Genomic DNA, 72,089 nt, shown 5'->3' with positions numbered 1-72,089 from the left:
GCCGCAAAGAAACTATTCAACGAAATGAGTTAATTACCGCCCGAAAATTATTCGTCGTCGCCGCTTTGCGCGGGTACACCACTAGTGTGTGTATATATATATATATATATATATATATATATATATATATATATATATATATATATATATATATATATATATATATATATATAAAGGATTTTAGACATGTCTTGAAATTTAAGAGGTATCATACCTAATACATCATGTACAATCAATTTATGATTACCCTTTAATACACATATTACATTTCTGTTTTAGAAATTAATCACATTAAACATTAATGATTCATAAATTAAATCAAATCATCATCTTCCATTAATTAAATGACTTTCCTTCTTTATTCCCCCAATCACGCATTGTTATCTCCAACTTTCCCCCATTAAACGAGAAATTAAATCAAACCATACTCTTCCATCAATTTAATGATCTCCATTTTATTATAAACAATTTTTTTTTTTAAAAAAAACGAAGCATTTTCAAATCAATAATTAGTATCAAACTTATAACTAGGGATGAGCATTTGGACCGGGAACTAGTCTGAACCGGTACTGGAACCACTCTAACTTAGTTTGTTTATTTCATACGGGTAATGGCCCTATTTATAGGCTCAAGAGAACCGATTATATAATTGAGTTGCAATCGTTTGATTGCAATACGACGAATTATCTTATAATTTAGCCCCCTAGACTATGGATGGACTAACACTTTATGTTACACCACATTATAATACTACTTACCGACACTTTTAAATAATTACATTCATAAAATTTACAATCCCTTCCACATTGAAAGAACACATTTCTTCAATAATGTATTCAATAATAATGGCTTTATACGTCATTGCTTGCGTCATTCCTCCCGCCACAGAAAGGACATATATTTTTGAAGATGAACTCGACGAGTTGTTCATACAACTCAGCGAGTCAAGGTCAGGACTTGTTCATCAGATGAAGGTGAACTCGACGAGTTTTTCATATAACTCGGCGAGTCGGATGAAGGTTCATTGATGTTCGTATAGAAGGGGAACTCGTCGAGTCGTTGCCAAACTCGATGAGTCGAGTCATGGATAAGGATGAGTAAAGGGTAGGGACTCGACGAGTTGACGGCCCAACTCAGCGATTCGGGTCAACTGGAGATTGACTTTGACTTGGATATGGTTGGGGGTAAAATAGTCATTTTATCCTAAGAGTAGATATCAGATTCTGATTGAGTGTTTTGTGGGGATTATAGTCGGAGGATTTCGGGAGCAACAACAGATAGAGGTTTCCCGTGCAGACTATCAGCAGCTACTTGTACGAGGTGAGTTACCTTCCAGTAGGGGTGGGTCTAAGGCCACAATGTCAGCCCACTAAAGAGGAATATTTAGGAGATGATTGTCTTTGTTATAATTATCTTGGTCTAGTTATGTGTCTTGGTTATGAGATTTATCTGTATGATATGTTATGTGTATAGTAGGGATCAGTTTCCCTGACAGTGGTCCTTAGGACCGGAGGGTAGGTCAGTACCCGGATATGCCTGATTGTATGTTTAGATCTTGATGTTGTATGCTAGTGGTAGGGGTGGAATAGTCCCCAGTTACCGGTTGAAAGATATCGATGATGGTTACCGGTTGAAAGATACCGATGATGATTATCAGTTGAAAGATACCGATGGAAGTTACCGGTTGAAAGATACCGACGATGATTACCGGTTGAAAGATACCGATGATGATTACCGGTTGAAGGATACCAATGATATTGTATGGTATGTAGTATGATGGGGGAACTCACTAAGCTTTGTGCTTACTATTTCTGTTTTGGTTTCAGGTATCTCTTCGTCTAAGGGGAAGGAGTCGGCGGCGTAGCATCGCATCACACACACATGATTCCGCATCGGATTTTCTAGTATTGCACTCTGATTTTCATTATTTTGATGTCATGGTTTGGGAGACCATATTATGATTTTGTAATGTGTTGCTTTATTGACAATGTTATGGCAAAATGTTTTAAATTTATTAATTTAAAAATAAAATTTTTGGGCTTGAGTTTTGGGATGTTACTAGTTAGTATCAGAGCCCTGGTTTAAGGGATTCGGACACACCCTCGGGGGTGTCTGGAATCAGACCGAGGGACTAAAAGATATTTTACAAGGAAAATGGTTTTCTAAAATCTAAATGGAAGGATTTTAAGAAAGATGAAGTGTGTGATGCATGCGACCGGCCGGGCTCAAGTAAGTTTTCCCCAAGATACTCATACTTGCTATGTTATGTTATATGGTTTCGATTCAGAAAATTGCATGCTAGAATAGGACTAAGGGTCTAGGGAAGATGCCATATATGCTTGTTGTATGAGCTGTATGCTAGGACTGTTTAGTCAGCAGTAGGATGGCCTGTATAGGTTATGCCTGGTTCGGTTACCTAATGCACGAATGTTGCTTGCTTTGTGCTATGGGCATTACTAGAAAAACAGCATTTTATGACGCTCATTGCGCATCGTAAAAGGCTCAGACGACACACAAATGCGCGTCAAGGAAGGCCCTATCATAAAGAGAGACGACGCGCATTTACGACGCGCGTTTACGACACGCAATACGTATCAAGGATGGCCCTGTCATAAAGGAAGATGACACGCATTCGCGCGTCGTGACCTTACGACGCGCATGTTAATGACACGCAATGCGTATCATGGAAGCCCCTGTCAAGAAAGGCCATGTCATAAATGAAGATGACACACATTTTTGCGTATCGTAATTTTAAATGTTAAAAAAAATATTATTTATAGATTTACTAATTTTCAAATTAAATTTGCATTTAACATTAAATGCAAATTTAATTTGAAAATTAGTAAATCTATAAATAATATTTTTTTAACAACATATTGAAATTATCATAAGAACGATAATTTATTTCAAATAAATATCATATGTCAAACAAGTTACCTAAGCATTACATGTCAAACAACACTACATGTCAACACTAATAACACCTAAAAACATGTTTTTTCCTGCATTTGGAGCATCCACAATTCCTATATCAGCAACAAACTTTAGGTCCAATTCCAACCACCTGTAAAAGAACAACATTGTAAAAGAACAACATTAGAAGATCAACATTTGCTTGATTTAACGATTCAACATTAGTTGCCCTTGGACCAATTTTAGGTATAGAGTGTGGTGTAACAAGTTTTCAAGGGTACCTTTTTGATGAGAACGCCCTTTCATTGTCGTTCCCCCCTAAAGATAAACATGAAGCACAAACTGAGTTTGCTCTTGTCAGAAGTTGCAATTTCTACTGTCATGAGTTTGTATTAAGTTTTGAAGGGTACCCTGAGATATACAATCTCCTCCATCAGACCATCTCTTCTCCATGCTAAAAAAGAGATAATTCCAGTGAACTTCCTTCAACTATGCCCATGTAACTTATAATTCCAGTGCAATTCCTTCAACTATGGGTGTTTTAGTCTCGGGTGTCAGGTTCACTATTAGGGCATGTGTATCTGTGTTGGTTAATATCCGAGCAGATAGATTGGGCAGCTATGATTCATCAGTTCCAAAAGTGGCAACTGGGCTGTGGTAAACTGGATACCACCTGAACACTATCACCGCATTCTTATCCTAATAAGTATCAATCAGAAACTTATCAATAAGCCTAATCATTATCAATAAGCCTAATAAGTATCAATCAGAAACAATTACTTGGTTTTTGTCAATAGTAACAGTCTTTAGTAAGCAGTAACTTTAATTTTAAAATTAAATTTCACATTAGAAATAAAGAGATTTTACATCTTAAATAGGGTTGATTCAATATTCAAGATTCAAGGAATGGGTTTGATCTTACATTCTAAGGTGAAAAAGTTAATATTTTCAAAACATAATGGTTGTTTTCACATATGGGGTTGATTCAAGATTCAAGAAGTAGGGATTTTACATCTTACATCATCAATTATAAAGGCAAAAGGCACACAAGTAAACAAAGGGACATGAATCAAATTTATCTATGTGTTTGTAGGATTAGTCATAGCTAATGAACTACATTATCAAATTACGCAGCAAACAAAGGGATCAAGTGTAGGATTCGATACTATAATTTAAGAAGGATTCTCCAAAAAAGTTTTTTTTTTTTTCATCATGATTCAAAGAAAATGACACTATCAAATACACATCAGAAAAATGGTCAAATGCAATTGTCTAAGGATTCATGAATTATGTCACATATTAATCCCATGTATGTATCAGGATTGTTTTCATAATTAGGGTTGATTTGAGATTCCAGAAGTAGGGATTTTGCATCTTAAATGATATTATCAAATCAAAAAGAAGAAACCAAATACCTAAGTTGTGTTTTGTTGTGATTGTGTTAGCAATATGGGGTGGAGCAAAACTTGCAAATGTTCTTGAACTTGTTGGCATGCCCAAGTTAACAAGTACCACACCTGCAGGTAGCAAACATGTAGAATTTGTGAGCATTGATAGGTTCAAGGTTTGTATCACACATTTACTTGTTCTGTTTACTTTCTTTTTTGAAGTGTTATTGTCTGTAATAAGATTCAGTGTTTGCTTCCATAGAAGGAAAAAGGGGGTCCTTACAAGCCGTCAATTCCACTACTTTCCAGGGATTGGTGCTCATTCTATCAAGTGGCTGGATACCATCAACATAGATTCCTAAGTTTGCCCGATCTCTCTCTGCTCAGATTTATATTTACTTTTACTACTATAAAAACTTGTAAAATGTTTCTAAGAAGACAGTGTATGTGTGTATCAATCATTACTTTCCAGGGATTCTTTCAGCAGAGAGACTATAAAATGTTTCCACCAACAGTAAATTGGGACAACATGGATTAGTCTACCAGGAGACCACAAATGGATTTCCCTGTTCAGGTACTACACTATATATATATATATATATATATATATATATATATATATATATATATATATATATATATATATATATATATATATATAATATAAGAAAAGTTTACCTCTTCAAGAAATCTAAATCGATGATAGCATGCGGAACGAACATTTCCAACAGAGATTATTTTGAGAATGTGATGCATGTCAATGAAAAAAGTTGTTGCACTGCTTGCAATAGGAAAGAGATCAACGGAATCTGAGAGTTGAAAACAAATGATTAGTATAAGTGTAAAATCATAATTTAATTTACAGACTTACCTTTTTCACTTGCATAAACATGTATAACTCCATCTTCCATCTTGAAATGAGAGTTTGCAATCAAGTCCCATACAAGAATATTTCCATTTTGATCATCATATATCAGCTCATTCTGCACACCCAAAAACAAACCAATAAACCAAATTATATATAGGTGCATGGCCAAAAAAAACAAATCTAATTTTCACAAGGAATAGAATGATGGACACCTGATTTGGATGCAAAACCATAGTGTTAAAAGATTCAAAACTAGTAGAATTCAGCCAAACCTCTTCACCATCGAAGGCCAAAGCAACAACATGAGTCCTCATTATATTTTTTTCTTGACTGAACAGCACTCAAGGACAACTCTGTATGTCTATCCAGAATGCTAGTTGAAGCAAATGAAGTGTCCATGTCCTGTAACTCTCAAGCTGATCAAATGTTTCGTCAATATTTCCCCCAAAGACTAGCTTGAAGTGCAGCTTTGCTTTCTTTATTGTAGATTGAATGTGACTTTGATTTGAATGTAGGAATAAAGAAACACATCGAAATCAGTAATTGCAATCTATACAATTAAAATAAGTGAATGTTCTAGTAAGAAAATTATATGAACATGAGAGAGAGAGAGAGAGAAAGAGAGAGAAAGAAAGAAAGAAAGAGAGAACCTCGATCTAAGGGAAGAGGCCATGGTAGCCACGAGATTTGATAAAACTGTGTGCGACATCCTTAGAACCATGAGTATCGGGAGCAGAAGAAGTGCCTCCAACGCAAAATTAGCTATCGCCACCGGAGGAGGAAATCATAATTGAAACTTGTATATGTTTTTCTGGTTAGGGTTTTACAGAAGAGAAGATAATAGGATTCAAAATCGAAATTAGAGGCATGAATAAAGGAGAAATAAGAACCTGGATTTTGTCTTTGACATTATCGACGATGTCGACGTTGCTTTTAACATCGAGTGGGAGATATGGTGGTTCCAGTGGGTAGAAGTAAGTGAGCCTTGATCGATGTCCTCCCTTTCTCTCGAACGCCTTTTGTATCCCACATATATTCCTTTATAACGTAGGTGAAGGGAACGCACAAAGAAACCCCTGTGAGAGAGAAAGCAATAGTCGATTTGAGGCAACCGACAAATGAAATTGAAAGGTAGAGGCGCTACACTCCTTTTTTTGTTCGTGTCACCACACATCAACATAGAGAAATTGAGAACCCCTGCAGGTTTGATCTGTTTAGAAGACGGGATCAGAGATTTGGTGATATTGCGATTTTGTTGCGGGAGAAAAGAGGATTTGTGATGATATTAGGGTTTTTTTGGGTATTAGAGTGAGAGAGATAGAGAGAGAGAGAGAGAGAGAGAGAGAAGAAAGATGGAAATAAGATAGAGGATAACAATGGCGGCCTTTCAAACTTTTGGGATTTTCGTTTCCCCCCAGCTGCAAAAAAAAAAAAGAGAACGCGCCTTTCATTCAAAAAATATAAATCGACATTTCTAGATGACGCCCATTTTTAAATAAGTGCCCTCCGTGTTTTTAATTTTTTTCGTGGACATTTATTTTAGGGCATGCACAAAAGCGTGACCTCTATCCTTCAAAAGTTTGAAGAGATGACATTATTTTTAGAGCGCACGCTTTTGCGTATCGTAAATCACCGCATGTCATTGTTTGCGCGTCATTAAAGGTTGTTTTTCTAGTAGTGGGGGGTCCTGGCCATCTTCAACTAGCTAAGGAATGGATATGTAACAGTATCCGCAAGCTAGTTAAGGGGAGGTGGTGGGGAATCCTAGTGCAGCTGATGGCGGAGGGTAGGTCGGAGAGTGCCATATGGAAGCCTAGGATGAGGTCATTGTAAGGGATATCGGTAAAAGGGACTTAGTGAAGTCGAAGCAATCCTTGAGGAAAGTACGGGTAGATGTGGAAGGTAGTATGGGCCCGTACTACTGAAAGCAAAGGATCCATACTTGAATCAAGGAGGGCTTAGATGGAGCCTGGAAACTTCGAGAGTGTGTGAGACCTCTAGAAAGTATATGTGACCCTGACATTTGTATGTTTATTTTCAGACTGGTGGTCACGCGACATGGAGTGGGAGGTTCAAGGTCTGGGTCAGGATCGGGCTCAAGTGCAGGATCCGAGCATGTGGATGATGGGTTACGCAAGTTCATCGCGTTCGAGATCACGGGAGGTATCCTTGATGCGACGCCGGTTATCTTCGGGTCGATCAAGGAAGGGATCATTGAGCTGATGGAGGATCGCCTCAGGGCGTTCAGGAGTGACTTGGCGGCTAGCCAGTCAGGATCACGCATACTGTCCTTTAAGGACTTCAGAGGGAGTGGTGCGTCGTATTTCCATGGGGTGAAAGACCACATTAGTGCTAGGAGATGGATCGCAGACATCGAGTCTGCGCAGCTGACGAACTTCTGCCCGGAAGGGTTGAAGGTCCGTTTCTCTGCAGGGTGTTTTAGAGACAAGGCCAGAGATTGGTAGGAGTCGGTTGGTGACTCTCTGGGAGACTCGACTGTTGAGGCTATGACCTGGTTAAACTTTTTGACCAGATTCATGGTGGAGTTTGTGCCAGCTGTGGAGCTTCAGCAACTGGCCAGGGAGTTCTTGGACATGAGACAGACTACGAAGATTGTGGCGGAGATCACCGCCAAGTTTCGAGAGAGGGCATTGCTGGTGCCCCAGTATGCGAGTGATGAGGACATGAGGAGGACTCGCTACCATGACATGCTATGAGCTGTCATCCAGGAGCATGTTAGTTTCTCAGCTTGCCCTACCTTGGATTCCATGATTTCTAGGGATAGGGAGAGGGAGATTGATCTGGAGCACATCCGGAAGAGGAAAGCAGCGGAGGGGCTAACGACGGGGGCTTCGGGGAAGAAGCCCAAGGGATCCGATGGTAGGCCGAAAGGCCACTCAGGGCGGGACTGCTGTGGTAAATGTGGTCCGTCACACGAGGGAGCTTGTCGCATTAGACCGGTTCAAGCTGCTATAAGTGTGGCAAGGTTGGGCATTTTAGCATAGATTATACTGCCCCTACTCCTGCGATTCAGATATCAGACCTGATTTGTTTTCATTGCAATCAGAGGGCCAATTGCCCTAGATCGACAGCAGCAGCGGCGCCAACAATGGCGTTGACTCCAGTGGTTCGGTGCCGAGCATTTTAGCTGACAGCCGAGGAGGCACGCGCTGCACCCGATGTGGTGATGGGTATGATTTCCTATTTCATGCTTTTATGTTATGTCAAATTGATTTTGATATATTATGTGCCTTGCTTAGGATCGTTCCATGTGAACGGTATCCCAGTTCAGGTGTTGTTTGATTCGGGTGCCACTCGATCATTTGTCTCTCTTGCGCTTAGCAAGAAGTTTCTGGAGTCTTTGGGCATGTTGGATTGCCCTTTAGAGGTTGATATTGCAGACGACTGGTCGGTACGAGCATCAGAGGTCTACCTTGATTATGTTTTGAGGCTGTTCGAGGAACATTACCTGGTGGACTTGGTTCCCATACCTTTGCGGGGGAACAAGGTTATTATTGGTATGGCTTGGTTGAGCCCCAATGGGGCAGTAATCGACTGCGCGCAACAGTCATTACGGATTAGGACCCCTAGTGGGGGAGAGATGGTGGTTCAGGGCGAAAGGCCACAATGAGGACCATCTTTATGTTCGGCAGCGAGGGCTAGGTACTACCTCCAGCAGGGTTGCGCAGGTTATGTCGCCTATGTTATGGATACCCGGGAGGCGTGTAGGGCAACGGTGGGCGATGTGCCCGTAGTACGGGAGTTTGAGGATGTATTCCCTAAGGAGTTGCCAGGGGTACCTTCGGAGAGATAGGTGGAATTCAGAATCGACCTGGTCCCTGGAGAGGCTCTGATAGCCAAGTCACCGTACCGGTTGGCTCCTCCTGAGATGCAGGAGTTGTTAGACAAGGGATTCATTAGACCAAGCAGTTCACCCTGGGGAGCCCCGATTTTGTTTGTAAAGAAGAACGATGGGTCACATCGTATGTGCATAGATTACCAGGAGCTAAATAAGGTGACGGTGAAGAACCGTTACCCACTCCCGAGGATCAATGATCTCTTTGACCAGCTGCAGGGAGCATCTTATTTCTCCAAGATTGATTTGCGTTCAGGATATCGCCAGATGAGGGTCAGAGTGGAGGATGTGCAGAAGACTGCCTTTCGGACCCGTTATGGTCACTATGAGTTTGTGGTGATGCCTTTCGGGCTCACCAATGCTCCTACCGCATTCATGGATCTCATGAACCATGTGTGCAGGCCGATGTTGGATCGGCCTGTGATGAGATGGGAGGTCCCGAGGTCTCCATCTGAGATTCGGAATTTCCTAGGATTAGCCAGATACTATCAGAGATTCATCCAGGATTTCTCCAAGATAGTCGTACCCCTGAACAGGCTAACGAGGAAGGCCGTGGTCTTTCGTTGGGGGCCTAAGCAGCAGGCTGCATTCGAGACATAGAGATAGAAATTGTGAGAGGTGCCAATCATAGCCCTTCTAGAGGGCATGGAGGATTTCATCGTGTACTGTGATGCGTCCATCTCGGGTTTGGGGTAGTATTGGTGTAGAGATGGCATGTCATTGCTTACGCTTCGAGGTAGCTGAAGCCTCACGAGGCGAACTACCCGACACATGATTTGGAGCTGGGGGCTGTTGTGTTCGCCCTCAAGATTTGGCGTCATTACCTGTATGGGGTTCGTTGTACGATTTGACGGACCACAAGAGCTTGAGGTATCTCATAGATCAGTCGGGAAAGGCCAATGTGGTGGCCGACCAGCTTAGCCGCAAGGCAGCATCGATCAGGGATATCTGTCTGAGGATGACAGTGGTGACTCTGCTTTTGGAGTGCATTTGAGAGGCCCAGCAGGAGGCCATAAAGGAGGAACATCAAAAGAGCGAGCGAATTGTAGGACAGGTTTCCTCCTTCGACTATGACAGCAGAGGATTACTAACACTACACCGTAGGGTGTAGGTGCCGTACCACAGGGGTGTGCGCCAGGTTCTGATGGAGGAGGCGAACAAATATCGAATCTCCATTCATCCCGGGGAAACGAAGATGTATAGGGATCTTCACCTGGACTATTGGTAGCCTTGCATGAAGTGGGATGTAGCATGGTACGTGGAGCAGTGCTTGATCTGCAGGAAGGTCAAGGTCGAGCACCAGAGGCCACACGACAAGATGCATCCATTGGATATTCTGTTGTGTAAATGGGAGGACATTACGATGGATTTTTATCACAAATCTTCACAGGACCGCACGAGGGGTGGATTGGATTTGGGTCATCTTCGATCGATTGACCAAGAGCGCTCATTTTATTTCGATTCAGGAGAGAATCTCGGCCGAGAAGCTGGCCGACATCTATATCAGGGAGGTGGTGGGGCGACACGGGGTGCCAGTGTTGGTGATTTCAGACATAGATGCTCGGTTCAATTCTACGTTTTGGAATAAGTTTCATGACGAGCTGGGTACTCGTTTGCATTTTAGCACCACCTTCCACCCGCACACAAATGGTCAGAGTGATCGAACCATCCAGACTTTGGAGGACATGTTGCGGGCATGTATCTTAGTCTTCGGAGGTAGTTGGGATACTTACCTTCCGTTGTCTGAATTCTCGTACAACAATAGTTGTCACGCGAGTATCGATTGTCCTCCCTTCGATTTGTAATGATTCCTTATGGGTTGAATCTTTAAGGAGTTGGAAATGGGTTAGTCTATCTTATTGATTGAGTCACTTGAACAGGCAGAGTCAAACAAAATTTATTTATTCGTGTTATTTATGTTAGTTATGTTATTTCTATATTTAGATTTATGGATATTTCTGTTAGATATTTTTTTGACATATAGATTTATAGAAAAAAATTTCGTTCATACAAAAAAAGCCCGGGTCTTGCTAAGATTTCTTAATAAAAAGTATTTATTATTTATATAGCTAGGAAAAAAAATATATAAATGACTATGTCTCTGTATCGACTGAACCAATGGATGTTGTATAGGAGGAAGTACAGGACCCCGATATGTTGGGGCGAGGTTGGCCAAAAGGTAATGTGGAGCATCGATGTAGTGCTCAAGACGACAGAGAGGATTCAGTAGGTCCGGAGCAGGCTTCAGACTACTCAGAGCCAACAGAAAAGTTATGTCGATAAGCGCCGATCAGACCTGGATTTTCAGGTCGGGGATATGGTTCTCCTAAAGGTGTCGCCATGGAAGGGCGTGATCCGATTCAGGAAATGGGGCAAGTTGGGCCCCAGGTATATTGGACCATTCAGGGTCCTAACCAGAGTGGGCAAGGTGGCGTATAGGTTGGATCTTCCAACTGAACTCAGCCAGATCCATAGCACTTTCCATGTCTCTTAGTTGTGGAAGTGTCTGGTGGACGACTCAGCAGTGGTACCCTTAGAGGATATTCAAGTCGATGATAGCCTGAATTATATTGAGCGGCCAGTGGTGATCCTTGACCGGAAGTCGAAGGATCTGAGGAACAAGAGGGTGGAGCTACTGAAGGTACAATGGCAGCACCGGGAGGGCTCGGAGTGGACTTGGGAGCCGGTGGATGAGATGATGGAGCATTACCTAGAACTTTTCCAGGAACGAGCAGTAGACTTCGAGGACGAAGTTTGAAATAAGTGGGGGAGATTTGTAGCACTCGGTTCCTGGTATGTAATTTATTTTGTTGTATTTTTCATTTTGGCCTGGGACTCGGTGAGTTGAAGGCCCAACTCGTCGAGTATGAGTGGGTTTGGACACAGGACTTAAGTGATGGACTCGTCGAGTCGGCGGCCAGACTTGATGAGTAGGCTCTGACTGGAAAAAACCATAATATGAGGGTTTGCACCCTATTTAATCATCTCTTTCAGCCACCACTCGTCCCTATTGCTCCCAAAGACTCTCCATAGCAAACCCTAAGTGTTTTGGTGCAAGAACTAAGGCTTTTGAGTGATTTTTGTGGGTTTTGACCTCAAGGAAAAAGGAAGAGCATAGAAAGATCTAGAGAAGACTGAAGGATTTGAGTTTGGTTCATCATTTGCAGTCTTTGATAGACATAAAGTATGTACCTTGCTTGCTTGTTTGTTAGATCCCTTTTAGGGAAATGTAGGGCTTTTAAGCCATGTGAGGTGATGAACCATGATTTGCAAACATGGTTGGGGGTCAAGACTTCGGATCTAGCACTTGGTAAGAGTCATAAGGCAGATTTGGCTTGCTTTTGCACCCCACGGAAGTCCCCATGCAACAAAAGAGCCATTTTAGAGCCTTTTTGGCTCAAAAGTCCCATGCATGCACGTAAAGTTCGTAACTTTACGTGCTAGATCAAGCTTAGGGGCTTGGATCTATCATTTGGACAAGTGTTGTACATCAGAAATTGAGGATTGAGGGTGTGGATGTTATCGACTCGACGAGTCCATTCTCGGGACTCGACGAGTCCAAGGCTTTGATCCCATATCTGTTGAGGGTCAAAAGAACTCAATTGGATGTTAGAAGGGTTGTAGCAGGACAGAAGGAGTGACCCAACTCATTGGAGTTAGTTTTACACCTAGAGTTCATGGGACTCGACGAGCGCTAGAACAGACTCGGCGAGTCGAAGGCAATCCTCTTATGTTTAAAAATTTTGATTTTATTTTAAATTACAGTTCTTTCAAAAAAATTGAAATTGTTTTGAAAAAAAATTTGTATTTAAAAAAACTATTTTTTTTAAGAAAACAGTAATTTAAAAAAAAATTGTACTTTTTTTTCAAAAAAACTGTATTTTTTTGTAAAATACTGTAATATTTTTCAAAAAAAGTGAAACTTTTTTTAAAAAAACTACAATTTTTTTTAATAAAGCTGCATTTTTTTTTTAAAAAAATGTATAAAATTTTAAAAATCAATAAATTTATATAAAAAAACTAGAATATTTAAAAAAAAAATCATTTTTTTAACAAACAAAAAATCAACATTTTAGATACATATATTCATATTTTTTTCAAATGAATATATGCGTATTTCTTATTGTATAACATTCGTAAGTAAATCATAAAAAATCCCATTTTTATTGATCAATCTATAAACATAATAGTACAAGTATTTTATTCGATATAAAAGAAAATGTAAAAAATAAAAAATGCTATGAAGATTCATAGTGTTATCATTCATCATATCAAGATTTTCATATTTTCTTCAATTTTTCACTTTTCACCTATTCAATATTTTCCACAAATTCTTCAAAATCTACAAGAAAATTAAAAAATTTTGATTAATGCAAGAACACTCACAAAAATGCACATGCATATATCATATAAGATTTAGATGTGATTCATATGTGAATTACATGTGATTTAAATGTGAATCATATGTAATTCATATGTGAGTTACATGTTATTTACATGTGAATCACATGTAATTCTTATGTGATTCACTTGTGGTCTACATGTGAATCACATGTAATGCATATGTGAATCACTTATGATTCATATGTAACTCGTATAGGATTCACTTGTGATTTACATGTGAATTACATGTGATTTTATATGTGAATTACATGTGATTCATATGTGTAGCACCTGGTTTCTGGTATGTAAATCTTATTCGAACATTTCCTATTTTAGCCTTGGACTCGGTGAGTCATAGGTCCGACTCGCCGAGTAGAGACGCGACCCAAGTCACGTTTTAAGTTGGCGACTCGGCGAGTCCATATCCTGGACTCGGTGAGTCGCCGTTGTTGGATGAAACCCTAAGTTTCAGGGGTTTGCACCCTATTTAAACGACTTAACTGCCCCAAGCTAGCCCCCATTCACCCTTAGAGCCCTGTATTCCTTGTCCTAAGCCGTTCCTTGAGAGTTTAGGACTTTTGTGGGTGTTTTTGAAGGTTTTGAAGGAGGAAAGAAGTAGATCCAGAAGAAGGAAAGCCAACCAAGCAACTATTGTGTTCTTCCAGCAGTTCCTTTGAGGTATAACCCGTTTTCCCCATGATTCTATGCTTAAAACTTCATTTGGGTCTTTCTTGGTCAAATCCCCAAGCTTATATGTGCATTATATGTCGTAATAAGATGTTTGGCCTCTGGATCTAGGCAAGATTGAGCTCCAGGAGCTCAGATCTGTTAGCTTTATGGCCCCATGTTGCTTGTTAGCCCTAGATCTACCCTTTGAAGGCATTTTGAGCCCTAAAATCCATATTGGTGAATATCCACATGTAAAGTTGGAAACTTTACGTGTGATTTGTGTCCTAGAAGTCCAGATCTATGAATGGCATGGACTGAAATCGAGAAAATCGGTGTATTTGGTGGATGCATGGTGGCGACTCGGCGAGTCGTATAGGTGACTCGGCGAGTCTGGTTGCGAGTCACCGAATTGGCCCCTTTATGATGTATCGAGTTGAGCCGTGAGTCACAGGGGGTGACTCGGTGAGTTGGGAGCTGAACTCACCCATGTTGGGACTCGGCGAGTCAATGCCCTGACTCGGCAAGTCCAAGGCAATCTTCATAGATCAAGAACAGACTCGGCGAGTTGTTCATACAACTCGGCGAGTCTTAGCATAAGTGTTCTTCGGATGAAGATGAACTCGACGAGTTATTCATACAACTCGGCGAGTAGGATGAAGGAGTTGAATGTCAGTTTAGAAGATGAACTCGTCGAGTCATAGCCTAACTCGACGAGTAGAATCAGGGACCCAGGACAATTGTCTGGACAGGGACTCAGCGAGTGGAGATCCACTCAGCGAGTCGGGTCAACTAAAAGTTGACTCCGATTTGACTTAGGGCTAGACCAGGGGTAAAATGATCTTTTTACCCAAAGGACAGTTAGCAGTGTATGATTAAGTATATCGTGGGAATTACAGCCGGGGAGTTTCCAGAGCAACAGCAGCAGTAGTAGGTGATCAATTCCCACACAGACCAGCAACTATTTCGAGGTGAGTTTCCTTCCAGTAGTAACGGGTCTAAGGCACCAAGGTCGGCCCGTATAGACGAGACGTTAGTATTAGAGTGTGGGCCGAGCCCGTATCTCTTAGTTGAGTTGATTACGATATATGCCAGTATGATAGAATTATTTACACTTGTTGTCTGTGTGATACTTGTGTGATATGAGTTGGAGGTTGAGTGTGAGCAAGGCCCGTATCTCTCCGAGAGTGGAGTGTGGGCTAGGCCCGTATCTCCCAGATAGCGAAGTGTGGGCAGGGCCCGTATCTTCACGAGTGTGGGCGTGGCCCGTATCTCCCAGAAAGCAAAGTGTGGGTGGGGCCCGTATCTTCACGAGTGTGGGCGTGGCCCGTATCTCCTAATTGAATGTTGTTTGTTATATGCTTGCATGGTATGGGGTATTATGGGGGAACTCACTAAGCTTTGTGCTTACGGTTTCAGTTTTGGTTTCATGTACCTCCTCAGCTAGGGGAAAGGAGCCGGTGCGGTAGCAGCATGTCGCACACACACTCTCCGGTTTCCGCATTTACGAGCTTTTCTGGGATTGATACTCTGATATTCTGATTAGTTGTATGTTTTGGTTTTCAGACATGGTTCAGTTTATATTATAGATGATCGAATGATGTTTTAGTTATTAATATTTTCTAAAGAAACATTTTTAAACAAAAAAAAATTTTGATGTGAAAATTGGGTCGTTACAATATGTGAATCACTTGTGATTCAAATGTGAATTACTTGTGATTCACATGTGAATCACTTGTGATTTACATGTGAATTACATGTTATTTACATGTGAATCACATGTAATTCATATGTGATTCACTTATGATTTACATGTGAATCACATTTGATCCATATGTGAATTACATGTGATTTTTTCTATAACGATATGAAATTTGGTGAATTCCATAACACAAATTCAATAATAGAATACTAAAGAAGCAGATGGTGATTATTAGTGCAGTATATAATTAGTTTATGTCCAAAATATACTATAAATATTAGAATGTTTGTAAAGATTTTGCATTTTTTTAAAAATAAAAAGATAATAATAATAATAATAATCATGTACCTTGGTTGATGTGCTCCTATTTGCATTATCATTTATCAAACTCATCATCTACTCTAGGGTTTAATTGCAACAATCAATTATACAAGTTCTGTATAATCATTTGCATTATCCAGTAGCACAAGCACAAAGCGGATGATATGCAACATAACATGCATTGTTTGAACACTGCAACATAATTCATAAATAAAAAAATGCACAGTTCAATGCAATGCAATCTAAGTAATGATAACAACGGGTTACCTAGATACAAGCTTCATATGGAACACCACAAATGCTGCATAGAAGCTCTATCTTGTTGCATATCAGTTTCATCCTATGTTGTTAAAAATTTCCTATATATGAAGCAAAAAAAAACATTTTCACATTAAATTCAACATCACGACTGTTTTATTGTAAGATATATTTACACATTCTAATAGTATAATGTATGTGAGCATACTATCAGTACATGCATAGTACATTTCGTTTAAAATATATACTATATATGTATATTGAAATTTAAATAGTCAAAAAGTGTATTTATCATTTCAAAAAACTATATACACAAACAAAATATTTAATACCAGGAATCTATGATAAAAATATATTTTTGTTTGTTCTGAAAAATAACAAAGAAATAATATAATTCAAGTTTGGAATAATTTAAAAACTTACTTCTATTATCCCTTCCACAAATGTGTAGATGCAAGAACTCTATGGGGCCTGAAACACTGGTTTCAATAATAATATTTCATCTTCATCAATAATATTTCATATTCATTTGTTCTTGAGATGGAACTCGACATTATTTTGTTTTCATACCAAGTTCATTCTATCGGTAAAGATTTTCAAATGAATTGTGAATGATGAGAAAGTGAAATTTAGAAACCAAACGATTGTAACATAAATAGAACAAGGAAGGAGTCGATTCTGTTTAATGACGAATACGAATTGAATATTGATAAGAGGCACAATCAATATCAGTAAACTTACTCTGATGAATAAATCCACTGATCATATCAATTACTCCGATGAATAAATCCATCGATCAGATCAATTGACATGAAGCATTATTAATTCAATATACGACCATGACACATTCTCATAAAAAAACACATATAGATTCACTTCCACATCTGATCGAAAGAACTAGCAATTCAATATTTTTCTCTTACGATAAACTAAATCGACAAATTAACTCTATACTATAAATCGATGTACCTGAATTTATGCAAAAATGTGTTTGAAATCAAATAACTTCCTCCTAGGCAAGTGCAAAACTAATTGTTTCATCGATTTCTTAATTATCTCTCGATTGCATTACAAAACTTTTCGATCAATCCTTTGTCTCGATTTATCTCTCGATTTCCCTTGATATCATGATTCGGTGAAAACAATGGTAAAAACGACGGTGAAGGATTTAGGTCTTCGACAATTACTACTGCAATCGAAGATGAATACAACCGACATCGATCTCTTGGTTTGAGGATTTGCTACCGATGAATTGGGGATTAATGATGGTGGATTGTTATTAGTCATTGACTATAGATGTAGATGTGGTCGATTGAGGGAATATGAGTGATTTGGTGAAGAAGACGACGTGAAGAGAGAGAGAGAGAGAGAGAGAGAGACATAAATAAGAGATTAAATCAAGGAAATTGAAATAATTATTTCATCCCCAAAATGGCTCTGATTCATTTGAGTACCATACTCTCGTGTCCTTTTTTTGCAAGTATTTACATAAATGTCATAAAACATCTTAACCTTGTATTATTTTGATCTAGCGGCCTTCGTTTGGTTCTCGAGTTCTCATGAATCTTTGAGTTCTCAAAAGATCTTATATATATATATATATATATATATATATATATATATATATATATATATATATATATATATATATATATATATATATATATATATGGAATGATTCAAATGAGAACCCAAAAAGGTTAATAACCTTTAGAACTATTTTTTAAAATGTTTTCATTAAAACCATTTTACACAAATCAAACATTAATATTATATCACACAAACTTTTCCATTTCCTTAATTTACAATTGGTTGCCACTCGTTGTTGGTAGCCGCCAGACCACCCACGGACTGTCATCGGACCACTGTTGGACTAACACCAATTCCATGACATTTTCTGGTTATATTCACAAATTAAAAGTACAGATATTATAGTTCTCATCTCTTTGGTAATAGTTTTTTTATACATATTTATTTATTTTTGCAACCAAACATACATAATTCTAATAAAAATAATAGATTTATGTCTTGATAACTCAATTTTTTCTTCTTTAAATTTTAGATTTCTTTAAAAAATATATAGTGTATAAGATATTCACAGTTTAAAATATCATATTCACAATTTAATAAACATATTAATTTACCGGTACATAGTTTAATATTTTCATGTATACATTCATTTATATTTTAATATAAAATTTATATAAAATATACAACTTAACACAATCTATTTTCATGTGACATGGTAAGGACCAAGTTAACATTTTGTTTACACTAGCCATCATAGATTCACCAGTAAAAATCCTGAGTTTTTATATAAATGATAAGATTTATTCGGGTTTTGTCGTGTTCTCTAGATCCATTGTTGATAAACCCTAAATTGACACTAGTCTTAGTAAAGATTTAAAACCTACATGTGGTTTTTAGAAGCACATACCGCTATTCATGGGTGGTTCCGGGGGAGTTTCTCCTTCGGTGATCATAAGCACCCTTCTACCATCACCAACGTTCCTTGCTCTTGGGTAGTCCCTTTTAAAGTGTCTCGTTTCGCCACACTCGTAACAGGCTAGGCTTACTCCAGTTCCAGGGACCTAGGTGATGGGTTGTGTCGGTGTCTTACAGAAACGGATAGTGTGTCCCTTCCTGTTGCAATTTTTGCAATGCATCTCCCGATAAACCCCAGTATGATGGAAGTTACACTTGTTACATTTCGGAAGGGTTCCAGCGTAACGATTTATGGGTGATGGAGTGGCATGGGTTGTGGCAGCATGAACAACAACAATCTGATGCTTCTTAGTGGAGTCCTGGGTCGGTTGGTCCTTCTTGTTGTTCCAAAACTTCCTTTTGTTGTTCCCCCTCTTGCTTGTTCATGGGTGGTTGTCAAAGTGTCATTGTTGGCACTATGGTCGATGAGTCGTTGTGCCAGCTGTAACGCCCGTAGATCCAGGCTATTCAATTTAGAGACGATAAGCATCATAAATGACTTTTTGATAGAAGATTATTTTGAAGGGGTAATCTTAACTAAGGGTTCGTATACGTTACAAGGATTCCATACATATAAAGAATGCCGAAATCTGAGTTATAACGAAGAAGTTATGACCTGTCGAAGTTTCGCGACAAAACCAGCACGACACAGCGCGACATAAATAGTGAATTTACGTTAGAGTGATATTTGCCCTTAGCGATCTAAATGAAAGTCATAGAATACGTTAAACCTAGAGCGTGCATAAAAAGAACGTCTAAATCTGACTTCGTATGAGGAAGTTATGATTTTTCGAAGTTTAAACATTAGCAGTATGCAGCCCGAAACTCGAGATTGAGGTCAAGTGATATTTAGCCAAAACTTTCTAAATGAGAATTGAAGATCTCATCAATAGTAGTCCAACGATAAAAAGACAGACGAAAATGGAGTTCAGATGAACGAGTTATGAATTTCGAACGGAGTTTTCCTATCCCGGTCTACTAAAAATAATATATTAATAATATATTAAAATTAGTATCAAAATTAGCCGACGAAGTCTAAATGAAAGTTGTAGATCTTGTTTTTACCTACGCGTGGATATAAAGAACGTCGAAAACGGAGTTCGTATGCGAAAGTTATGAATTTCTGAAGTTCAGGGCGTGAAACCCCAAAACTGTCAGAGTTCACGACGTGAATACAGTGTTCACGACGTGAACTTAGTATTTATGACTTCTGGAGCCTGACAGATGCAACTTGCGATGATGCATGCAGTGACGACTGAACTCACGATGTGAATATTTGAGATTCACGATGTGAATCCATAAAATCAACCCTATAAATAGAATTCAAGGGGCAGCCGAGTTTGGTTACTCAATCTCTTCTCTCCCACTCCCGATACTCTCTCTAAGCCCTATTTACCCCCCCCCCCTGAAGCCCCAGTATCATCCCGAGACACAAAACAAGTACCGAAGCCAGAAGATCCCGAGAAGAAAAGAGTTTCCGAGCCGAAGCTCTGCCTGCGAGAAGCCCGGTGTGTGAAGATCTTCTAGTTTCACCGAAGAAGTACTACTCTTAGAGCTGTAGTGCTGTCCGATCATCTTATGATCAAGTGAGTGTATAGTCCCTTTCATAAACACGATTTTAATACAAGTATTGCTTGAATGTATTAAGTATATGTTTGGTGTGAGTGTATAGTTACTTTCTTCTAACACGTAAATATTAAGTATTTGCTATGAAATATGTGCTAGTGTTAATAATTTGTTTGTTTATCTGAGATGAGTGTTGAGTAAGAAGTATTGACTATAAAATACGTGATATGTGTTAATAAGTTGTTAGTTTATTTGAGATTGGTGTTGAATGCAATGTTTGGTACAGGTTTTAAATAAGTTAAATTGTATAAATGTTTTATATCTACTATTATGTTGGGGAAAACATGGGTAGATAAATGATGAGGTGCGAAAGATGATTAAGAATAATATTGACAAATGCACCAATAGTGAATGTAATAATACTAGCAGATGCGCTTAGGAATAATTTTGGCAGATGCACCAAATAGAGAGTATCATAATACTAGCAGATGCGCTTAAGAATAATGTCGGCAGATGCGCCTAATAGTGAATGTCGTAATCCTGGCAGATGCGCTTAAAGGATAATGTCGACAAACGTACCTAAATAGAATGTCATAATGTCGGCAGATGCACCTAATAGTGTATGTTGTAATCCGGGCAGAGGCGCTTAAAGGATAATCTTGGAGGATGCGCCTTATGTAGCGATGGATTTTGTACCAATTCCTTAGGTCAATCCTTAGGAATGAATGATTGAAGGATAGTTGATTCTTAGGGTAAAACATTAAGAATTAAAGAAGATAATGGGGATGGGTAATTTGGTTGATTGTTTGATGATTAAATATAATAATTATATTATTGTGGGTTGAAAACCCTATATGCTCACCAGGCTCCCAAGCCTGACCTACTCAATTTTCTTTGCATTACAGGTAATGGCACAATGGTATAAGTTCGTGGACTTGACGAGAGATTTTGGATTATAAACCAGTAGTTATAAATAGCTGTTGTAAGGTCTATTTTATATTGTTTATGCTTTTGGTCTGTATCAGAAGATGACATCCCGAGATTTTGTTATTTAATGAAAATACATTTCTTTAAGAAATGCTTTGATAAATTTTATTTATCATATTTTATTTTGGGAACAAATTCCACAACTCTTTTAATCAAAGGATTACTCTGATTTTATAGAACAAAGCATAAACAAATTAGTCTTTTTCTGGCCATGAAATAGGGGATGTCACACCAACTCCATGGCACTGTCGATGGTAGTTGGTCTTGAGGCCAACATGCTATTTTGAATTTAGGGAGATAGTCCCCAAAGGTATCGTTCCACCTTTTTGTCTTCCGAGGTGACCATAGCGGGACACGTGAGTGCTAGATCACAGAATCGGGCGGTATAAGTTGCAAGGTCAGATCCTGTTATCTTGAGGTTACATAGTTCTTTCTCCAACTTTTGCACTTCGCTCCTTGGGCAATACTCTTTCAGCATCATTGCCTTCTAGTCCTCCCAACTTATCGAGTTAGCCACTGTAAGCGTTAGTGACTTAACGTGGTCGTTCCACTACGTAAGGGCCCGGCCGGAGAAAGTGCAAGCTTCAAATTTAACCTTGCTTGCTTCGGGGCATGCACAAATTTCGAAGACCGATTCGATCTTTTTGAACCATTGCATCAGTGTGATGACACCCCTGCTTCCATTGAAATCATCGGGTTTGCCACTAGTAAAATCCTTGTATGAACATTCCTTCATACACCCCGTACTTTCCCCATGGTTGGAGTTTGTGGCACTAGATCCAGCACCACCGGTACCATTCGTACCAATTTGTGACATTTCGGAAACCACTGCTACTGTTACGGCCGCTTGGAACATTACGGGATCAAACTACGGGGGTGGTGGCGGAGGTGGTGGTGGTGTTGTGCTGTCGGAAGGTCTGGAATTTTTCTTCGGCGGCATAGCTCTGTCATAAGTTTGTAAAGGTGAACAGATGGTAAGTCTCCAATAGTTGTAACAAGTCAGATATTATTGAACTAGATTTTTATGTATTATGTCCCGACTTAAATGTATTTTGTATGCAATTCATAACGAAATTCCATATGAATGAATTTATGAATTTAGTAGTAGTGACTCGAATGTAATCTTGTGATTTGTTCCATGCCTGATCCACTCCTAAGATCACCCGATGTATACTAGTTGTGTGTAATTAAGGTTTAATAGGTCGTTGAACTTAATGAGTCTGCCCTAAACCCACAACCAAACAAAGAACATGACCCACGGCCGACTCACCATTTCTAAGTCGATCGTCTCTTAATTCCACATAACCTTGAGGTATACATTAAGTAACCTCAGAGTTACCATAAGCAAATCGTTTGTAATGCCAAGTTATGAAATATTTGGTAAATTCCCAATGAAATAAAATGCATGCCAATTTCATTGATATAATCTAGTACATAGAGTTTGGGAAAATTTTGACTTGACAATAGGTCTACATTTCGTTAATTTAAGGAAAATTTTTGGAAGTGACATGACCCCTTTGAATAGTGTAGTCCTAAAATTTCAAGGGTCGAATTTATGGATATGACTCTGTATCGATATGTTAGCAGTGTATGCACTACTAGCGGCGGGCGATGTTTCGTGGGCCATAGAATGAAGGCATGAAAGTATACATTGCTCTAACCTTTGCCCTGGCTTCTGTCATTTAATGTTCTGCTTTCATCTCGCGTTTTTCTCTAATGCTGTTTGACGTTCCCGATACTCTCTAATCTCAGCTCGAGTTGCAGTCACTTTCCTATGAAGGATTTGATGTGGTTTATGATCTTGTTCATGGCCTCCATTCCAGGTGACGAAGGCAAATTGCGGTGATCTTGGTGGTAGCACCAACCTCTATGATTCGGCTGACCAATGCGCGTGTTTGTACTCTCTCGTGAGTGATGCGTCATACTATGACAAGGAGAGCCTTGTCTGCTAATCCTCCCCTGTTGAGGTTGTAGAAGCCTCTTCCATGCCATAGGGAGGGTGTTGACATTGTTCCTAACCCCGTCTCTGTAAATCTACGGTTCATCGAGGTGTCGGACCATGGAAGTCTCGTCGGGGTCTTCCTCTATTATTTCTTCAGAATCCTCTCCGAAATTCTCTCTGATCCAACCACCATTTTCCTGGTTAGGAAGAATAGGGTCTCCTGGTAGTTGAGCTCCCGCCATGTTGTTCGTGCAAGAATAGGGGTAGAAGAGATAATTAATAGACGTCTAATCCTACAATTACTTACAGGGATCCTTATTAGTCACTTCTATAACCACATAGTGCATACCAGTTATACATAATCTGATATAAAGTAGACCTTCGAATAAATGATTCTACTCTTAAGTCGACAACCAGACAAGGAACAGGAAGTAGAGCAATAGTCATAGATTCGGAGTCTATAATATCTTTAATTATATATAACCTTAGCGTATGCGCTCAATTATTATAGACCTACTAATAGGGGTCTTTAGTTTTCACATAAGTTGGTTATACTATCACAAAATACTCCTATAGTATTTTTAATGTTTGTCTTATGTTCTCGATGTTTTTTTGTAGATAGAGTTGGTAAGTTTTTAGACTTATTGCAACACCACAACCATTTCCGGGCATATGCTAATCACTTCTGGGATAGACATAGTTGATCAGGCTATGTTATTCCCAGACCTGACTATACATCCCCAAGACTACTTGAGCCGTTCAACAATCACCACTTTTGTTCTGATCTAGTATGATACTGACCTTTGTATGTATGCATGCATGTATACTTTTAGTAAAATACTTGATATATTTCACAAAGTATATCTCTTGGTAAGATTGTTTTTGTCCCATTGTATTTATAGTTGTATATCTTATGTGGTTCGATATACTTCGTTCACTATAAACAATGCTCTTATACCAATCTGTCACACCCCCAAACCAAGGATGGCGGAAACGTCCGAGGGTGGAGGACTTCATATATAGTATCACAACAACAAGTATAATAGTTCAAAGTAAAAACAACCAACATAAATACAATTGAAAAAGTTACACCATAGTATGAGTTTACATGTTTCTAAATCAATTACATTATGTTGACCAAAATGAAATGTTTAACACCTTAGTGTCCCATCCTCAAAAGCTGTTGATTTCTTGTTTTACTGATTTCCTAAGAATACAAGTAGTTTTGAAATAGTGTCAACAATTAAGTTGGTGAGTTCATAAGAGTTTTATTTGATAAAGATGTCGTTATCCTTGTAAAAGTGAAATGAATATGATTCTAGAAAATCCAATATTTTCTTTATAAAATGTATAATGAAAGCTCCTATGTTATGCAATAATGTACCCTAGAAAGACCCATATACTCCCTCTATAATCACCCAGTGTATATAAGTCATATAAAATTTAAGTTAAATTAATCGTCGAATATAATGGGTCTACCTTAGGTCCACAACCAAACAAGCAACAGGAAGTAAGGCGGGCCCACAAATTCTAAGTCGATTGTAACTAAATTCTTATATAACTCTAACATATACACTTAGCGATTATAGCCGGAAACTAACAAATTCCAGATGAATTGTAGTTTTAATATCATAAAAACCATTTTATGTAAACTCGGTACTTTGTATTCGTACCCTGTTTATATGAAAACCCGGTACTTTGTAATGTACCCCTTTTGTATAAACCCGGTACTTTGTATTCGTATCCCAGTTATATGAAATGAAAACCCGATACTTTGTAATGTACCCCTTTTGTATAAACTCGATACTTTGTATTTGTACCCCTTTTATATAAACCTGGTACTTAGTATTTGTACCTCGTTAATGAAAATTCTGATACTTTGTAATGTACCCCTTTTGTATAAACCTGGTACTTTGTAATGTACCCCTTTTGTATAAACCCGGTACTTTGTATTTGTACCCCGTTAATGAAAATCTCGGTACTTTGTAATATACCTCTTTTGTATAAACCTGGTACTTTGTATTCATACCCCATTTATATGAAATGAAAACCCAGTACTTTGTAATGTACCCCTTTTGTATAAACCCGATACTTTGTATTTGTACCCCTTTTGTATAAACCCAGTACTTTGTAATGTACCCATTTTGTATAAATTCAGTACTTTGTATTTGTATCCCGTTAATTAAAATCCCAGTACTTTGTAATGTACCTCTTTTTGTATAAACCCGGTACTTTGTATTTGTACCCTGTTAATAAAAAAATTTAAACTGAGTTCGAAATGTAAATGAAACATAAACTATACCTATTATAGTTTATCAAAATGTTTGTATCGTATATGTAACCTAATTATACCTATTATAGTTTAGCTTAATTGTTTGTGGTGTATAACAGACCCAACCATACATATTATAATTTATTATAATTATTTGTATTGGTAGTACTTCTTTGTATATGATTCATACCTTAAACTAAGGTAAATAATAAGTGCAATCAGCAACATGTATTCAAATAATACTACACACCTTGCTAAGCAAGTTACAAGGTGTAAGTAGGATTGTTAACTATTTTATACTTTTTAACGTTTTCTGTTCCTGGTATTGGAAAATTTATAGAAAAATCCCTAGAGGTCGAAATTTAGATACGTAAACTCTGATGATTTAGAAAACGTGTCTAGATTGTTCATAATTTTTCTTATAATTTTTAGATATCTCTAACATGTGTGAAAATGTCCATATCCACAGACTAGTCCGAATTCGTAGCTACAGTGATAGACAGTTTTGTAAAAATCACCATAAATTGTAGAAAAATCGTATAGATGTTCAAGTAGTCATTTTAAAGTTATAAACCTGAACTATTTGCATATAATACAGTTTTGAAAACTAAAAAGTTTAAGACACTCAAAATAGTCTGTGAATGTAACTAAACTTTCCTGTTGAAAGCTGATATTTGAGTTTAGTTAAGTTTTTGGTGGTTTAACTTGTATTCTCCCCTTAAAACTTGAAGGAAACATGAAAATGTGGGGGTATGAACTCACCTTGACTGATATCAGTAGATGGATGATGAAGAAAAAAGGTTTCCAAGTCAAGAACACTTGGAAGATGCTTGAAGATTTGAAGGTCTAATAGCAAATACGGTGATATTTGCTTAGAGAGATCCATAATTCGAGTGAAAATGGAAAGGATGTTTAAATGTAGGATGGAAATACTTACCAAAAGTGAGTGAGTAGCTCAATCACAGCTTTGGAGTCTCTAGTTTTAGAGAGAGAGAAAGAGAGAGAGAGAGAGAGAGAGAGAGAGAGAGAGAGAAAGTGAGAGAGGTGTGTTTGTTCTTCTTAAGAAAGAGTGAATAAAGTGGGAGGAGAGATAAGAACTTCCAACCTTTGATTATGATTATGAGCTAGAGAAATAGGATGAAAGGACAAATAGTTGACTAGGTAGTGATGAATAGTGACTGAGTATGGTCACGGAGTGGGTGTGGAGGATTGCTTGTGTCATAACTTAAAGGTAAAGTCAACACTCCACCTTAATATCTTACCCACTAGATTTTATTCTTAAACAAGATTTCCCTTAATATGTGTTTAAATTATGAATATATAGGGTCTTATATGTCAAAATATGAGTTTGGGTGAAAATCCCACGTCAAAATCATGAAAAACGAGCTTAAAACGCGAAAGGGGTCGAAAACCGGTAAAAGGTTCAAAGTCAGCAACAATTCTGAATGGAGGACCGAAGTTCGGTCCTTGGGAGCTTAGAACTGAAGGTGGGTTCTGGCCGAGAAATCTCGCAGGTGAGAAGGGAAAGGAGGCGAGGCGAGAGCAGGAAGAGAATCGAAGGCGAAGGGAGGTTCAATCTTAATGGTTCGGTTTCTCCGGGTTTCAGTCCTTCAACAGTTCATCCAACAGAGGTTTCGGTCCAAGAGGCTTCTTAGGGTTTCACTTCTATAGAGTTGTTTCACTAATAATATTCCCGTTTCACGCAGTTTTTGGGTCCATTAAGGGTTGGGATGCCCCCAAATGATTATAAAAAGTTGAAGGAGGTTATGAGAGAGATTTGAGAGAGAGAGAGAGAGAGAGATTGATAAAGAGAGATTGAGAGAGGTTTTGTTTGTGACCTTTTTGGATGTTTGGCTTCGTAACGCAAAGTTCGTACACCCGTTAAGCCCCGTTAGGATTGTTATATGCCCCCGAGGGGGTATGGAATAATGTTTTATCGAGTAGTTTCATCATTTACCCGATTAGGGTTTAGAATTTTTGAACATACAAACTTTCCAAGTGATAAATTCTTATTAAAATAGCGAGTTGTACAATAGTAACATAATGTAAACCCTAATATACAAGGGTTAGTTGAGTTGACCAGTTTGAATTGTTGACTTTATTTGACTTCGTTTTGACCAAGAATTGACGGTTGTCACAGTGGTTGCATCAGATCTCATCAAATCTAACTAGATATGTGTTTCCTTCGGTTTTGGAAGTCACCAGAGGTAAGGCGGAGAGGATGACATCTATAAAATGTTGTTGGAGAAAAAGGAGGAGATGGTTTGATGGTGGTATAACGTCGACGCTCCAGTAGCAGATCTAATGTTCTGTAGGTTGCTGGTGGAAAGTCGTCAAAGGATGGTGGTGGAGTAGATCTGGACCAGATCTAAACAGGTCTAAACCACATCTATCAGAAGAGAAGTTGATGGTAGGGATTGTTACCAATGGTGGTAGAAGGTGGCTGATGGCGGTCATTCGTCGAAGGTAGGAAGAGACGGTGGTTCTCTGGTGGTAGAAGGCGACGGGTGTATGGGGGTGGTGGTTGGTGGCAATTTGTGTAAATGGTTGTGTGTTCTTTAATTTTGGTGGTAGAGGTTGAGAGAGTTTCACATGTTCCAAATGTATCAGATTCTTTTTGTTATTAGACAATATAACTAAAATGAAAATAATAGATTTATGTCATAGAAAATGTTTCTTAAAAGACCTATATGCCCTTATTGTTTTTTATTGTTTTTTTTAGACATTTATAAAAACTTTAAAAAGTCAAAATAATAAAAACAAAAAACAAAAATAAGTTAAAAATGAATGGTTCTTAGGGTTCTTATTTTTTTTGGGTTCTCATTTGAGCTTATATATATATATATATATATATATATATATATATATATATATATATATATATATATATATATATATATATATATATATATATATATATATATATATATAGAGGTAAGTTCAATTTAGAAAATAAAAACGGTTGAGAATGGGGGAATCATTCTCAGCCAATCATTTAATTAGAATCTTAGCATAAAATACACGGTGACAAACTTGTAAATATGATATATTAACCTTCAATCACAGATATCATTTCTTCTGGATCTTTTATGTGTTCTTCATCAACACCATTTGTTATTCATTCATCTCGATTGTTCCTCTGTGTTCTTCATCAACATCTTATGTTCTTCATCAACATCATACGTTCTACTACTTGTTCGCTATCAAAGTTCTTCATAAAAAAAGACATCGACACTTCTTAAAAACATCAATTCTTCATCAAAAATCTTCGTTTATTCATCAAAATGTTGTGATTCGTCATTAAATACATTTATTCGTACTATTAAGTGTAAATCATTATTCAATCTTGTCCAGTTTCGTTGACATCAAGAAAAATCATTAAAAATAATCCATATTTATCGATGTTACATCATTTAGCGATCACCAATCATTGAAACTTCATCAAATGAACCTTCACCAATATCAAACAACAGATAGTAATCGAAAGTTCATCAACATAACCATATATTTGAAGAATTTTTTTAAAATCGTTTTTCAGGTTTGAAAAATTTGTTTTTCATACATCTTTTTTTTCACAATTTTTGATATAAACCTATTAATTGTTAATCGATTTTGATAGGATTTGATTTGTTTTGTAATTATTGGCTTCAGTTGTGAATTTTTTACCATAGTTATATAAGTTAATTTATTTGCATGCCAACTGTTCGATGAAATGCATAAACTAAATATATCACGTAATATTCACAAGTGAATATGCCTTTACATAAGAATCAATGTATATCTTTTTAAAACACAGAGCAATTATGTAATTCATATGTGAATAACATATAAAAAAATATATTCACATGAAAATACATGTAATATTCACAAATGAATACATGTAATATTCATAAATAAATACAGGTAATACGTCATTTTGAGGTCCTAAGCAGGTTTGTAATTCATATGTGAATAACATATAAGAATTATATCCACATGTGAATATAAATAATATTTACAAATGAATATATATGTAATAATCAAATGTGAATATATATGTATTATTCACAAATGAATAAAATTGTCAATAAAACCGAGAACTAAAAAATATATAAAATTAAAGATAAAAAAAAGTATTTCCTAAGAGAATATATATATATATATATATATATATATATATATATATATATATATATATATATATATATATATATATATATATATATATATTGACATACAACTAATCTTTTTAGGTTAATAAAATTATATATATATATATATATATATATATATATATATATATATAAGTATATTTTTTTTATTAATGTTATCTTCATTTGTGAATAAATGATATCTTTTTTTTTTTTTGCAAAATTATAAAAATAGAAAAACGTAATTTTAAAGCCCTAAACATTAATAAAAAAAGGAGAAAACCTAAACCGCTTGGAATTAACTTCATACCGGATATCAAGCGTTACAATCCCCCTCCCCCCCATTTAAATTAGATTTTGTCCTCGAAATCATTCCTTACCAATCTAGGGATGCCAGACAACCTGAACAACACAACCACAATTCCGATCAACTAATGGCTTTCCTAAGGTTACCAAACCCTACGAAAGTAGAACTCCCAAACCCAAAGAAGATGAATCCAACATCCCATGCAGAAAATCAACCCTACCCTCCTGAAGCCTGACATTCGAAACCTAGAATCTCAAATGGTCCGACTCCCTGACAGACCTCCCACACTGAACCACTACCATGCCAACCTCATAGAGTTTCATACCAAACAAAATGCTTCCAACCCCCGATCACCTTGTTGCGTCAAAGGGAACAAACTCACTGACCATATATAGCTACAGGACACTTATATTTGACAGAAGGCTCAGATAATCCTTCGAGTAGAAGATTCATCCCTGAAGCGGTTACAAGTAGAAGAGAGCTGCGTAACAGGGTTAAATCATTTACTTTGAGACTATTTAATCCCACAGTGAGTGACTTAGCATTTCCCAATCAACCAGTTACCCCACTCCTATATGAAACCTCAAATCACAACTATTGCCCGAAGCACCACATTGCCTCCTGGCTGCTTCCTACAAGGAACCAAGACCTCATTGGTTCCAACTTGTATACCAACTATCTGAAATATCGGATTCCTGCCTGGCTGCTGAGTCAAAAGGCACTCACACAGTCGCCCCATGTGACTTCTGAAAGAAAACCTCACTGACCATAACTACCTAAACCATCTCGTCACCAAATATAATGTTAAATCAAACACTGTAAGACCAACTGTAGTATTACATCTTACCTAGTCTCCCACGACCTACTATTTCCTGATTCTGGACACGCTATGGCCCTTCCACAGCCTTGCAAACTGATCCACCCTGGCCTAAACCATCTAGAGAAAACCACAAGCAAATCATAAATTTGTCACATTCTCACCACTGTACAGGGACCTTTGAATGCTACAGGTCACCCCGTAGTCTTACAACACTTCTGCACTAACCACTAATTAGTGAATGATACGGGCTACCCCACAATCTTACAACACTTCCACCTTCCATAACCACTGCCCCTGGTCTTACATTTAATCTATCAATCCGAACTCCATCCAGATTCAAACACGCACTCAACCAAACTCTCCAACTGAACTCAAATCATGACTGGAACCCCAACCTGCCCCTACCCCCAAAGACTGCTATCTGACACCAAGAAGGCGTGAACCAAATGTTGGGAAGTTTACCGAACTCCCAACTCACACAATCCTCAATCTGGATGGCCACTTGGGCCACCTTCCTCCCCGACTGGGATGCGAAACTCCTCCTAGTTTCACACCTGCTTCTTATCCTGAATACCTGAATGATTCTCCCCCACTTTGATTCAACGAATTTCTTCTAACATATAAGGTTTGAAGGATTACCAATCCACCATACCCCTTATGATCGATCTACTGACAACCTACTCTTACCAGTGCTAGTGTTCCATTACCAGCCAAAACCCAATGGTCGCCCAACCTCAGAAATCCTGAAAAGTACTCTTGAAATCTTAACTAGTCTGATATTCCAATGCACCTTCCATGATACCATACAAATACTTGGGTTCTTATGCTGGCGACTAGAAACCACAAACATTGCCATGCACTGATGAATATTCACCCCAATACCCATTCTTAAAGAACTACTGAACTTAAACTGTCTACAACCCATGAAAACATACAATTCCCTTGAAACATCCAATGACCAAACAACTCATGCAACTGACACCACTATCTTCCTGGTACCGCTCCTCTCCAGAAACAGTAAGATTTAAATCCAAAAGTTATTTCATAGACGACTGTCGATCCCACCAGATCAAAAGATAAAACAACTAAAACCGGAATTCATTCGAGAACTAACCCGCTAATCCTGACCAAAGATCCTCCAAGCAATACCCCTGAACTGATGAACATGTTGAAACCAGCTCAACAAGATACTGTTGGATTAGTGTCTAAGTCCATAACTATAATTGGTATGTACTTAAGCCGACTCGGCATGGTCCATTTGAGTTCCATGGCATCAGAACATTTGGATAGACCGTTTGTGAGAAGAGGACATTTGTGACATATTAATATATTATAAGTTCTAATATATTAATATGAAATCATGTTATTCAATTAGTATTGATCAAGAATTAATTTGGACTTAATTTAGTGATCAAAAGAGACTAATTAAATATATGGGAATTGATTGTCTAAATCATTAATTCTTATATATGTGGGCTTATGATCCAAGATTCCTTATGTTGGGTTTAACCCATGTGGTGACCCATGGATACTCCATGGAGGTTAAAACCCATGGATCATAAGGAATGGGTAAAGTCATGAGTTACATGGTGTAACCCTAATAGCCACACTATATAAAGACCCCTTTAGCTCAAGAAATTAGCACTAGTGATACATGTGTGAGGGCTAGCCGATTTGAGCATGAAGTGTCTTCTTCTCATGGTAATTCCAAGTGTTGATAATGTTGTGTGAACCATTTGAGGTGTCACACTTGGGGCACTAGGCTCTTGAGCATCATGGAGTCAAGCTACATCAAAATGTATGTATTATAACTTTTATATTATCCAAGTATCAAAAGATTGTGAGCTAGATAGGGTAATACCTTGGAATATTCATATTTGCATGTATAATAGAGAAAACATAGATCCAAGGTATTTAGGGTTGCATGTACACCGTAGGAGTGTTAGAATGCTCAAAAACCCAACAGTGGTATCAGAGCCATTGGTTGTTTTCTGTTATATTGATGCAAATGTTTTATTTTCAAAGTTAAAAAAAGGGGAAAAAAACATGACGTTTGTCAAATTTTAAGATAATTACTTGTTTTTATGAAAAACTAATTATTTGTAAAATTCGAATCATTTGATATATAAGTTGAATTAGGTCAAATTTAGTAAAAGATAAAATGATATGATTGTTTTATTAGTTTTAAAAGTTTGATCTAAAGAGTTTTTTTTAAACCTCCATAAGTTATGGATATGAAAATATTTAACAAAAAAAAATTGATTCAAAGTTTTTATGGAGTTACAAAATTTTGTGTTAATGTTTTAAAAGAATTCCATAACTTATTCTTAAGTTATGGAACATGAAAAGTTTCATCATAAAACAAGCATTTAACTCCATAAGTTATGGATTACCAAAAGTTTTATGTTTCCTTGATTTATGATTTAGTTTAGATTAATGAAAAAAAATTGTGTTTTAGTGTTTCCAATCCTAATTAATCTAGAGGTAGTTACATAAAAGGTCATATTTATGAATCTTAAAACTTATAAAAGTGTCACAGGTTACATAAAAATGAAGAGTCACTTCTTTAAAAGTGTTATTAAAGAATAAGAGGTTACATAAAAAATGAAGAGTCTTAGTTTTAATGAACTGTTAAACTCATAAGTTATGAAATGAAAAGTTTTGAATAGTTTCAAAACTTGCCCTTAAGTTTTGGAATTTGAAAAATTTTTCCCTTATGAATACTTTAATTCCAAGTTAAGCCCTTAGAATTTTAAAAGTTAAAATTCAACCCTTATACTTTATAATATTATAAGTTAATAATATTTATATATATGTATAAGAGCAAGTCGTCTTACCATTAGTAGGCTAGGCCTCATTCACGAAGCCGGTCTATAAGGGGGTATAAGCTTACTGCCTATAAAATGACAGTTTAATAGGTGTCCACTCTCATCCACCGCTTCCTTGACTGGTGGAGGGTCGTTAGCCAAACGAGTAGGACAAGGACTATAATTCTCCCTTCATTAAAAGTATTAATGATAAATACTAAGTAACTAAACTCTTATTAATTCCCAATCTTAGTTACTTAGGAAAATGTGAATTTGGTGCTAATCCATGAAATTACACTTTGCACTTTGTTTAAGTCGGTTAGTAGAGCGTGTGTGGTTAACTAGCACACTAAATCGTATTTAACAAGGTACACAAAGGGTAACTTAATGTTTATCATAGTATCGGTGGAGCGTGTTTGGTTAACTGGCACGTCGATTGAGGGGTAAACACTTAAGGGTACCAAGTAATTTGCATAGTTACTTCACACCTTGTTGTGTGATCCTCGGCATCCCAGTCACAAAACCTGAAGGGCACACTCGGGATTGAAACATGCCATTGAAAAGTTCAATGAATCTCAAAAGAATCTAGGAGTTTCAAAACCAATTAAAACCTAATAATACATTTCGTTTATCTTGGTGGAAATTGGTGAATCGTCATTCACTTACCTTCAAATATTTTATAGCTTGGATTACGACATCCCTCTTCCAAGTTATAAAATAGTTTGTTGGGTCCTAGCCTTAATATTTCATATTGGGTGTTATATTAAGGACTTTAGATCACTATCTTGAATATCTCCCAAAATATGTCTAGTTTAGACATTTATGATCTTCCCAAATCTCTTGGAACTTCACTTCCTCCACCTCCTCCAATTATTCTCCCTATGCCACAAGTTCAAGGTCACTCTATCCCTATTGGCAAGCAAGGTCTATGTGTGCTCACATCTTGGAGATGAAGTCACATATTGACAAGCAAGGAGAGTTGGGTGTCAAAGTCTTGAGAAAGTTCGATGTCCAATCACTTTCTAAGTCACATAGAGAGTTTTCTTTGGAACTCCTATGAAACAGATTATAACAAGACCCTTAATGATCTTATCTATTTGCTATGATCAACTTCCCAAAACTTTATGGATATGGATAATGATGACACTAGAAATCCAGAAAAAACATTCTCTTCCCAATGGAAAGGGATCGGCCATAGTCAACTCAGTTGGTCAACTGATAAAGAGAAAGGCTAAGTTTGAGATAGTCCCATGTACCATTACCAAAGGGTCCATATGGTTATATTGCCAAAGTAAGGGGCATTGATTGCGAAGCAGCCAATTTTACCTAAGGATGTTAAAGTCAATAAGGTTGACTTTACTTCAGGTAAAGTCCACTATCTAACGCTGCTAAGTTTCTATTCATAGATTATTGATACATGATGTGATTGGGTCACATGTTGATGTTTTAAGAATCCAAGAAAAGTGAAGAAACTTAAAGAAAGAATATGATGAATCTGATCGTGTAGATAGATTTCTATCGCATAGTTTGAAGATCGGATTCTTGAGCTACTTCTTAGGAGTTATGATATATTGCTTAGGAATAGATAACAACAAAGTTTTCATGTGCTTTTGCACTGTAAGGATAGTTTTTCCGCAAAGTTTTTAAAATAAAAGGGAAAATTTTGATTTTATTTTAAAATATCCTTACACTGGCATTTGTGAAAATTTTGTTACTTATATGATTCCATTAATAGCAAGAGTGGAAATATGAATTTGATTCTTTCATTTGTGGTAGTGTCTAAATTTACCAAATAAGGAAAGATTCTCATCACCCAAGTTTTAGTTGGATAGAAACTTGGAATCATGCAAGTTGTATAGCATGATGAATGAGAACTTTCAAGCATTGGAAAATTAAGACTAACTACTTGTTCACATGGATGTGTGAGTCAATTTAAGGACTAAGGGATCGAGTACACATTCTTGTGCACTGGTCAAGTCCACCATAAAAGATCGATAAGACTATTCATCATAATTTACTAAAGCTCAGTAAATATGGTTCTACTTACAAGCTTAAGTGTAAATCCGAGACATTGGAAAAGGTTCCAATGTATGGTAGAGCGAATAAGAAGAATCAACTTAGGCAAAAAGATAAAAGTTTCTCAAATCTGGAAAGATGGGAGATTACTTTAGCATCATGTTTTGTGATCATCTTAATGATTTAAAAATCATGTCACAATTAGTCCTTTAAAGTCATCTTAGTGTATTCTTATGACTAAGAAGAGGAATCTTGAATTGTTGAAATTATTAAATCAAGAAGATGAGTCATGCTTCGTTCCAAAAACACTTATTAGAGTTATACTCCAAGATTGTAAGTTGAGTGACACATCTTAAAGAAGGTTTATTAACATTAGTCAAATGTAAGAGTAAAAGGTTTTCTACTCTTGTACATTTGGTAAGTTGTGATGTTTTGGATAACACAAATACCAACTAAGGCGAGTTGTGTGAAGTGTTTGTCTTGATAAAGAATTCAAACTATCTCTTGAATATTTGGCAAGAGAGTCTTATATGTCAAGAGGACAGTGGGAGTCTTAAAGATCCTGAAAAGAATTTCAAGATCTAATCAAGAATAAAAACTTGTAGTTTAACACTAGCACACGACATGAGGTTTATAACCTATTGTGTTGACATATTTCTATTTCTGTGCCCATTCCAGTTAAATTTGGCTTTGCATATGAGTTCTTATAGTTCTCAATTGGTTGCATAACAACTTCGAAGCAATGGCGAGCCCTTGTGCTGCCAGGTGGCAAGAAGTTAAGACTGCACAAGTTCAATCCATATGGGTTTGGATTTGTCATTAATCGTGTCTTATGATTACGGTTTTGACAAATTCACATGGATAAGAACACATACACCATAAAATCTAAGGGTCATAAGGTTTCTCTCCTATTCATGAAAATGATGGTGAGGAAACACTTCCACCAACTAGATTTGAAACAAATAGCAAAGATCCAAACAACAGAGACTATGATTACAACATCCCTTTTCACAGTTCTAAAAATTTTTAGATACACCTGTGAGCTATCTAAGATAAGGTGTATGATCTTGATAAAGTCTTATCAAGGCAATCTCGTCTTAGAAATCTGAACTTTGGTAAGAAAGTCAGTAAAGTATTGACTTCTAGAAGTCCAGCTGATTTCTGAGTACATGTCAAAGCTAATGGGAGCATAAGTGTTATGCTAATAATCATCATGTTAGTGGGAGCATGATAATTATGATAAAGGTTGCAAGTTAGCAATATTAATTATAGAAAAACATAAGTTTCAATTTGTGGAGTTGCAAGGGTTAAAAAGTTGTTTTGCTATAATTAAGGGAGAGGAAATTATACTTCATTTCAATTCTAAAAGCTTAGATTGAGGTTTTAATCATCTTTAGTCAAGTTTGTGTTGGAATGGCTCAACATAAGTAAATTCAATATATGGGTCTATTATTTGCGTTCTAAAATTTGATTATGAATAAGACATCCCTTTTCCTAATCTGAATTATGAGAACTTGGCAAATAGAAATATTGTAGCAAAAGCATTGGTCCAGTATCATGTCTTTATGTGAGACATCATGAATTGTGTCCCATATGCTTCGGATATAGGATCGATTGCATGTGTTATAATATTCATCCTTTCTAAAATTTTCAAATGCCTGGGGCATTAAGAGGGAAAAGGTCTAGAAGTGGATATGACTAACATGATTAAGCAATTGTCGAGGACAATCTAAGGTTTACCAAGGATTGGTCAGGGACAGTTGGAAGTATAATGTTAACTTTTTGAAGGACCATATTAACATATTTTGAAAAGAGGCAACTCTTGTTCAGAAGTGATAGTCAAAATAGGAACGTTTCATAGGTGGAAGTTATTAAATCTATGTAAGATTAAAAAAAACTTAATGCAAGAGGGATGATTCCCATGGAATTGATCTCCATTAGAATACTCTGTAATGTCTTTTGATAAGTCTTTGTGACTTTGTGCATAATCATTACAAGAGGATCAATGCATATAAGTTTAAAATCTAAAAGATTTCAATAAATGATAGGAATGTGGAATTCTTACATTTTCGATAAGGATTTGGGAGTGTGAAATTAGAATCATTGAAATTATGTTCAATTGGTTTATTTCACAAAGTAAGGAACATAGAAAAATATAGAGTGCATACTTAGTGTATGGCAAAGCTATTGTTTAGAAAAACATAGTGTACATGCTTAGAGCATGGGACAACTAGTGTTTTTAATTCAAGTATAAAGTTGATAAAACCGAAACAATGAATAATGAGTAATCAGTATGGTGATAAATAAAAGGTGTTTTATTTATATTCATAGGTTTTGATACCATATTAGATTCAATTATTCTTGTGTTTCATTTTGCATGTTTTGACTTCCAGAATAAACTAGGTCATTCTTCCCGAATGACTAAGTTATTCAAACCATCCACAGTTGGTCATATGTTGGAAGTAGATATGAATCAAGACTATCATGGGTTGGCTTGTAGAGGTCTAAGATGTTTGACAAATTAGTGCTACAACACTCATGAGTGCTCATAAGTTCTAAGTATTGGATTCAACCCGCGCTCATTGGAATCACTTCATGGATTTTATCGCGAGTGATCATGAGACGATAATATCCTATATTCTTCAAACCTAGAGATATGAGTTGTTACTATGAGTTGGTTGTACATTGATTGAACGAAAACACATTGGTAACTCAATGTTATTAAACGTGCATTTGTGTATGATTCAACAAGTAGTAGAACAAGCTATATGAGTTGAATTTTATCCATTCCTTTTACCTTCGGGATAAAAGTGATATTTGTGGGCCCCTCGATGATTTAACGATGACACATCTGAGTGCTTGGCCAAGCCAGGATTGATTTGATCTGTTCAATCTATCAGTCGTCATAAATCGGAAATTGGGAAACAACAAATGGACAGAGAGAATGATTTATAATCAATGTCTCAGTCCATATGATATCTAGAATGGAGGAATATATGATCCCTTATCTAATGGATAAGTCATTGACAAAGTTCAGAGTTCATCGACAAGGTCAGAGTTCGACAATGGCTTTTGAGAGCTACGATTGCCAGTTAGATTTTGAAATCTTACTCAATAATAGTTTTAGACTTATCCAAGTGGGAGACTGTTGGATTAGTGTCTAAGTCCATAACTATAATTGGTATGTACTTGACCCGACTCGGCATGGTCCATTTGGGTTGCATGGCATCGGAACATTTGGATAGACTATTTATGAGAAGAGGACATTTGTGACATATTAATATATTATAAGTTCTAATATATTAATATGAAATCATGTCATTCAATTAGTATTGATCAAGAATTAATTTGGACTTAATTTAGTGATCAAAAGAGACTAATTAAATATATGGGAATTGATTGTCTAAATCATTAATTCTTATATATGTGGGCTTATGATCCAAGATTCCTTATGTTGGGTTTAACCCATGTGGTGACCCATGGATACTCCATGGAGGTTAAAACCCATGGATCATAAGGAATGGGTAAAGTCATGAGTTACATGGTGTAACCCTAATAGCCACACTTTATAAAGACCCTTTTAGCTCAAGAAATTAGCACTAGTGATACATGTGTGAGGGCTAGCCGATTTGAGCATGAAGTGTCTTCTTCTCATGGTAATTCCAAGTGTTGATAATGTTGTGTGAACCATTTGAGGTGTCACACTTGGGGCACTAGGCTCTCGAGCATCATGGAGTCAAGCTACATCAAAATGTATGTATTATAACTTTTATATTACCCAAGTATCAAAAGATTGTGTGCTAGATAGGGTAATACCTTGGAATATTCATATTTGCATGTATAATAGAGAGAACATAGATCCAAGGTATTTAGGGTTGCATGTACACCATACGAGTGTTAGAATGCTCAAAAACCCAACAGATACGACCCTCTAATGATTCATTGAAGACTCTCGACATGCATAATGGCTTAAACAATCTGCAATATTGCCTGAAAAACCCTGACTCCCTCTTCCTGCCAAAGTACATGCGATGGAACATGAGCTTCCCCAATCACCGAGTGGGGGCAATTCGCTCTGCTATGACCAGGTTGATGACAATGATGACACAACTCTACCTCCAATGTGAATTTTTGGTGGATGTGACCCTTCCATCCACACTTGTCGCACTTAGACCTGTTGCGAACTTCCTCATGTTCCCCTTCATCCTTCGTGAAACCCCACGACCCTTCGGGCCTCTGACACCAACTATGGCAATGTCTAACTGGTCAGATCGCCAAGCCAGACCATGAGTCCGCTTCCTCATTCCCAGATGCCTATCCAAACCTATCTCTTGCTCCCGTGTTACCCCGACTATCCCTTCAACCATCTGAATAGCCGAGGTCCGACCCTCGAACCTGGCGACCAATTTGTCAGTGACACGCCTAATGATGTCATGTAACTCCTCGTGAAAGACTCGCGATATCTCCATGACAATCCAAAAATGTGGTTGATTCTCTTAAATACATGGTGCATAACCTACCTCCGATCCCGAATGACAAGAGTTAACAATAGGATCTTCCTTCCTGAAGGAACATATGGATCCACAAGTCTTGGGCTCAAAATGAGCCCCCAACAGCCCTAATACAACCTCGGCCCGAAATTCCCTGAGATAACCATCCAAGAACTCCAAATTCCCTTCCTTGGCTGAACCAAAGACCACCAAGGTCCAATCTGAAGCACTGTGATAAATCTCCAATGAGATGAACTCCCAAGACCTCACATCGTTCGACTCAATACCTCCTACTGAGCCAAAACTAGAACCTAAACCTCATTCCTAAGTGCTCAACACCATACTAAAAACAACATGAAAGAGATCTGAATATACCCACGAATTCTCATCTCATAGGCTTCCTATATTCTCCAAGACTTTCCTTGATTAGAGTATGGATCCTATGCTTCTATTAGTATAGGCCCAATACTATCTTCCACACCTATCCATACCTTCCTAAAGAATCCTCCCGAATCCTCTAAGTCACCTTCGCAAATCCAAACAACAACACTCGCTAACCAGCACGACAAATCCCACTGAAGCAAACCCTAGGCTTTCCTAGGTTCCCGATCTCACCCTGCCATCAGCTGCTGAAGAACTCCTCATAATGTCAGGTTTCGATACGAAGCTACATTACACTAAGAGACTAAAGGAGATGTAGATCACTAGTATAAATGAATGTAAGGTCTGTTTATGCTTATGTTTCTGTATTTGATGATGGCATCCCAAAGTTTTAATATAAACAAAATACATTTCTTCGGAATTGCTTTGATAATATGTGTGTGTGTGTGTGTGTGTGTGTGTGTATATATATATATATAATGTTTTTCTGGGAACAAATTCTGGAATATTATTCTTTAAAAATGATACTCTGATTTTCAAATAAGCATAAATAATTTTTTTAAAATGACCGTAAATTTAAGGATGTCACAAAAACCCCCATAGAATTTTGTACACAAAATTCTTTGGTAAACTCCACTTACATGGTAATCTTTGGTAAACAGAGAAAGAAGATTTAACTCTCACAGATGGTGCTTAAGCTTAAAACACTATCTTGTACTAAGTTTAGAAATCAATTAAGGGTAAAATGGAGATGTTAAACGATAAAATAGTCAATTTGAACCATTCCTGATTCTATCCAATAACACAAACACATTGCTGGTAAAAAAAACATAATGATTTGCAAAAGGAGCAGATTAGTACCTGATTTTGAAGTTGACACAAACACAATGAGTTGGAGCTGGAGAAATGACCAACAATTAAGAAAACATCGATCATATGGTACTGATAAGAATTATATCTATGTGAAATATACTGTGAAGATTTAAACCAATTTCTTCCTTAGGATTTATCGCAATACACACTCAAGAAATGAAAATAAAAGAAAAAATTGAAAATATAAACCTTGGAATTTTCAGTTACTCCACCAATTGAAAAATAGTCAAAACACCTTATTGGGGAGGAAAAGTGGCATATATTATAAAACCTCTAATTTTTCGATAAACCTTCACTAAAATCGTAATGAAAAGTAAACTCGATAATAGATAAGAATAAGATGAGTCTTTCTTGAAATCATCAGATGTGTGAAGCGATTGATATTTCTCATTCATCTAACAAAAACACATCCAACCTAAATCATCTACAAAACAATGATAAAATAGTATTGGAAAATAAAATTAATTTGAAGCAATTAATTTACCTTCTTCTCTTCAAGCTTGCTGGGACCAAAAAATTGAAGACTCTTTTCCCTTTTTCTCTCGATAATCCATATCTAGTGCATTTCAAACAAAAAATACAATCTGAACAGTCTAATCATACAACCAACTAAAGATGATTTGCATGATGTTTTCGCATATAATTCCTAAATCAAACACATACATATTGAGATTTGAAAAGCAATTGGCTGACCTGACTATGTTGAGGTAATCCTTTTCCCCACCCCTACCGATCTCCTTCTCCTTCTGCTGCTGCTGGATACCTTTCTACCCCTTTTTTTTTTTACCATAGACACCTACGTAGAGATTTCAATCGCTCTCTCTATCTACTCTTCATTCCAATATCGTTTAAAACACCTAAAATATATGAAGTCATGAAGACGATCTACAGAATCGAATCAAATTTTGAGTTCCTGATTTTTTGTTGATGTGATGAATTATTGTTGATTTCATGCATCTTTCGTATCAAACCGAAATTAATCAAAAGAAAAATTCAAATTTCTCCACAAAATCAGGAAAGTAGATTATGGAATTACCTTATTTCATTCTGCTGAAAAGTAGGAACAGGTTATATCCTCGATTGAAAGGGCAAAGATGGAAAAACACATTGATGTTTAGAGCGGGAAAATTCGACTGGGTGCTTAGGAATTGCCACATGGCAAAAAAATACTTATTTATTAGATTAGGGGATTTATATATATTTTTTAACTAACTCATGTAATAAATGAGTCTTACACCTAATAACCTAATAAAAGAATAGTCGTTTATGCCAAGGGTCATTTCTTCTGGAGCTTTTGACAAGTGTCGTTTTTCTAGAGCTTTCTCCACGCTAAATCTTTTCCGATCAATTCCTCAAATCCCATAAAATCTGCTAAAATTTTAATTGGATTTCAAAATTCCAACCAAAATCTTGGCACGAATTCCCAATTTTCTCTATATCTAGGGTTTTAATTTGACATGGTGGAGTCCAATGGTTCTCGTTCGTAACCCTTTTCACTCTCACATGACTATTTTATTTAGCTTAGAAAACAAAAGAAGTAATGCTCAATCTCCCTAATCGGCCATCATCACTCTCTATAGACAACCAAGCTTCATCTAATCAAAATGCTACTTTCACCACACAATCGTAAATTTTGTTTTAGGGCTTCGTTGGTATACAAATCAATTCGTTGATTTTCTGATTTTAGCTATTTTGTAAGTCGATACATTAATGATATATAAATCACAATTCATACAGATACCAAATATTTCATTATTTCCCAGAGTTGTTTCACCCACAAAAGTCTCATCTCCTTCTGGATTTTACTATATTTAGTTTCTTAGGTATACCCATTGATGTGTAACCTTTTTAATTATGTTATGGACTTGAGAAGCATTGGCTGTTTTCTTCCCAGGTTAAATACAAAAAGACGATTTTCCAGTTTTATTACAGGTTATAGAAGAAGCACCCGAAGTGTTTGGCGAAGTGTCTCAAAGAAAGCTTGACCCAAGTTCACTACTATCACCTCTCATCTGGTATCAATTTCCCTTTCTCATGTGATGGATAATGATAAACATGTATTTGACGTCTCTCTCGCTCTCTGTAAACCATATTTGTATATATGTGTATATTTGGTATGCCTGCAAATTTGTTATCAATATACAGGATGGATGATAACATGATTTTAATACTTAGTACCATTATGGTTCAATGTAATCTTGTATCGTTTCCAGTTTCCCAACATGTTATCTTTGTCCAAAGCGATGAATAGTAACTTATAGTTATTTTGGTTGGACTTGAATTACATACTAAAAGGTCTATCACATCCTTATATTATGGTAACCATACATTAAATAAGATTTGTGCACTAGTCAGATTACTAATACATATTATCAATTTCAGATGAGATGACAAGGGTCTGGATAATTCAAAGGACAAAATTATAATCATTTTATTGTTATTGATTTATGTCAGGTAGTATGAATTAACTTGGAAAAAAGATTGTAATTTATATCATTGTGAGATTAAATGTTATATATAAAAAGTAATAAATAAAACTCAACACGTTTTGACTAATGTTTTGTTGTCATGCATCCTTGTTAATGCTACTTGGTTTTCTTTAAGCTTAGGGTAATTGTTCTGTACTTAAAAGCTACTTAGACGGATGCAATCTAGGGGTAATTTGGGAAACTCAGCAAAACAAGGGGGATTCTTTGGTAGTGAAATCACAACGTTGGTATTTTTGCTTTGGTATAATACTATAATTTGGTATCATTTTTATTTTTTATTTTTATTTTTTAAGTTTAACATTATATGTGAATATTTAAGTTATAAGGAACATTTTTGTTCTTTTGTGTATTAGTAGAATATTAGTTTCCATGATGATATTTAAATTATTTTAGCATTCCACTTTCAGTTTTACATGCAAGATAAATTTTGAAAGTTTAGTTTATGAAAAACTGAAAGTGGAATGCTAAAATAATTTAAATGTCATCATAGAAACTAATATACTGGTAATACATAATTACATAAGCAGTCCTTATAAATTAAAAATTTACATATGATGTCCCTAAGAAATTAGTTACAAATACGGATAGAAAAAATGGTCTTTTTTATTTAAAAATTGCTTATAACTTTATTAAACGTGACCACAGTTATACAATTCTACTTTTGTTTATTGGTAAATCATAGCCGCATACATACTCAAATAGATAGGTCACTGTTATAGCAAGAAATAAAACCTACTTTAATTATTTTTAAACGTAACATGTAAGATATCGTGTTTCAAAGTGCTTGATTATAATAAGGAAAACTGAAAGCGGAATGCTAACAATATTAATAAAAAAATCAACCGTGTAGCACACGAGTTATAACCTAGTATTAGTAATATATCAAGAATACAAGTTTTTAATATAGCTTAAAGACACCTTATAGAAAAAAAAAAAAAAAAAAACATAATTCATTTCATATTATAAATAGTATATTATAAATAGTAAATTAAGGTGCAACATAAGATAACAAACAATCACTTACTAGTTATTTCATGATTCGAAAGGTTTGGTTTTCTTACATTTGCTTGCAGTATCCACCTATTAACAATGTTGCCATATGTTTATTCATTTTAATTTTGTAATTGGTCATTTCAACATTTGTAATTTGTCATTTCTTACATCCAAATTATTCGGTTACCATGAGAAACAACACAAATAGTAAACAGGAACACGAACATCCAAGCAAACTAACAAATTTTGAAATTGAAATGTTCGATGGTCCAAGTTTGTAGAAGAATTATCAAAAAGATGCTTGGCCCCTTGGAACAATTGGGATTTCAAAATAAAACCCTACATAATGGAAAATTGATATGTTAAGCCAGGTAAATCACAAAATCAAGATATTATTACTTGTTTGAAACTAAAAAAATAATTAGTATCACTATAACCGTTGAAAACCAGTAGGAACCTAGAAGATGATATGATTCTTATTCTATTCTTATTACCGTTCATGCTTTTGCAGTTTACAATGTGCATCAACTCAAGCTTGTCATAAAAAACTGGTAATACTTGTTTTTTTTCTTATTTATGATTCTTACATTGGTTATGATTCTTATTCCTATCTATTGTTTAGGTTTGACAAAAATGATGGCATTGGCAGTGGCGGCAGCAGTGGTGGCCACCGCGGTCGTAAAGGCTTTGGCCGTTGCGGTGGCGGCCACCGCAGTAGCGGTAAGAGATTGGTTTTTTTCTTATTTATTATTCTTACATTGGTTATGATTCTTATTCCTATCTATTGTTTAAGTTTGACAAAAATGGTGGCATTGGCAGGGGTGGCCACCGCGGTCGCAAAGGCTTTGGCCGTTGCGGCCACTGCAGTAGCGGTAAGAGATTGTTTTTTTTTTCTTAAATGTTTAATCCTTGCTTCATATCAACTAACCTTATTTTAACCACTGAAGTCACCAAGAAATTATTTTCTGATCATGCTCTACCGCTCGGGAGAGCTGAGGTGGGAGACACTGTTACACCACGAGCAGGGGTGCACAAAGGCAAACATGGGAGGGTTATCAGTATCGAAGGAGGTAAAATGCATGTCGAACTATAGAGTGGGAGGAAGCCAGTATTGAGTTGCAAGTGTTTAAATTTTTATTGCTTATTAAAGAACTATGTCTTCTTATTACATAGTTAAAATAATATTGGTCCTCAGTTTTTGCAGATAGCAAGTCGACTACTTTAGAGATCATTAAGAAAAAGTCAAAGGGCAGATACTTGTTTTTGTTTAATTTTTATGTTAAGGTTTTTATCTTACTTATGATTTGTTCTTTTGTTTAGTGGTGGCAGCACTTATGGTAGCGAGGTTAAACGCCGCCGTGGTGGTCCTGGTGATGGAGGTGGAGGCCATGATGATCATAGTGGTTTCAGTGGCGGGGATGTCAAACGTTCCAAGCTTCACTAATAATGTAGAATTTTGAGAAAAGAATTAGTTTTGATCAAAGTGAGATCTAGTTATTTTTTTTATTTTTTTGTGTTCTTAATCATATTATACCCTAAATTTAGATTGTGGTTTTCTATGATCCTAAAACAATCCTATTTTTACCATTTTGAATTTTGCCAAAAATCCCTTTTTAACCAAAATTATCTCATTTTATTCAATTTTTACTTACAAAATGCTTATTTTGCACCATTTTTTATATGATACCAAAAATAGCTTATAATTTAGAAGCTGTTTTCTAAGTTTTGACATCATATAAAAAATGGTGCAATATAAGTATTTTGCAAGTAAAAATTGAATAAAATGAGGAAATTTTGGTCAAAAATGGATTTTTGGCAAAATTCAAATGGTAAAAATGAGATTGTTTTAGGATCATAGAAAACGACAATCTAAGTTTAGGGTATAATATGATTACGAACACAAAAAAATAAAATAAGTACTAGATCTCACTTTGATCAAAACTAATTCTTTTCTCCAAATTCTACATTATTAGTGAAGCTTGCAACGTTTGACATCTCCTCCACTGAAACCACCATGATCATCATGGCCTCCACCTCCATCACCAGGACCACCACGGTGGCGTTTAACCTTGGTACCACAACTGCTGCCAACACTAAACAAAAGAACAAATCATATGATAAAAACCTTAACATAAAAATTAAACAAAAACAAGTACCTACCCTTCGGCTTTTTCTTAATGATCTCCAAAGCAGCGGACTTGCTATCTATAGAAATTGAGGACCAATATTCTTTTAACTATGTAATAAGAAGGCATAGTTCTATAATAAACAAAAAAAAAGTTAAAACACTTGCAACTCAATACTGGCTTCCTCCTACTCTGTAGTTCGACATGCATTTTACCCACTTCGATATTGATAACCCTCTGATGTTTGCCTTTATGCAGCCCTGCCCGTGGTGCAACAATGTCTCCCACCTCAACTCTCCCGAGCGGTAGAGCATAATCAGCAAATAATTTCTCAGCGACTTCAGCGGTTAAAGCAAGATTAGTTGATATGAAGCAAAGATCAAACATTTAAGGAAAAAAAAACAATCTCTTACCGCTACTGCGGTGGCCGCCACCACTATAAGAGCCACCACAGCGGTCACCACCACGTCCAGAGCCTTTGCCACCACTGCTGCCGCCACTGCCACTTCCGCCGCGGTGGCCACCACCGCTGCCGACACTGCCACTGCAACCTCCATTGCCACCATTGTTGTCAAACCTAAACAATAGATAGGAATAAAAATCATAACCAATGTAAGAATCATAAATAAGAAAAAAAGCAAGTATCACCAGTGTTCTGTGACAAGCTTGAGTTGCTGCACATTGTAAACTGCAAAAGCATGAACGGTAATAAGAATTACTTTTGGAAGTAATTCAACTATTCTGGTTCCATTTCATTTCCCCTCTTTTGGAGTCGCTCCTGCATTAATTTTGAGTTTTGATTTCCAAGATTTCTCATCAAATTACTCAAATTTTCATCACTCGCACATGACATCAAAAGCAGTATATAATAGTTTTGATATAAAAAATTATGATATTAACACTTCAGGAGATTTCTTAACACTACGCCAAATTTTAAAAAAATAAGTCCTTTGCCATTTATTACATTTTAACCGTTTAGAATAATTATAAACTAGTGTTATACCCATCCGGTGGACACGTTGAACAATATAAAAACAAATCATTTCAATACCAATCCGTACTGTATAAAAGTAATTTAGTAAAAATTTTAAAAATATTAAACTTTTTCCATGCAAGTGCGAGTGACGAGACTTTTCATTTTAGTTTTGAGAAATTATCCGATTTTAGTTTGAGATATCCTCCATTGTGAGAAAAATATGTGAAAGCAATGCATATCATAAAGTTAAAAATAGAAATAGTTGTAATTTAGTTACCTTTAATCTCCAAAGCACTTTTAATAGTTATAATGAAAAGTAGGTATTTTTATCAAGATGAAGACTGTTAATTGTGATACATTGAAATTATGAACACTTACATTTATACCATTTATAGATGAATCAGATAATGGTCCTTTAACTTTATCCAATTAAAAAAATAATAATAAAAAAAAAAATAAACATTTCCTTTCATCAAAAACCTTGAAACATCTCGCCAAAATCTTCGAAAAACGACCCTTGCAAATATTGTCCTGGACATAGAGATTTTGCAGAAAGACAGATGGTTTTCTGATTATTTGAAGGAAAAATGAACTATAATGTGGTTTTGTGTGAAAAAAGGAAATGTAAATCTGTATGTTATGTTCAAAAACTGAGACCAAATTACCATTAGGGGTGACCTTATAGATCTAAATCTTAGCATTTTTCTTTTAAAAATTGATTGTTGCAATTGCTACACCAGATAAACACGAAATTAAATCTTCATAAATAGAAGTCAAAAAATATCGAACAACTGAAGGGTGTTGTCTTAAAATGAAATTACCATTTGAGTTTTTATCAAGTAATAAGAAGTTAAAAATCAAAATTATCACTTTGGTATTAGTTATTAAAGTAGAAAATCATAACAATCTCAAAACAAAACCAATTAACCTTTAAGAATTTCTATCCAATCGAGAAGCTAAAATTGGAACTTAAATCAAAATAGGGGAAATGTTGATATTCGAATGGTGTGAAGAGAGAAATCGATGGGAAGTATATGAACTACAGAGGAAATTTCAGACCAAAAAGAAGCATTAGTAGTTAGAATTAGGGAATACCTGAAGAAAAGTCCGCCATTGATGACGACCATGGAGATATAGGAGGCACAACAGGAGATAGAGCTCGTAATATGAAGAAATGAAATTAGGGTTCAAGCCCTTATCTTCAATCAATCTTCAATTTTCAGTAAGCAAGATCGGTTGTCTGCCTGAGATTATATAGTCGCCTATGGTAATTGCTTAGACGGTTTAGAAATACGAAGAATTGCGAATGTGGAGAAGAAAGGTTTTTTCTGTGGAGCTATGAATCCAGTACAGTTAACGGGAAGTGGTTGATTTCTAGCAATAGTGTATTGCAGTTCTTCAATAAAACCGATTTTCAAGGAAACCAATTGAATGGTTGGGGAAGGAGACAACCGACCGACTGTGAACGTGGAGAGAAGGAGGAGGAATCATGGGGACGACGGCGGAAGGGCAGAAACCTGCTGAGACTAAACGGACAGTTTTAGACTCACCCTCTACAATAGTAAATAGTATAAAGAATAATATTAACAATAGTATAAAGAATAATATGAAGTGGCTTAAGTTAGGGTGTAAGTGAAGCGAGTTACTCGTGAGTTATTCGGGATCGACTCGTTAAAAGTTCGGCTCGAGATCGAATTAAACGAGCATGGGTCGAGCTCGAGCTTAAACATGAGGCTCGTTTATTCAACGAGCTCGAACCGAGCTTCAATTAATGGGCTCGCGAGCCAAAACGAGCATCTATATATATATATATATATATATATATATATATATATATATATATATATATATATATATATATATATATATATATATATATATATATATATATATATAAGCTCGTTTAGGATCAATTAGGCTTGCGAGCCCACTAAATTGTTCACGAGCCGAGCTCGAGCTTGGTCAGACTTGGGCTCGACTCAGCTCGTTTACAGCCCTAGCCGGATCACACAGACAAACCCCAGCTGCTGGATGCCAGATCCTCGAACTATCAAACATCAAAACAACACCAAGTAAGAATTGGGTGCCAATACATAACCATAAATCCATACTTAGGGTAAAATACTATTTTACCCCTAACCTAGCTTGGTCCAAGACCAAGACCCAAACTCAAACTTTGGAGGCCTAAAAGCTAAATAATCAATCAAGGCCCAATTATGACCCAATTTTCCAAATTGGGCCCAAATCCCTTACATGGGACTTACCCTAAAGGAAGTTTGAGATTTTGGGTTAAGGAAGTTTGAGATTTTGGGAACTATAATACATGACATTATGGGTTAAGGAAGTTTGAGATTTTGGAAGTTTAATGATATCATTAGAGATATGAATGCTTTGCTACAAATAAATATGAGTTATTCACAAGCGTGACATGTAGAGAATTTGCTTTAGGATTAATGATGGGGACCCCCGAAGAAAGTTTCTCCAAACTTCCAGTTTATTTTCACAATCTGAAGAATCATAATCCTGGTATTGTGGCGTACATAAAACTGATTCGAAGGATCGTTTTGAGTATTCATTTTTCGCTATTGGATGCGCGGTAATATATTTTTAAATATATTTGTTATTTTCTTAAATGTTTATAAACAAATTATATTGTTGATATATTAATGGTTTTTATATTGTTATTGGCTTATTGTAGATACGTGCTTTCAGAGAGTGTTGTAGAAAAATTATTATTATGGATGGTGCTCATTTGAAGGGAAAGTACAAAGGCATCATCTTGTATGTAGTAGCCATGTATGGAAACAATCAGATATTGCCTATTGGGTATGGAATTTTCCTAAAAGAGACTACGGATTCTTGGACACGGTTTCTTGAAAAGCTACATGAATGCATTGGTGATATGGAATGTCTGACAACGGTCACAGATAGGGCACCCGTAATTGTTGTACGCATTCAAAATGTTCTTGCAAATGCTCAACATTGATTGTGTGGTTTTCATCTAATAGGAAACATAGTCTACACCTTTGAAAAAAAAATTTGTTTTGGAAGTTGGTAAGAGCTTACAAAACCATTGAGTTTGAATTCTATTAGGGGAGACAGTGTAATATAAGAGATGATGTAGCGACATATCTCAGTCAAATTCCACATGAGAAATGGACCAGAGCGTATTGCCATACCATGAGGTATGATTATATGACCTCAAATAGTGCGGACTCCGTGAATGTTGTATCAAACAAAGCAAGGAAGTTGCTTATATTACCACTTCTTGAGTTCTTTCACGCACTTATGCAGAAAAGGTTTTACAAACGGCGTATTGCTAAAGGTATGACTATGTTTAATTTTAAATTATATGATAAATGTCATATATAATAATATATGTTTGTTTTAACAGAAAAAAGTACATCAATACTTACAAAGTGGGTTGAAGATACGGTTAAAAAAAAATAAAGAAGGGATTCAAGGATGGTCGGTATCGGTGTTGACAATACAACATATCAAGTGTATGACTTCAAAAGTGGCGGCATAGTGAATTTGAGGGAAAAGACTTGTTCTTGCAAATATTGGCAACTAACTGGTTTGTCATGTGGTTATGTGATAATGGTTTTAAAGCACTTGCAAAATGATCACTGTGGGCATATGGCTATAGATGCTTATAAAATTGAAACATATCAAAGAACGTACGAGAAATTCGTATACCCTCTTTCATAGTGATTGGGAGGTTCCGAATGACCTTATGGTTGTTAACCCTCCTGTGATGGAATACATCAAGTCGGTAGACCAAAAAACACCAATCGTATTCCCTCTTATGGTGAGGAACCAAAAATAAGAAGGTGTAGTGGATGTCATAACACAACTCATAATGCAAAGACGTGTAAGAAAATCATTCCAAATAACCAAAGTAAAAGTAAAAAACATATTGGGGCGTCAGGAAGTGGGACAAAAGCAACAAAAAAAGAACCGATGCAAGCTAGGAAACCAATGGACACAACAGACCGAACATCAATGGCAGCAATAGCCAGACAACCAATGGACACAACAGATTGAACATCAATGGCAGCATGAGCCACATAACCAATGGACGCAAGGGACCGAATACCAACCGCAGGAAGAGCCATTGAACTAATGGTAGGGTTGCACCGAGTACCAATGGTAGCAAGAGCCAGGTAACCAATTGATGCAAGTGACAATAAACCTAGGGACACAAGCAACAGAAACCCATGGCTGGAATACGAAAACATATCAAAGTTTCTGTGGTTCGATTTGAATGATTGGAGTTTATTTCAAACTATGTTTTTTATGAAGGTTGTATGTTTATGTTTTCTAATGTATGTTTTGTAACCTACTTAAAGTATGTTTATTATTCAAAATACCGGTGTGTGTAATTTTATAAAAAGAAAACATGGAATATTTGTATAATTTTTTTTATTAAACACACAACTTTTTTAAACTGGTAATTAAATAAGAAAAATGACTGAAAAACAACTATGTGGATTACCAAAAAACTCTGCGGATTCTGTAACAATTATGAGGATTCCCAAATAGTTTTGCGGAATAAATAATATAAAATCACTTTACCATGTGTATCCTTTCATCGATTATATACTATTTCTTCTTCATTTCAATTTTTTGAAAAATTAACCCTTATATTTTCCCTCATAATGACTTCCATACCATGGAGCGCTGAGGATAACCTTTGTCTAACTCGTACATATATTAATATCCACAAGACCATCAGGTTGAATAACCCAAGTTATTGGACCCGTTTAACTTATGTCTTCAACGTTGACCCTCAAACTGCCCCAGAAAACTACCGTAACACCGTTGACATCAGAATAAAATGGTATGAATTAAAAACATAAGTCTTGGTTTTCAACAATCTTTATACCAAAATTGATGATGCACGTCCAAATGAAGATGAGTAAGTTATCCTAGATGCGGCTAAAGCGGAATACATATCCATTAGTGACGGGTTAGAATTCGAGTTTGAAGGCCTTTGGAATCTTTTAAATGATCTCCCGTATTTTTAATTTGTATTGCGTTTGTAGAATGATATTTTAATGTAGTTTGTTTTTATTAAGTTATTTATATGCACCGGTGTGTATTACGTTATTTATATGCATTTGGTTTGTATTAGGTTATTTACGGAACCAGTTGAGTTAACTTCTACTTTATTCCAAAGAACATAAAATACAAAACAATACAAATACATGGAAAACATACATCAGTAGCAAACATATTACATAAAACATTTCACATAAAAAACCCTTCTACATGAAATACTGGTGGTTCTTAACCAGATTCCAAGCGTCCACATACTCGAAGTCTTTTCCCTCATGCTTGAAAATTTAAAGATCTAGAACCATTTCTAGAAGAGCTTCCTCGTTTGAGTAATAATAATTACTACTATTTTAAAGATGATGATACCATCGATTGAACCATGTGATTTTGTTCTTTAACTCCATCCACTTACTAAGAATCTCTACTTGTACCCGATATTCTCCTTGTCCAAATGAGAGGTTGAACATATCTGTTATATGGATCCATTCATCACCTCCAAGGTAATTAGGGGTAACCATTGTTGTTACACCTTCAAAATTGTTCAACCAACATCGTATTATAACCATCACCTCTCTTGTCATCCATGGACGTGGAGTATCGGACGATGATGTTGCATTCGTAGAAGTTGGTGCATTGGATGCTATTTCTATATTTTTCAATACCGGGGTGAGTTGATACAATATTTAACCATTATGACAATTTATACACTAATCTGTAGAGGTGTACACTGATCCGCAGAGGTATACACTGATCCGCTGATAACAATTCTGTGGATTCCCACACAGTTCTGTGGATTGATATTAAACATAAGTTCATTATTTTTAACATTTTTTGTTAAATTTTTTACATCATAATCACATAAGGTATTATTGTATTAAAAAATGACATTAATAAACAAAAACAAAAATTTTAAAAATTAAAAAAACCCAAGATCCGCAAAGGTGTTCCGGTTCCTCAGAGGCTTTAGTCCATCCGCAGAGCACCCTCTGCAGATCCTATGGTCATTTTTCAAAACTTTAATTTTCATTGTTAAAAGGTTAAAACATACCCCCAAATTTGGTTATTTGCCGATTCTCTCTCTCTCTCTCTCTCTCTCTCTCTTTCTATATATATATATATATATATATATATATATATATATATATATATATATATATATATATATATATATAAGGTTAGGTTCATGTGAGATGACCTAATTTTGTGAGACCGTGAGACGCAATCCTAGCCGCTCATTTAGTAGATGAAACAAAAACATTTTTAAAATGCAAAATAATTGAAGATTTTCGAAAAAAAATTTCCAATATTGTTTTCAGAATATATATTTTCCAAAAAATAAAAAAATAAAAAAATTAAATACAAAATATATATTTTTTACATATTTGAGTAGAATATTTAGAATATTCTACATATCTGTCAAATCTAGTAGAATATTCTAAATATTCTAAAAATCATTTTACAAATGTACAGTGTAATATTCTATTAGAATATTTTACGTATTTTTTTAAAAAAAAACGATAATTTTCTTTTATTTTTTATTATTTTTATTTTTTTAGGTAAATAAAGTTCCGAAAATTATAATTAAATTTTTTTTTTGGATTTTTTCCTTTTATTTTGCATTTTAAAATTATTTTTATATTTGGTCTCACGGTCTCATAAAATTAGCATGATTTTAAATGAACTTGAACCTATATATATATATATATGGAAAAATTCAATAGAGAACTATAATTATTGGTTCTTCAAAGAACCAATTCTTTTTTTCAATTTCTAGAACTTATTCTTTATCGAAAAAAAAATCTAAAAATATCTAAATTCATATATTTACATTGTGAATGCGAAAAATATTTTTCGGATTCACCGTATGAATCCGGATTCATATTGTGAGTTTTCAAAAATTTATATTGTGAATTTGACGTTAAAAAAAAAAAATTGATATCATTGGAAAAATGATAAAAAATTATGAATTTCTGTATTTTTAATTTTTTTTTGAATAAAAAATAAGTTCTAAAAATTAAAAAAAAAAAAAAAAAAAGATTGGATTTTTGATTCCTTGATTAATTATGGTTCTCTATTGAACCTCATCCTATATATATATATATATATATATATATATATATATATATATATATATATTAGGGGTGTTCGCGGTGCGGTTTAAAGCCAAAACCGCATCACATATGCGGTTTGAGTTTTTCGAAAACCACAAACCGCGCCGCGAACCATGTAAACCGCATTATGTGGTGCGGTGCGGTTTTAGGCGGTGTGGTGCGGTTTGAAGAATTATATATATGTTATAAAAGTATTATACGATATAATAAAAAAAAACATATAAAGAATTAACAAAAAAAATGTTTATGATAAATGACACATACAGAAGTTAAATTACAGAATTATCAATAATTTGAATGAAATAAAAACTTCATCTTAGTTATGAAATCAATTCAATCCATATCTTGCATCCTTCAATCTTCAATTTGTGCTTCGTTTATTTACATGTATGAGCAATTGGTTTTATATATATATATATATATATATATATATATATATATATATATATATATATATATATATATATATATATATATATATATATATATATATGTGTGTGTGTGTTGCGGTGCGGTTTGAACCGTGGTTTCATATTTAAAAATCGTAAACTACACTGCGTAGTGCGGTTTGATAAAATTAGAAACCACAAACCGCACCGCGAATGTTCGAAACCGCGTTATGCGGTGTGGTGCGGTGTGGTGTGGGCGGTTTATGCGGTTTGTGCGGTTTTCTGCACACCCCTAATATATATATATATATATATATATATATATATATATATATATATATATATATATATATATATATATATATATATATATATATATATATTGTAAATACGAATGAACATTATTAAAGCTAACCTATTTAATTTAGATATGTTCCGGATCGATGTTGACAATTGTGGAAGAAGTTCGGCGAGGCAATGATATGGTTTGTTGTGTGGGTGGTACAATGTAATTATAATCATAACGAAAACGAATGGTAAGGCTTAGAATCGACCATGTAGACAAGTAGAAGATACATCCCCCTCATTATCTTACGTATCCAATCTGCAAAGTTTTATCTTGTCTCCAACAGGGCCACGCCACACTAGCTTAGTGTGGTCACTTCGTCGTGTGAATATAAAACATAATTTTTGAACGGCTGAACATTAAAAAAATACGAATTACAAAGAAGTTCCTTTTGGAACCGACGAGAATATATTAAGAAACATCCCGTGCCTAGCAAATCACTAGACACAGGCAAAAACAAGAGAGTGCCAAAAAGATTATATAAAAATAAAGGTAGAAAGACATTAATCTAATTTACCCAAAGGATATGGACTTCTTTAGGGAAAATGACTTAAAAGGGTAATAATGTTTAAAAAACGTACAAAAAACATTATTATTCTTTTTTTAGTGAAAAAAATACCATTAAACCGGATATTATAGGTTAGCCGGTTAAAAGATTTATTAGAATAATTGTGCCCTTACCCTTCGTTATTTCCCCCAAAATCAAGGGTTCCTTTTTTCCTTCTACTTCGTTCGTTCATCCTTTCCACAAAATCACAATGGATTCGAAGTTCACAATCGAAGTAAATCATACAGGTTCTTTTCTCCCCAAACCGATTGTGTATTTCAATCCAGTAAAAATGGTTGTTAGCAATGTCGATGTCAGAAGCATGAGTTTCGTGGAGTTCATCTCGTATGTGAAGAACTTGGTCAAGGATGGAACAATCAATGTGTACTATTGTCTTCCACAACGTTCACTGAGAGATGCGTTAAGAGTCTTGGAAGATGAAAATGATTATGTTCGTTTCCTTGATGTTGGGCATGAGAATGGGGGTATGATCAATTTGTACATTGATCACAGTCAATATCCAGTAATGGAGTGGATTGAAGAAGAGATAGCTGAAGATGGATCAGTAGATGGTAATACGGATGATGATGATGTAGACTCTGAGCTTTCAGATGATGAGTTCGTGGAGCATGAGCCTGATGATGAAGTGATACAACTACAGCCATCTGATGATCCTTTCATTAGAAGAAAATTTTTCAAGCCTCCAAGAATTGTGGATGATGAGAAAGATGATAAGAAAGATGTCAAGAAAAATCTTCATAAGTATCCAGTTCATGATCCTAACCAAAAATGGGATACAATGTCTCCAATCTTAGGTATGAAATTCTGTGATCGTTATGAACTTAAGCATTTGTTAAGTAATTATGCTGTTGCTAATGGGTATAAACTATGGTATGAAAAAAATGATTCAACAAGATTATTAGTTAGATGTTGCAAAGGTGAAGAGAAGTCTAAATGCCCTTTTAGGTTGTGGGCAACTTGGATGAGTAAAGAAAGATCATTTCAGATTAAGACCTTAATCTCTGAACATAATTGTAGTAGGGCCTTAAATTTAGGTTCAATGGTCACATATAGTTGGATTGGAAAACAGTTAATAGAAACCATAATAGATAATCCAAGAATTAGTTAGAGGAAAATGGCAGCAGCAGTCCTTAGAGATTTTAATCTAAAAGTTAGTTTTGGACAGTGTAGAAATGCCAAAAAATTTGCAATGGATGAGATAGAAGGGAGCTTGGTGGCACACTATGAAAAGCTTAGAAGTTATGGTTTGGAGTTATTGAGGACTAATCCAGGTTCCACAGTGAAATTGGATGTGGATATCATGCCTGAATCTACAGTCCATTTTTCTAAGATGTATATTTGCTTGAAAGCTGTGAAGGATGGTTGGATTGAGGGGTGTAGAAGAGTGATTGGTGTAGATGGATGTTTTTTAAAGGGACTTTGTAGAGGTGAGGTAGTTTCAGCTGTTAGTAGGGATGCTAATAACCAAATGTATCCTCTAGCCTGGGCTGTTGTACCAGTTGAAAATAAGGCAAATTGGAAATGGTTTTTGGATCTATTACTTGAAGACATTGATATGGGACAAGGTAGAGGACTAACCATCATATCTGACCAACACAAGGTACTCAACTGTTTTTTCATAATAGTATTTCTATTTTATTTTTAACTTATAATGACATCAAAATGTTACTTAATAGGGACTGATTGAAGCAGTTAAGGAAAGAGTGCCAGAATGTGAGCATAGACAATGTGCCAGGCATGTTTATGCTAACTTCAAGAAAAAATTCTCAGGAGCAGAATATAGGAGACTTTTCTGGTTTGCTGCCAAGGCCACAACAACCACAAAATTTGAAGACATCATGAAGGAGATCAAACTGATTGACAATACTGCCTATGAACACCTGATGGAAAAAAACCCAAACACATGGCCCAGGGCATTTTTTAGGGAAGATAGTGGTAGTGATGCCATTGAAAATGGTGTATCAGAGTTATTTAATGCAGCTATTGTGGAAGTTAGAAAAAAACCAATAATAGCAATGTTGGAAGACATTAGAGTGTATGTGATGGAAAGGATGTTTACTCAGAAAAGGAAGGGACTGAAGTGGAACTTGGACATTTGTCCCTCAATAAGAAGGAAGATTGAGGACATGAAGAAAATACAGAGGTATTTATACATTATATATATATATATATACATACATACATATATGTTACATTTCATAACATGTGTATGTAGTTGACTTACATAACTTATATGTTACATTTCATAACAGGTTTTGGGGAGTAATTCCAAGTGGTTTTCATCAATATGAGAGTAGATGGTTGAATGAGGTGTATGCAGTTGACTTACATAAAAGAACATGTGGATGTAGATCATGGTAGCTGACAGGTATACCATGTGTACATGCTATTTCTGCAATCTTGTGCTTGAATGGGAATATAGAGGAGTATGTAGAAAATTGGTACACAACACAAATGTTTGGAAGCTGCTACAAGTATAATGTTAAGCCAATTAATGGACATGAAATGTGGCCAGCAAATGATATGAATACCATCTTACCACCAAAGCGTAGAAGATTGCCTGGCAGACCAAAGACAAACAGGAAGAAATGCATTTTAGAAAGAAGTGACAGACACACTGTCAGCAAAGTTGGGACCACTTCTAAATGCAATTTATGTTCCCAACCAGGTCATAACAAGAGGAAATGTCCTCTGAAACAGCTTAATGCAGTAGATGATTCAGATCTCTTTGATTACCATGAGCTATTTGAGGGTGAGGGGCAGGGTCAAGGGCAAGGACAGGGAGAAGGACAGGGACAAGGCCATGGGGAAGCTGAGGATGTTGGAGTTGATTTAGAGGATGAGGTTGGAGGTGATTCAGGGAAAGAAGTTGAAGGAGATTCAGAGGATGATTTAGAGATGCAGGTTGAACAACTAGTTGATGAAGAAGTGGTGAATCATCATGTGGTTGCTCCAACTTTGAAAAGGAGAAAGTGTGGTCCTTCTCAGAGGAACATAAAACTTCGGTTGAGGAGGAAGGTGGTGACCAAGGATGATACAGGGGGAAGTCTTGAAAATCCTGTAACACTCTAGGAGCAGTAATGGGGATAACTTTTGTTAGCTTTTTTTAGGGAATCTTTTGGTAAGTGCAGGACAACTTTTAGTAGGGAATCTTTTGTTAGGCACAACTTTTGATGTCTTGTTTACATTTAATTTAAAAACTGTTGAAGCTACATGTGATTAGGTGTAATGTGTATTTTGATAATGTATGTGGTTTGGTAATGTGTATATTTAATGTATGTGGTAATGTGTATATTTAATGTATGTGGTCCCACTTAGATAATGCATGTGGTTTGGTAATGTGTGTGTTTATATTTATGGACAAGGACAGAGACAAGGCCAATCCAATATGTGGTCCAACTTTATCCCATTGTATAAAACAGGAATCATTAATTCCATTTCAATATATAAACCAAGAATAGTTAATTCCATTCCAATATGTGGCCATTCCAATATATAAACCAAGAATCATTAATTCCATTTCAATATATAAACCAAGAATAGTTAATTCCATTCCAATATGTGGCCATTCCAATATATAAACCAAGAATCATTAATTCCTGGACAAGGCCATTCCAATGTGTGGTTTGGTAATCAATATTTCCATTCCATTCCAGGAATCAATGATTCCATTCTTGGAATCACAATGACAATTAACCAAAAATCATTAATTTCATTTCTATATACACAAAGATAATTAATCAGGAACCATTAATTCCAATCCTGTGTGAAGAATCAATATTAAGCAGTAATCAATATTTCCATTCCATTCCAGGAATCAATGATTCCATTCCAAGAATCACAATGACAATTAACCAAAAATCATTAATTTCATTTCTATATACACAAAGATAATTAATCAGGAACCATTAATTCCAATCCTGTGTGAAGAATCAATATTAAGCAATAACCAATAAATCCATTCCATTTCAGGAATCACTATTTCCATTCCAGTATTAAGCAGTAACCAATAAATCAATTCCAACACAAGACTTTTAGTTAACCAAACTTTCTAAATACATTACCAAAGTCATTACATTACAATTTCCATTTCATTTCAACATAACATACATACAAAACATAACAAAGAACAACAACATACAACATTTGAGATTCCAATATTTCCTAGTTAATTTATCCAAGTCTTTTCTGAAACTCATTGATTCTTTATCTGCCTTCACCTTATGTGTCCAAAAATTATTTTCCAATATTGATATCTTGACTTCAGTGTTGTCTTCTTTTATTAGTTCGTCATTTTGATCGACCCATTCCCAGAAATCACATTTCTTCTTCTTCTTATCCTTCAATATACATAATAAAATTCACATAACAAATTAAGTATGAAGAAGAAGTAGATGATAGATGCTAGAACCACTTACTAGTGAGTTACGACATACTCTGAACTTTCTACCCGGGTTATTAGTCATAGTCGAGGTCCAAACTTGGGAAGGCTTCTCACAGTGACAAGGGTGGGCATAATCGATTGTGCTCCTGCTCTTGGAAATGTTCGAATTTGACTTAGAATAATTCGATGAACTTGAAGATGCCATAGGAGCCAAAGGAGATGAAGAAAGGGGATGAAGATGGAACCCTAATTTGATGGATGAAGGTCATTAAAGCACGCACGTTCAGTAGTTCACCTGAGGTAACCGGTTACCTCAGGTCATCTAAAAGGTTATTTGTACTTTGTTGGTATTTTTTGTACAAAAATTCCGGTTTAATGGTATTTTTTTCACTAAAAAAAGAATAATGGTGTTTTTTGTACGTTTTTGAAACATTATTACCCTTTTAAGTCATTTTCCCACTTCTTTACCCCTAAACTTCCTCCAAACATACAAGATTTTGATGTCAACAAACCCAATTAATAATATACTACTGTCAAAGCACCTAAGAGATCTCTTTTATAGACTCTAGTATTATATTATTCCTTTTTTTAACACCAAAGTTGATGGATCAATAACGCCAAAACATCGAACAAACAGCGACAACAATTGCTTCAAGAGTAGAATTTTTGTGAGTTGGAAACGGAATGGTATTTATCCACGAGATCATATCTACAAATATACCGAATACCAAGCTAACTCAAAGTCCGAAAATGTCATTATAAGTTCTAGCGATCACTTCACAATTCACAGAAAATATGATCAAGATCCTCCATGTAATCTGAACAAAAAAGGCAAAATACCACAAGAACATCAATGCCTTGATACATTAAATCGGTCTAGTTGGGAGTATTTACTTCCAATAAACAATACTCATCAATACCTGATAGGAATGACACGATTCGATCTAGATGGAGTATTTACAACCGGTAACAAATATTGATCGATCCACTTTCTAGCTTGTAGCATTAACTAAGAACTCCTGTGAGGTATCCAAATCCCAAAGCCACATGTCACCTTATCAAGAAAAATGCATTTGTTTAAGTAAAAGAAGAAGACCCAAAACATGGTTTTCTTTCTCTCTCCTCTACTCCATCTATGCCAATTCTAAGACCATCATCATCCATTATGCGATTAATAACTACACAATGTTTATAAATCTTAGAAAATATGATAAAAATAGGAATATCTCCAACCCACACCATTCAAAAATAAAGTATACGTACAATGCCACACATTCTTGTAAGAGTACTATGAAAGATTATACCCTTTTCGTGCATTTTACCCGTAGCACCGGGGATTTTAGGCCAAAACCCACACCCATAAATTGCCCAATGTACAAAAAACCACAAAATGCCTTGATGAAACTCTATCTTCCATTAGAAACCTCCATCTCCACTTCTGAAGAAACATGTGATTATACCCACCAAACTACCGATATTAGACATGCCTTTTTCTTTATATGAAAGAACATCCCATTTGAACCAAGTTATATTATGGTCTTCATAATCTCCGCTCCAAAAAAATCTTAGCTCCAAGTTTCTCAAGAATCTTATAAACAAAATCTAACATCATAAAAGTTGACATATAATAGATTCTTAGAAATCCCAATACCGACTTAAGCAACATAAATCTACCACCAACAGAAAGCATTTTTACCTTCTTTTCATACAACTTAAAAAAGCAATCTATAATTGCTTACAAACCTGAAGCCTTGGCATATGGCACACCACCAGGATTACAAGGTATACAAAATTCAAGTTCTCAAGTTTGCATCTAATGATGTTAGAAAAGTCAACAACTTCATCAAATGGAACTCTAAACGCAAACAAACTAGATTTATGCTAATTTAGCTTCAATTTAGAATCTAAATAGAAGCATCTAAAAACACTAACAATACTTGTAGTATTGTGATATGGCCGCTCACCTAGAAACAACACATCATTTGCACAGAAGTATGAGATGAAGTCAAATTTCTACTACCCATGTTCACAACATGAAAAGGATTTATTGCTACTAAATCTTCTATCGCAACATGTAATACCTCCATAACTGGAATAAACAAGAGCATCGGTGTGTCAAGTAGACATGAAGCGTTGATATGACTTTATTTAACTATATATTTTAGGCTATTATCCTAATAAATTTGAGTAAAAGTATTACATTTTAAGATATATGATACTTAATATGCTTTGAAATGTTTAATTATAGTTTAAATGGGAGGCGAGATGCAAAAGGATGCAAACAGAGATGAAAAAGATGCAAAAATAATGTTATTGGCACATTGATCTCTTTTCAGTGTTTTGACCATATCTGATGACTCGTAACTCTGATCGAGGGGATTCAAGATGTTCTGAAAACTAGACAAAATTTTAGATGACTTTCATGTTTGTATAAAATTCAGATTCCCAGTACCCATGTCGTGCCAAAGACATTTCCACAGCATGGAAAATCAAAAAAATTCGTGTACGTGAAGATTCCATCTTCCTTGGTGTGGAAAGTCTTTTTCCATGTCGTGCGGCATTGAAACCTATAAATAGATCCAGAAATTAGCCCTATTGACATACTTTCAACCCTAATTTGTTCCCTGCGAAAATAAAACTAGAAGTGTCATTTTGAAGGTTTAGAAGGCGGCCGAAGGGCCGCTAAGTTGATTTGGAGTGAATATGCGAAGGATTCGAGAGTTGATTCCTAACAGGAATCATTTAATTTTCAGTTTTGACCATGATTAACATTCTATGTGATTCTATCCGTGTTTTACTTTTTTATTTCGGGTTTCAAAAACCTATTGCTTTGTATTATACTAGACAAATCATTGAGATTATGGATGAATTTGGTATTTGTATTATATATTTATTATTGTTTAATTTATTTTTTCAAGTTTGATTTAAAGATCCGTATGTGTTAAAGATTATTACTTTATTGTCTATTACTGAATTAATAGAGTTTAGATGACAATTCTAGCTATATTAATTTGAATCATAGTTATCCATGATCATTGGTAATTGTGACTAGTGTTGGACCAAAATCTAAGGTTAGGATACTAAAGTTATGAACTTTAATGTCTATGCATGAGTAGATGATCATTCTATTAATGATTTTATTCCTATGATCATTAGGAATAATAAACATTAAAATTTGCTTAATACGAAGTCCACAATCAATTTATGGATAATTAATAGCATGATGATGAAATCAAGAGTCTTTAGATTCATTATGATTAGTAGTCTAATCATGATACAAGTCATATTAGGAATCAATGAATAATTAATGAATAATCATTGCACTTAAGTAGTTAACCATGATTTGGAGATGTAATCCGATCTAAATCAAAGTACTTGAAGTGATTCGTTTCCAATCAGTTTTTCTAGTTAGTTTAGTTTTTGATTTAATTGAGTTTTTAATGATAAAAAACCCCCCCATTTTATTGCTTTCTTCAATTCATTATAACCTATAATCAAATATTATAATGTCAATTCACTATCGCCCCCCTTGAATTCGGTTCCCTTGCTTATCAAAACAATACTATAGTTAATCAGGTTCAATGCCTGTAAGGTGTTGTTTAGATGCGATAGAGTAGGAATAGTAAATAAAAATTAGTGCATTAAAAATACACATCAAGCATCCAACTTTTTAACGTGTCATGTAGGCAAGTTTCGTATCTGGTACAAATTGTTTAGAATCATCTTCTGGTGATATGTTTTTCAAGAGACGATTGAATCATGTATTCTACTAGAATCAGAGTATGAATTGGTTTAGAACCAGTAATCTAAATATAATCTGGTTGGACAGATATTATTGCTTTGACAGTTGAATACAAGAGGTTGAGAGAAAATGATTACAATCAAAAAGGTGTTCTTAACCCCTAACTGTACTCTTCCCATGTATATAGGGAAAACTAAAATCACAAAAAGTATAAGGACATTAGATATGTTGGGAGTATTGGATTGCATCATTGGGCTATTTTGTAATGCATGTATGTGTTGGGTTATGAGCATTCTATTATTGGGCTATTTTGTCCAACCGTATCTATTATTAGGGTTATACTATTTATAGTGCATGTATGTGTTGGGTTATGAGCATTCTAACACTCCTAAGTGTACATGCAACCCTAAATACCGTGGATCTATGTTTTCTCTATTATACATGCAAATAAGAACTTTCCAAGGTATTATCCTATTCTAGCATACAAAACAATGAATGTTACAAGATACAATACATATCTCTTTGATGTAGGAAGTCTTCATGAAGCTTGAGTGCCTAGTGCCCCAAGTGTGACACCTCAAATGGTTCACACAACACCAAATACACTTGGAATAACTTGAGAGAATTCTACACTCATGAAATCGGCTAGCCCTTTCTTACTCTCTCTAGTGGCCGATTTTGGTCAAGAATAAGATGCTTATATAGTTAGGGTTACACCATGTAAACCCTAATTGACATGGCCTTTCATTTCCATGATCCATGGGTACAAAAACACCATGGAGCATCCATGGAGCATCATATGGGTTTTAGCCCAACTAGATAATCCATGGAGCATTAGACCACTATATAAGTATGGATGATTTGTACAATCAACCCATATATTTAATTAGTCTTCTTTTGATCACTTAATTAATCCTAGATTAATTCTTGATCAATACTAATTAAATAATCTTATTATTCTTATTATTAATATACTAGAACTTATAATATATTCATAACCATAATTGTCTTATTTATCTCATTATAGTCTATCCAAGTGCATGATGCCATGCAACCCAAATGGACCATGCCGGGTCGGGTCAAGTCTTACCAATTATAGTTATGAACTTAGACATTAATCCAACAGTATGCACCGTAGTTGGTAACAGTTTTGATCAATCTTTTCTTGTAACCCTAACACGCCTCTATAGTAGCAATTCTTTATAGAGTTCTTCTGAGGTTGTGTCTTTTAGTCATTCGACACCAGTTGATACATCTTGTGTTCTTTTTTTTTTCATATCGTGCTAATACTTTACTTGTTGGAATCTAATCGATCTAAGAGGATTTCATTCTTAACAATTGGTATCAGAGCAGGAGGCTGTGTACTCAATACACAACTCTTATATTTGAAGAATTCAAAAGGGTTTCCGCAAATATTGGATCTGTTGGAGCCGTCACTGATTTATTGACGTTACTCTGTGATCCCGATATTAACCTAATATGTGTTTACAAGTCTAATTCTTGACAGGTATTGAAATCAAGTCAACATGCAACACGACGATTCATAGTTAAACTCCATTAACATCACAAGAAGCATAGGATCGACTACAAGGATTCTAATCTTGTTCCCTCTCGAGTATGAAGTCTGGGCATCACATTTTGAAGTTTATGTTATTGGATCTGAGGATAATGGTTACCTGATATGGGAAGCCATTACTCTAGGTCCGTTTGTTCATACTGAAACTCAAAGAACCATCAAAACCCAAAAGGAAAACAACCAACTGCTCATTGATGTGAAGGAAGTTCCCAAGGATGAAAAAGACAAACTTATCAGTAATATCAAAGCAATGATGGTAATCAGACTCACCTTGCAGTCTGATATGTTTTGCTTAGTAAGTCCTTGTACTATAGCGAAAGAGATCTGGGACAGGCTTAAAGAGCTTTATTCTACTGATACTGATCTCGAGCATGATACCCAAACCCTTTTGCTTTCAGAGTTTGGAGCCTTTACACAAAAGCCAGAAGAAAGTCTGAGCTAGATGTTCAATTGCTACAACCATCTTCTTAGTAGAATGGTGAAGCATGGTATCGGGCGCGAACTGATCGAAAAAAAAAGTTACTTTCATGAATGGAATCAGATTAGAGTGGATGGTTGTCGTGTCTACCGTTAAAGCACATGAACAATTCAAAAGTTATACATTGGCTAAGCTCGTTGGTATTCTTAAGTCACATGAAAGTATGGTGAAAAGAGAAGTGAAAGTTGTTTCGAATATGGGAACCTTAGCTCTCGTGGCAAAAGGAAAAAACGTTACAGAGGAAGAATCTGAAAAAGGAACTATCTAATTGTGATCTTTCTAGCGAAGATTATGCATTGATGATCATGAATCCTAAACGGTTCGCCAAGAAGAAATTTCCATCTGCCAAGAGTAGAAACTAGCAGGGAAGTTATAGTGCTGAGAAACTGAAGGAGGAGAATAAAAACGCTCCTAAGAAGGAAGAAGAGAAGAAAGAAAACAAGCTCGTAGATGATTCTGGCTATGACTGCAATTATTGTCATGGTAAAAATCATCTGGAAAAGGAGTGCGTGTTGAGAAGGCTAAACGAAAAGAAAGATGGCGAGGATGATGAGACTTATTAAATGTATAAGCTGGAAGAGATCAAGAAGAAGAAAACCACTGAAAACTCTATCCCTACTTTAACTGTACAGGAAAATGTTGAAGGTGAGTTTGGAGGAGTGGAGATTTGGTAAACTGACTCAGAGGATGAGGAAGTTCGCAAGCCCACACATGGCAAGACATTTTTTGCGAAGGAAGAAAGCTCAAAGTTCGCCGGTAGGTGCTTGATGGCGACCAATGGCGTGACAACTGGTAGTGGATGTGAGGATGCGAAGGGAAGAGGAGATGGCAAGTGTTTTGCTACAAAACCTTTTGGTGAGCAAATCAATGAGTGTGATCAACTTATCAAAAAGGTACACACCACTCTTGAATCCCTTAATGTACCTGTATCTAACTATTAATCTGAATTTAACGACCTAAATTTCACTTTTTCAAGTATAAGTAATACTCTTAAACAAACTCCTCTAGCGAATGCTAACCTAACTGATCAAATCAGCAAGACGTCATCCAAGAGTGAGGAGTGAAGGATGTGGATAGAGAAGATAGAGTCTGAGTTGTCTAGGTCTAGAGATGAATCAATTTATTTGTAGAGAGATAATTTGAAGTTTTTGAAAGAAAGAAACATATTTTTTTTTTATTGCTAAACAACATTATTCAAATATTACTCAGTTGCATTTAGATTGTGAAATAGGTAAAAAGATTCACAAAATGATCTTTCCTTTCCTTGAATTGAAGGAAGACGAGATTGATGTTGATTGTTACAAGTGTGAATCTATCGTTTCATCAGACAACACCTCTGAAGCTTACAGAATTGGAGTGGACAAAGTTGAATCTTTTATTAATTCCAAAGACCACAAGGACATGTTGAGAAAACTGCTTGATGAAAATGACAGGTTGAAAATCAAGACCGAAATCGTTTAGAAATTTGACTCATTGAGTTCCAAGTTAAGTTCAGAAAATAGAATCAATCTTGAAAATATATCTGAATTTGATGAAGATAGTGATATGAGTGAAATATCTATAGAGGACGAGGTTGATTGTTCCGAGTTTGTGAAAAACGAATCTGAACCAGTAAAAGCCCATATTTCTGAAAACTCAGTTGAGTTCGCTCACATTTCTCAAAATAAACCAAAAATTTTAAAGAAAAACCTACGTTTTATCCTAAAGTCCAAACTGTACCAAATCAAGTCTTCAAAGTTGATGGAGTGGATAAAACTCATACAGTAGAACTAACATCGATCGTAGAAGAAGACAACAAAGATTGTTGTGACGATTATTTTTGGTCTGCACCAATTGATAATGCAAACGAAACTGTAGGTCTATAAGATAGGACCTAATGGAGGACAAAGGGACGTTATGTGGCTGAGCCCATAAATAAACCATCAAGTTTTGAAAAGGGTAGTACGAGTGGTACTAAGGAATGTCCAAGCGAAGCTCATTCTGGAAAGAGCGAATCTCAAGCAAGTGAATCAAAGCGAAAGGTGAATATTCACAAATCTTCAAACCAACTTGCTGAGCAAAAACTTCAAAGGAATCAGAGATTTTAGAATAATCTCAACGAAAGGAAGAAGTTTTGGCAATCCCAAAATTCGAGCTACATTTACAAAGAGAAATCTTCAAATCAAAAGACGAAAGCTAGTTCGCCTGCGAATGCTAGTCAATGTTCGCACTGTCATTCTTGCAATCAGAAAAAGCAATCAAAGAACTTTACCCCAAAACCCTATTCTTCAACAAAATCAAGCATGAAAGCAAAAACTCATCAACCCCTAAAATCTTCACCCAAAGATGTCAAGGGAAAGGGAAAGCTCGTCGAGGAGTCTAAAGTACCAACCAATAAGTCGATGTCTGATTCTAAGAGAGTGGAGAGAGAATTCGTCAAAAATAAATCAAATCTAAAAGAAAACAATATGATTTAAAAGAGACGAAACTCCAAGATAATAAGATTAAAATTTTCACCATTAAAAGGAATGACGAAACAACATTAATAAAGCAAACTTATTTGGTTGATCTTGCTATTACTTTTCCTAGTTCTGTAAAAGGCTCATTAGGACCCAAGCAACTTTGGGTTCCTAAATCTGCTTAATCCTTGCAGGTTATTCATAATGAGTCATTTGACAACGAATGGTACATCGATAGTGGTTGCTCATGTCACATGACTGGGAGAAAGGAAGAGCTAAGGGAGTTTCGTGCCCTGAAAAATGGTGGAAATGTAAAGTATGGTAACAACTCGTTTGGAACGATCAAAGGCTATGGGATGATTACAAACAAAGATTTTTTAATACAAAAGGTAGCTTATGTCGAAGGACTACAACACAACCTGATCAGTGTTTCTCAAATGGCTATGGGAACGGGCTTGAAAGTAAGCTTTGATGACGAAGGTTCTGAGATTGTAGAGAAAGAAACGAAAGCAGTTCACTTGAAGTCTCCTACGAAAGGAAAAATGTATCCTCTAAATTTGAATTCGATAAGAGGAAAACCTGTTATCTGCCTGCTACCAAAAGCTCACTCTAATAATAGATGAGGGGGAGCACTCTGAACCTGAAGAAGAAGAATCATCATCATTCGAAGGGGAGAATAAAGAAGCGAATGATGATTCAGATGCACAGTCTAAATTCAAAGAAGTAAATGTTGAACTAGATCCTTCTTATGATTCAAATTATCCTCCACTAACGAAATGGACCAGAGATCACCCAAAAGCTCAAGTCATAGGTGAATCATCTGCAGGTGTCCTCACACGATCTCGTTTAAAAGCGAAGCAAAATGCATTATTCTCTAAAGTGGAATTTTGTATGTTCAACTCATTTATTTCTAAGGTCGAACCCAAAACCGTCAACACAGCTCTTGATCATCTTGATTGGGTGCAAGCGATGCAAGACGAACTGAATGAGTTTGAGTGAAACGGGGGTATGGAGATTAATACCAACTCCACCAGATGCATCAGTTGTTGGTTTAAAATGGGTGTTTCACAATAAGGTGGATAAAGAATTCAATGTGATAGAAATAAAGTGAGACTAGTAGTAAAGGGATACTATCAGGAAGAGGAATCGACTATGAAGAAACCTTCGCTCCTGTAGCAAGGTTAGAATCTGTTTGCATCTTTCTGGCATATGCAGCACATAAGAATTTTGCGGTGTTTCAAATGGACGTCAAGTGTGCTTTCCTGAATGGAGAACTGGAACAGACTGTATATGTCGAGCATACACTGGGTTTTGTGAACGAGAAATTTCCCAATCACTGTTATATTTTGGATAAAGCCGTTTATGGTCTAAAGAAAGCACTAAGATCCTGGCATGAAACCCTAACTTGCTTTCTTAAAATGTCAAAATTCAAACAAGGTTCGGTTGACCCAAACTTCTTTCGTAAGAAAGAGGGTGACCACCTAATGATCGTCCAAATTTATGTTGATGACATCATATTTGGTTCTACGAATCCTAGCTTAACAACTGAGTTTCGCAAGTTGATGTAGACTAAATTTAAGATGAGTTCAATGGGTCCAATTAACTTTTTTCTTGGACTAAATATTAGACAGGGACTAAAAGGCATTTTTATAAATCAGGAGGCTTACACCAAAACCTTACTGGAGAAGTTTGGCATGATGGGAGACCCAAGAGTGAAAGTTCCAATGGCATTCAGAACAAAACTAACACTATCTTTGGATAAACCAGGTATTGATATGATTATGTATTGTCAGATGATAGGGTCATTGATGTATCTAGCAGCTAGTAGACCGGACATTATGTTTTTCGTTTTTTATTATGTCAGGTTCCAGAAAAATCCATGCGAACCTCAAATGTTGGTAGTTAAGAACATCTTCATAAACCTGAAACGAACCTCTTCTCTTGGCATATGGTATCCAGCGAAATTAGGGTTTCTTGTTCAAGCATTCTCAGATGTTGATCCTGGAGGATGTGGTTTAGATAGAAAAGGCACTATTGGCAGGTGTCAATTTTTTGATGGCAAATTCTTCAGCTAGCACTCCAAGAAACAGACTTGTGCATCCTTGTCTATAGCCAAAGCTAAGTATATAGCTACTGCATCTTGTGCCTCACAGGTAATTTGGATTCAAAGTCAATTAAGAGACAATGGCCTGAACATGAAACAAATCCCTCTAAATTGTGATTTTGAAAGTGTTATTCGCATTTGTCATACTCCAATGCAACACTCAAAGACAAAACACATCACACTAAGGTAACACTTCATCAAGGATCACGTAGAAGATGACAATGTTGAAATACACTTCGTATGATCCGCTGATCAACTAGCTAACATATTCACGAAAGCCTTGTTTGAAGCATCATTTAATAGAATACTCCAAGGCTTAGGAATGATGGAAGTTGAATCTGTTCCAAAACCACCTTCGCTTTCATGAGTATTCAAAAAGCGAAATAAGGCGAACGCTCACTCAATTTCGTTTCTGATTATCTCGGGACACGAAATGGATCGAACTCTCACTCCAATCCGCTTCACTCATTCTCTATATGCAAACTCTCGGTTGTTTAATCAACTTTCTTGTTGGTTTAGAACTCTTGTATCCTTTTTGTACATTATGTATACTATTTCATTTAAGCATATCTTAAATTTCTATTTTTTTTTCTTTTCAGAAAATGCAAACTCCAAAAATATTTTCTTTTGTGTTTAGTTTTATTTCCTTTCCTTTTTCACAAAAACTAAGAAAATCAAAAATAGATAATAGCGAAATTCATGGCAACACATATCCAAAGTTCCTCTAATTCGCTTGATAGGGCAGGTATAAACTTCTTTCTCTATGTATTAGCTAAGTGTCCCTAGAAGCTTGCTGATGTATGTTGTCCAACGCCTCACTCGACTCAATGTGAAGCCTAAATGAATCGAATCTACTATTCGTTTCTTCCCAATTAGGC

The 72,089-nt window shown here is 35.8% G+C and overlaps 3 protein-coding genes and 1 long non-coding RNA gene across 13 annotated transcripts; 1 reads left to right on the top strand and 3 right to left on the bottom strand.

Moving 5' to 3' along the window:
• Nucleotides 1-2,960: 2,960 nt before the first annotated feature.
• On the bottom strand, nt 2,961-6,567 carry LOC145029000 (putative AMP deaminase). The gene is made up of 7 exons (XM_078977657.1): nt 5,820-6,567; nt 5,382-5,667; nt 5,173-5,284; nt 4,980-5,110; nt 4,329-4,430; nt 3,195-3,612; nt 2,961-3,064 (listed from the first exon to the last, which is right to left on the bottom strand). The coding sequence occupies exons 2-5, from the start codon at nt 5,481-5,483 to the stop codon at nt 4,329-4,331; spliced, it is 447 nt and encodes a 148-aa protein (XP_078833783.1). The 5' UTR covers nt 5,484-5,667; nt 5,820-6,567; the 3' UTR covers nt 2,961-3,064; nt 3,195-3,612.
• A 9,438-nt stretch (nt 6,568-16,005) lies between these two features.
• Nucleotides 16,006-17,697, bottom strand: LOC145028999 (uncharacterized). The gene is made up of 3 exons (XR_013676311.1): nt 17,325-17,697; nt 16,779-16,834; nt 16,006-16,456 (listed from the first exon to the last, which is right to left on the bottom strand). It is a non-coding gene; the product is annotated as an uncharacterized LOC145028999 (long non-coding RNA).
• Nucleotides 17,698-45,002: 27,305 nt separating this feature from the next.
• Nucleotides 45,003-49,584, bottom strand: LOC145031352 (uncharacterized). 10 transcript variants are annotated; one of them, XR_013676923.1, is made up of 5 exons: nt 49,110-49,584; nt 47,687-47,816; nt 47,452-47,615; nt 45,350-47,376; nt 45,003-45,251 (listed from the first exon to the last, which is right to left on the bottom strand). XR_013676923.1 is itself a non-coding variant. In XM_078979894.1 (4 exons), exons 2-4 carry the CDS (start codon nt 47,736-47,738, stop codon nt 45,096-45,098), a joined length of 372 nt encoding a protein of 123 aa, XP_078836020.1. In that variant the 5' UTR covers nt 47,739-47,816; nt 49,110-49,584; the 3' UTR covers nt 45,003-45,095. The 10 variants fall into 10 exon arrangements, 2 of the variants coding, with proteins under 2 accessions (XP_078836020.1, XP_078836021.1); XR_013676919.1 differs by having other exon boundaries at nt 47,687-47,726; XR_013676921.1 differs by having other exon boundaries at nt 45,370-47,376; nt 47,687-47,726.
• An 8,019-nt stretch (nt 49,585-57,603) lies between these two features.
• LOC145029974 (uncharacterized) lies at nt 57,604-59,561 on the top strand. Its single transcript, XM_078978418.1, has 4 exons — nt 57,604-58,089; nt 58,166-58,632; nt 58,742-58,799; nt 58,851-59,561. The coding sequence occupies exons 1-4, from the start codon at nt 57,604-57,606 to the stop codon at nt 59,559-59,561; spliced, it is 1,722 nt and encodes a 573-aa protein (XP_078834544.1).
• The last annotated feature ends 12,528 nt before the right edge of the window (nt 59,562-72,089 follow it).

The sequence above is a fragment of the Lactuca saligna genome, chromosome 2 (genome assembly GCF_052625555.1).
Source record: "Lactuca saligna cultivar CGN05327 chromosome 2, ASM5262555v1, whole genome shotgun sequence".
Classification (NCBI taxonomy): domain Eukaryota; kingdom Viridiplantae; phylum Streptophyta; class Magnoliopsida; order Asterales; family Asteraceae; genus Lactuca; species Lactuca saligna.
This window is presented reverse-complemented; position numbering and strand designations above follow the sequence as displayed.

Excerpts from the sequence above, each read along its gene's own strand:
- LOC145029000 (XM_078977657.1), bottom strand. The coding sequence starts at position 5,483 with ATGAGGACTCATGTTGTTGCTTTGGCCTTCGATGGTGAAGAGGTTTGG. Across the intron at positions 5,285-5,381 it reads TGGTTTTGCATCCAAATCAG|AATGAGCTGATATATGATGA; the intron begins GTGTCCATCATT and ends TTGGGTGTGCAG. Across the intron at positions 4,431-4,979 it reads GATTTAGATTTCTTGAAGAG|GTGTGGTACTTGTTAACTTG; the intron begins GTAAACTTTTCT and ends TGCTACCTGCAG.
- LOC145031352 (XM_078979894.1), bottom strand. The coding sequence starts at position 47,738 with ATGCTTTTGCAGTTTACAATGTGCAGCAACTCAAGCTTGTCACAGAAC. Across the intron at positions 47,616-47,686 it reads AAGCTTGTCACAGAACACTG|GTTTGACAACAATGGTGGCA; the intron begins GTGATACTTGCT and ends TCTATTGTTTAG. Across the intron at positions 45,252-47,451 it reads TGGCGGCCACCGCAGTAGCG|GGTTTTATTTTGAAATCCCA; the intron begins GTAAGAGATTGT and ends TCCATTATGTAG.
- LOC145029974 (XM_078978418.1), top strand. The coding sequence starts at position 57,604 with ATGGCAGCAGCAGTCCTTAGAGATTTTAATCTAAAAGTTAGTTTTGGA. Across the intron at positions 58,090-58,165 it reads TCATATCTGACCAACACAAG|GGACTGATTGAAGCAGTTAA; the intron begins GTACTCAACTGT and ends GTTACTTAATAG. Across the intron at positions 58,800-58,850 it reads AGAGTAGATGGTTGAATGAG|CTGACAGGTATACCATGTGT; the intron begins GTGTATGCAGTT and ends AGATCATGGTAG.